Source organism: Lepidochelys olivacea (assembly GCF_965140295.1).
Source record: "Lepidochelys olivacea isolate rLepOli2 genome assembly, chromosome: 12".
Taxonomy (NCBI): Eukaryota; Metazoa; Chordata; order Testudines; family Cheloniidae; genus Lepidochelys; species Lepidochelys olivacea.
In genome coordinates, this window is record NC_140422.1 from 29,447,997 (window position 1) to 29,520,085 (window position 72,089).

At 40.0% G+C, this 72,089-nt stretch overlaps 1 long non-coding RNA gene across 1 annotated transcript; it reads right to left on the bottom strand.

Moving 5' to 3' along the window:
- Positions 1 to 288: 288 nt before the first annotated feature.
- LOC311528761 lies at positions 289 to 59,049 on the bottom strand. Its single transcript, XR_014713688.1, has 3 exons — positions 58,709 to 59,049; positions 1,268 to 1,514; positions 289 to 500 (listed from the first exon to the last, which is right to left on the bottom strand). It is a non-coding gene; the product is annotated as an uncharacterized lncRNA (long non-coding RNA).
- Positions 59,050 to 72,089: the final 13,040 nt, after the last annotated feature.

Genomic DNA, 72,089 nt, shown 5'->3' on the forward strand with positions numbered 1-72,089 from the left:
GCAAAATGTTCAAGCTTTATGCATTTAGTGCCCTTTTTAAAATGTCTTACTTATTGTTTATTCCTGATAGCAATATATTTGAATACATCTGAATTCCTATCACATACACCAAATGATAAGCATTTCTTTGTGACATCTAGTAATTTAATAAAATTGATATTAATGGCATAAAAATGGTTTGCTGAATGAGTTTGTGAAGGACCTGCCACTTGAACCATAGCAGAACTGGAAGTTTGAGAATCAAATGGCTAAGAATAACACTGTTCCATTTTCAATGTACTAAAAGCTTTTTACTCAGTGGGAAACTAAGTTATTAGAAAGGGCAGTCTGAAAATGTACTGCTAGGAGATTTGGGAGTAGTAGTCCTTGAAGTGAAGATTTAGTTTTGTAGATTTTACAATTTATCCATTTTTGGTGGTTGTGATGTGAGTCACAGGGGTAATAAACTTCAACTAGGTTGAAGTAAAGTTAAGTACTTCCCAGTGTCTTCTATTAATTATCTGTGGGATAGAAGAAAAGAAATTAATGCAGAGACATAAGCTCACCGTGGAATAAAAGAGGAATACATTCTTATTGTGATGATTTTTACCAGAGTCCTTTTAAGAAAAGGCTGAATGATCCAGAAATATTTCATGTCTTTAGATTAGTGACAACATTCTTATCATTTTTAACATTTAAATGATGAAATGTAGCAAAAAATTAGAGGTGGTTATTACATATCCAGGGTGCAATCCAAACTAGTGAGTAGCTATGTCAACCCTGCCCTCTAACCTGAAGTACACTTTACACTGCTCCAGTCAGGATTGCTCACAAACAGCCTCCAGCATGTAAGAAACTCCCAGCTATGTCTCTGAGTGTGCTGCATACACATTGGCTCTTAGTAGCCTGGTTATATTGCAGAGTAATCTGAAAACACCCCCCATGTTGGATTTTCCCACACAAATGTATGTCCTGTACTGCCCAGCACTCTCCTGCACAATACATGTTTATATAAAGTCCCTCATTTCATTAACAAAATGATATGCACAAGCCTTGTTACCTCAAATGGAGTTTCCCAAACATTTCAATTGAAACACACTCGATTAGATAAAACAAGTTTTTAACTACAGAGAGAGAGATTTTAAATGAATTCAAGTAATGAGGCATAAAAGTCAGAAATGCTTACAAGAAAAATAAAGATCAGACACAATTTATGCCTAGTTTAACAAACGATATTAAATTCAAAGTAAAGTTTCTCTCATCACATGTTCTCAACAGTCTTACTGACCAAACATTTTAGGCCAGGACCCCTTCTTCTGTAATGGCTGCTTCCTTTGTTCCTTCTGGTGCAGTGAATCAACGGACGGAAAGAGTGAGTAGGAGTTGGTCCCTTCGAGTATCTCCCCTTTCTTTTTATAGTTCTCTCTCCCTTTTTGATAAGCATCTCCAGCTGAGATCATGGTGACTGGAAGTCTCATAGGAAAGCCACAGTGTTTCTTTGCCAAGATGTAGATTTTTTGCCTCTGCCCCATTTCCTGCAAAAGAATGGCCGTTTAGCATGTAATGACCCATTGACCTTGTTTACACCTGGCTAGGCATTAGTTTGCCCTTTGAGGAACTAGTTAGCCACTCCCCAGATGTGGAACATGTTTTAGTAATATCATACAGTGGAATGTTCTAACTCTACATTCAGGCCATGTCTACACTACTGGCTAAATCGGCACCATTGCGATCGATGGAGCGGTGTCAATTTAGCAGGTCTGGTGAAGACACTCTAAGTCGATGGAAGAGCATCTTTTATTGACATAGTGTGGTGTAGACACTGCTGTAAGTAGACCTAAGTTATGTCGACTTCAGTTATGTAACTTACATAACTGAATTAACATAACTTAGATTGATTTACCGCATTAGTGTAGCCCAGAATGTTGCTACACATATTTTATCAGGGCAATAATGACCAATAAATTATAAGTTTTTGAATGATACCTCACAAGGCATACTTTATACAAAGATTATTACGACAGTGTGCATGGGGTGAATACAGGTGTACAGTCTGTCACAGAGGTGGACTAGGAATATCGCAAACAGATCTAGTGCAAGCTTTGTGAATTCACTGTGCCAAAGATTCAGGTCAATCCTAGGCAGCAGGGATTACTCACTGGAGATTTTTCAAGAATATTTCATGCTTTTTTGTTCATTTAACCCAGGAGTTCTTTTGACCAAAGATAGTAGAATGAGACAAAACTTTGTCATGTATGTGAAGGTCCTGTGATCTTGCAGACAGTTTGTGTGCCACTGATCTAAGATAGTGCAAAGGAATAGGATTGGTGATATCCCAAAGCTAACTGACAAAATAATAAACAGAAAGGCAGGGGAAAAAACACACCACCCATCATGCTACTTAATTCTAAAAGAGAAAGTCTGACTTCTTCATTTCTCAAGGACTCAACATATGAAGATGTTTTAATAGTAAGGGGGGGTTGGTGAGTTCTGTAAGGAAATAAGGCAGCGGTGTAAACAGTATCAGACAAGGGTCACAAACTGTTCAGAATTGGCTGGATGTCCATAGGGTTGGGTAGAACCTGGATCCACCTTGACTTTGTATAGAATTAGAGTTCTACTTCACTTGTTTGCACAGACCTCTTGTGTACTTGTCTGCATATGCAATACCCATATGTGTGTAAATCAGATATTCAGAGTCACATTTACTCAATTTGCACTCTAAAATACAGTGTTTCCATATGCCAAATATGCACATGGTAGTGTAAAGACCTGCTTCAGGTTAACTGAAAATTAGGCTTTATGGTCTTTCATTCCTCAGCTGATCAACATAGCTAAGACCCTACATTTCTTTGTTCAACTTTATAACTCTTCTCTGGATACTCTCCAGTGAATTCACTTTAATCTACTGCTTGTAACTTCTTGGCAACAATAAAAATATTTACCTCAGCCTTGCAGAGATTTGGAGAGCTGAAAATAAACTATTCCCTCCCTCTGCCCAGATTTTTCTTAAGAACAGCAACATTTTTGTCTGTTTTAATCATAATCCTATTTTGTATTAGGATCTGATTATAAATAACCCCCCAAATATGAGTAGGATGTGAAGAGTAAACATCAAAAGACTTGTAAGCTCTGTTATTTGATATCCAGACAAATATGTTTGGGTAGATTGATGCCATCTTTCCTTTCCCCTCTTAGAAAAAAAATCCTATATCCTATTTGCTGGTATTATTTTTCTAACATAGAACAATGCTTCTGGTGGCTAGCAATTGCCATAGACACATAATACATGTATTGCTTTATGTCCCTTGGAAATATAAAATATGTCCAGCTAGGTAGACCCCTTACAATAACAGATGCCATTCCACTCCAATATATTTAGTGATGTCTATCTAAAGCAATTTACTTTTATCCAGAGTGCGTACTCCGTATTGGCTGGTACATTGGGTAAAATAGAAATGTGAAGATCTGCCAAAGATTCCTAAAGTTTTTATTGTTTTTTTTTCAATTTAGAAAATGTATTATAATGGGGGACCCTGACTTTTTCTCCATGTATCTTTAACATAGTCTCACACAGAGCTGAAATTAAACTAAAGTCTCAGTACAGCTTCCCTTCACCTTCTTAGGATTCCTAGATCAGTCTTCCACATCCCTAGCTAATTATCAACATCATCTCTCCAGATAATCTTATCAGAGGATAACAGTGTCACAAGATAATCTTGTTAGAGGATAATTTTGCCAGAGGATCATCTTGTCACAAGATAATTACATTTCAAGAGTTACCCCATCAGTATCTCCCAGGAAGATGGTTCATCTTTAAAAACAGTTATACTATGGTTTTCTGGAGTGTAAATACATGCTAAACTATATGCTGTTAGCCTGAATAAAAATGAAAATCAATGTACTGATGTTTTATTCTCTAGATCTTCTGTAAACCATCCCATGCAAGAATATTTATATAAAGAAAACTCTAAAGTGTAGCATTTCTTGTACAATATATCTCTATATATTAATTCATAGATGCCCATGGCCTGGTTAATATTAGTTTATTAATATTAAAATAACTTTGCTTTTAAAGTTCATTTCAATTGCATTTGAACAAGCTTATCACAAAACGTAGGGCTCGCAATGCCCAGATGAGGTAGGTGTATATATAACCCCTTTTATACATATACACATATTTGTGGATAAAGTGGCTTAGGTGATGTAACCAAAGCTAATGACAGTGGGAAAATTCCCATTGATGCTACAGCCAGATCACCTGTAATGGTAGTAGCACTAAGGGGATCCCTAGTGGAGATAAGGCACCAGCAGCTTTTTGGTGTTTTCAACACTCTGTCAGACCTCTAGAGCTAGTGCCCTGCTCTAAGTGCTAAACTGTGCTGCCTCTGCTTAGACATAGTGAGAAGCATGCAGTCAGATGTCACATTTTAAGTTATCTTATTTCCTTCTATAAAAAGACTGAAGTTGGTAATCAACCGTTATATCTCAAGGGTGGACAGATTTCCATTACTTTAGCAGGTAACAGGTTTTGTCTTTCTTTAGTCACATCACAGAACACAGGACTTAACCACCAGTCCAGAGTCCTCTTAAGGGCTAGTTGGTTCCAACCTGCCACCCAGCGACCTGCTAATCAGAAGTTGAACTCTGACCAAGGATACAATTTGGGAATCTAATTGGTTCCCACCTCTTATTTAGACCAAGCAGAGGAACATGAAGTTGTCCATGCAGTTGGGTTCTCCCTGCTTCGGACTGCTTCCCCTGCAATATCTGCTCCTGCTCTCTTGGTAACCCGACACCTGACTCCCAGTTTGCCCTTTGGCCTGTCTTGGACTCTGACCTCCAGGTAACCTAACCCAACCTGACTCCCAGTTCCTGCTCCAACCACTGGATCAGACAGCCCACACTTTGGTTATGACAGTTTGTCATAATCACTTGTTAAGGATGTTGTCTTTAATAGAAAAAAAGGGAACTGAAGATAAATATTTTTATTTATTTATTTTTCCAATTTGACAATAATCCCTTAATTTCTGGAAATAATTTCATTAAAATGTACCACTGTCTTGTTGCTTTTAAAAAACAAACAATCCATCAACTTAAGCAACTAGGCCTGGATCCTGCAAAGACTTACTCATGTGCTAAACTTATGTCCTCTGAGTTGTTCCATTGACTTGTCATAGGTAAGGTTACAGGTATTCCACACTAGTACAGTCATACAGAGATGAAGACCAGAGCTTGCTTATTATAGAAGCTTCTATTACCCTTTGAAACTTTAGATTGGAACTCACTGGTGTTTCTATGTTTACCTGCTTTCACCTTTAAATAACTCTTGTTACCTGTTCCTAGTTAATAAATCTTTAGATAGTTTATTATAGGATTGGCTACAAGTCTTATCTCAAAGACCTAAGGTGTAATTGACCTGGGGTAAATGACTGGTCCTTTCGGACAGGGAGTAACCTGAATATTGTTGTGATTTTTAGTGTAAGGGACCAACTATCACAAAGGCAAGCTTGCCTAGGCGACAACATAGGAGTACCCATGGTTAGGCTGTTATAATGCCAGCGGAGTTTGCACTTGATACATGATCAGTAAAATCATGGAAGCATGGAACTTGCAACCACTTTGGGGGTGGTGTCCTGCTTCTTAACACTCTGCTCTGAGTTTGGTACTCATGTTCTTGAGCCACCGCAGGACAGCTTGACAAATTCTTTCTATTATCAACACCTCTTTTCTGTGAATCTGCATAGATCCTTGAAAAACACAGGCTTCTGATCCCCCTTTGTTTTACCCATCTTCCAATGTTTCATTTTCTTCTAACTTTACCTTCAACTAGTTAGCAGCTTGCACATCCTGGTGTTCCTTTATTAGCTGATGCGCTGCATTCTACCACTTCCCTCACCTCTGCTGAGCCAGCTGCCCAGTTTCAATTTATTTGGGGATAGTTTCTTCTTCTTTTTCCTCCTGACCTTCATGAACCTATTCATGCTACTGCAAGAAGTAGGAAGATTGTCTCACATTCAGGAATGAATTCAGCTTGATATTGTAAAGGAGTCAGTTGTTTAATACCTCAAGTGGCAGTTCTCAGCCTTTCTGACACAGTATATGCTCCTTCTTTCTCCTGTCACACACACCCTGTCCCATTTTACTATTTTAACAGTCTCTATTTTACTGTAACTTATTCCCTTGTGTTATGTAGTGCACTTCTTTGTAATATTTTTAATGATTTAAAGAAAACACTACAGTTTGTGCTGAGTATCTGTTTACCTTGACAAGCTTCTACAATTCATCTGGGATGAATAATGGTTCTTTCTGCATCTAACACCTTTCTAATAACAAACCTCAAGAGAAATAATGGAAATCTAAAAGAAAGAAGCCTTGGAATTTTTTAAACATAGTTTTCTCTTTTTTCAAACCTGTGTTTGTAAACACTGCCTTTTGTTTATGTGGGACCAGCTTGACAATATTAGTTGGTCTTGGGTATAGAATAAGCAACATTGTATTCTGGCATCAAAATGAGACTACAGAAAGAACACAAAATTGCCATTTGAAACAAAGGAGAGAAAATGACTCTTCGCTCCTGCTAGTGTTTCATGGTTTTTGTTTTTTGTTTTGTTTTGTTTTGGATGAGGGGCGTTGCATTTTATGAGGAGATGCAGAGCTGTATGAACTCAGAAAAAAAATGTCTCAGAAGTCTTACGGAACTCTCTGTGTAAATACAAAAATGGCATCATAATTAGTCTTAAAACCTACCTAAATCTTTTCTTTTTTACTGTGGGTTCACGCATTCTGTATTTCACCAGTAAGTCCCTTTTGCTTTACAGACAGACCCATTTAGCATTGAACCCTTCTCTTAGATATTCAAGCTTCTGACATATCCGTCCATATTTCATTCATTTTAACCCACTTATTTGAAGTTACTCCCTGAAAACTGTATGGATCTGAATTTTCATAAGTACAAAACATTGACAGTCCTCATTGACTGCAGCTGGAATTTTAGGTGCTCAGGACCTCTAAAAATCAGGAACATTAACAGTTCAAATGTAACCACACCAGAAAGGACAATGCTGTCAGACAATTAAAAGTAGCCAAATAGATCATAAAATAAAAACTGGACTGAACTTAAACTCAACCTTTTGCAGTTTGTTTAACCTTCTTAATAGATTATAATTCTTTTTGTTAGAATACTCTTTAAATATTAAAATAAAAAGGAAATCTCTTTGGCTGGTATTTTCAGATTGTCTAATCCTGCATGCCTCTGTGGGTTAGAGGATCCTCAGAATGTGCTGAATTCCTCTGACCTCAAAGTCTGAAATTTAAAGCCAACCAAGGGGCCCTTTAACCTGATAGGCTCCTACCTTAACTAAAAACCATAATGTCCATTTAATTTGTGTAACTTTACAGAGTATTCTAAAAATGTAATGTGAACATTGAATACATTTTTACAATGAAATGCCATAGGTTCCATGCAATGTAAAGGATGCCAACTAATTGGAAGGATAGACAAGTAACATGAATAACACTGAATACTCTCATTAAAGTACACATTTTTTGTGACAACCTGTAAATACAGAACATTTGCAGAATTAGTGTTAAAATCACAGTACTTGTTCTAGTTAGCTAAACTTCTAAGATCAACAAGTCTGCCTTCTGAAATCATCCAGTATTTATTTAGGAAGATTTCACAAAAGTCCTTGGATCACATTTTTTACAATAAAGCTTTCATAAAGTGAGTGTGCATCCTAATTGTTTATTTACACAATATTAATATTCAGACAGAAGGATCATGGAAGCTCAGTTAATTAAATATAAATTAATGTGGTGGAATATTTAATTATCTATTCTACACCTCACAACTAATGATTATGTAAATGACTTGCATTTATTCTTGTTCCCAGGAAATTAACTTAATGGCCTTCAACAAATGAACATTTTGTATGCATTGCAGGACACTTTATCTAAATTTTAACAGCATGGTATTAGTTTCAGATAATAACATGATTACACAATTTTAAATGTATATGTATACAACACTTTTTTGGTTTTCTTGCTTTTACACTAGAATATAAAGTAGAACAAAAAGCTTCTTTTGGGACTTAAACTCTGAAGTCCTGTGATCTAGTTTGTGGCCAGCCCTTGGATTTCTTCCTTTTATCCTCTCTTCAGAGGCCATCCACGGCTGAAATCCTTGTGCTCTCCTACACACAAGGACTGGTCCTAGTAATTGCTGCTAGCATTCCCATAAGGTCCTAAGTAGCACTGACAAGAGGGACAGGGAGAAGGAGAGAAAATGGCCTACCCCACTATTCACCCACTCTGGTGGAGCTGAGCAGTCACAGAGAGGAGTAGGCAGAGAGTCCTCTTCAAGAGTGGCACAGAACGTAAACTTCCCAAAAGCTCCAGAACGCATAGTGAATCCCTGAGGTTCAGTGACTTCCAGAGCGTCTGCTAATGGCTCTTCACCACCTCTAAAGCAGGGCTCTGAATTACTCCTGCAATTTACTGTTAAAGATATTGCTCAATGGGCTTCAATAAGAGCCTATGTTTGAAGCAGACAAGGAAACTAAAAAATGTTTTTTGAAAGGCAAGTGTGTTTTCAGTAGATAGTTAAATCGGTGCTTACACACAAAGTCATCCATAAAGGAAACCATTTGATATTTACGTATAGAAAATACATCAGCACACTGCAGTATTTTCAAGCTCCAATTTTTTTTATACTTTTTGAATTATCAGACAGTTTTGCATGTGTTACCCTTGGACCCAAGAATACTTTCAATTGATCTGAGGATGAGATTACTGTAATTACTACAAGTACCATTAACTGCCACTAAAGTACATACCGGATATAGATTTAATTTGCCAGGAAAAAAGTTCCTTGCTACAAACTGTTGTAATTAATATGCACTCCATCATAGAAATTAATATAGAAAAGCTATGCTGCTCTAGAGGGGAGGAGGGGAGGTTATTTAGGTCTTATGTGTGACTCAAAAAGATGACTGCTGATTACAGGGTATACATCTGTAGGCCTAGAAATACCAATGCAGACTACCAAACAGAACTTTTTTCATCCCAGAGAAATTACTGCTAGATACAATGAGAAAGGCCAAATACTAACGGCCAGATCCAAAACATATTGGAGTCAATGGAAAGACTCCAATTAACTTCAAGGGGTTTGAATTAGCCCCTCCATGACTGAGCTGAAAATGTAACAAAAAAATATACTTATATAGCACTTTATATTTTCAAAGAATTTATTTACTTTACCATAGTGTCCCAATGCTGAAGTGTCTTTGAGCATTTGGATCCAATTTCTTAGGTATGTATGAAAAATGTGTATTTTAGTGCAATTCCTCACCATACCAGGCAACTTACTTCAATGCAATTACTAATTTAATATTTTAATTGATTTTGCCACATTATTGCTTCATATCTGTAAGATTGCAAGTGTTTGCGTTAATCAGGATACCACAAGAGTATGCCATTTGCTTTATAAAGTCTTCAAAACAGGCTTGTATGTGTCTACATTTCTTCAATAATAGAATAAACCTCCTTGATAAACTCCCATCATATTACTCTCCTCATTGACTAAAGATACTGTAAACTAAGTACCATCAACCTTGCTCTTCAAATGTGACTAGTGAGTTGGGGCATCTCAATATTTGGAGTGCACAGTATAAAACACCTGAAAAGGGGGGCTAAGTGCCAAGCCTAGGTGCCGGCTTCCAATTGTCCCGGGGGTTCTCAACCGCTGCTCAGCCCCAGATCCTGCCCCCACTTCACCCCTTCCCCAAACCCTCACCCCACCTCTTTCTGCTCCCCCAGTCCTGTCCCACCTTGCCCCACCCCTTCTTGCCCCCGCTTGACCCCCAGATAGCCTGCTGGAGAATCCATGGAGTCGGCATCTACAGTACCAAGCACCTATCTTCTGAAAATCAAGCCCTTCTAAGATATCTCAAATGGAGCACCCAACATCACAAGTCACATCTGAAAATTAGCATATGTCAAGTCCCATTGCTAGAGGGCTTAGAAGGACAGAAATCTCTGCTTTGCCTACAGAGGATGAGGCAAAAGTCAGCTCTGGCAGCCTCATTTACATGAATTATAATTAGGGCTGTCGATTAATCACAAGAGTAACTAAAAATATTAATTGCGATTAATCGCAGTTTTAATCACAATGTTAATATAATATCAACTGAAATGTATTAAATATTTTGGATGTTTTTCTTCATTTTTATAGATATTGTATTCTGTGTTGTAATTGAAATTAAAGTGTATATTATTTTTGATTACAAATATTTGCACTGTAAAATGATAAACAAAATAATAGTATTTTTAAATTCACCTCATACAAGTACTGTAGGGCAATCTCTTTGTCGTGAAAGTGCAACTTACAAATGTAGATTTTTTTTTGTTACATAACTGCACTCAAAACCAAAACAATGTAAAACTTCATAGCCTACAAGCTGACTCAGTCCTACTTCTTGTTCAGCCAGTCACTAAGACAAACAAGTTTGTTTACATTTACAGGAGATACTGCTGCCCACTTCTTGTTTACAATGTCACCTGAAAGTGAGAGCAGGCATTTGCATGACACTTTTGAAGCCAGCATTGCAAAGTATTTATATGCCAGATATGCTAAACATTCATTGCCCTTCGTGGTTCGGCCACCATTCCAGAGGACATGCTTCCATGCTGATGATACTCATTAAAAATATAATGTGTTAATTAAATTTGTGACTGAACTCCTTGAGGGAGAATTGTATGTCCTTTATTCTGTTTTACCTGCATTCTGATATATATTTCATGTTACAGCAGTCTCGGAGGATGACCTAGCACATGTTGTTCATTTTAAGAATACTTTCACTGCAGATTTGACAAAACACAAAGACTCTACCAATATGAGATTTCTAAAGATAACTACAGCACTCGACCCAAGGTTTAACAATCCGAAGTGCCTTCCAAAATCTGGGAGAGACAAGGTGTGGAGCAAGCTTTCAGAAGTCTTAAAAAACCAACACTCCGATGCGGAAATTACAGAACCCGAACCACCAAAAAAGAAAAACAACCTTCTGCTAGTGGTATCTGACTCAGATAATGAAAATGAACATGTGTCGATCTGCACTGCTTTGGATTCTTATCGAGCAGAACCCATCATCAGCATGGACTCATGTCCCCGGGAATGGTAGTTGAAGCATGAAGAGACATATGAATCTTTAACGCATCTGGCACGTAAATATCTTGCAATGGCGGCTATAACAGTGCCATGAGTACCCCTGTTCTCACTTTCATTTGACATTGTAAACAAGAAGTGGGCAGCATTATCTCCTGCAAGTGTAAACAAACTTGTTTGTCTGAGCAACTGGCTGAACAAGAAGTAGGATTGAGTTGACTTGTAGGCTCTGAAGTTTTACATTGTTTTGGTTTTGAGTGCAGTTATGTAACAAAAAAAAATCTACTTTTGTAAATTCTACTTTCATGAGAGATTACATTACAGTACTTGTACTAGGTGAATTGAAAAATACTATTTACTTTTTTTTTACCGTGAAAATACTTGTAATCAAAAATAAATATAAATTGAGCACTGTACACTTTGTATTCTGTGTTGTAATTGAAATCAATATATTTGAAAATGTAGACAACATCCAAAAATATTTAAATAAATGTTATTCTATTATTGTTTAACAGTGTGGTTAATCAAGATTAATTTTTAATCGTTTGATAGCCCTAATTATTATAATGGTTACCCATAGTTCCACATACTGTATTTTGTTCCACTCATAGGAATTTATCTATATTGAATGTTACTGTAACTGCACTTAGAGAAAGGCTTGGGAATTCTACACAATAATTCCTCCATGAGTCACCCTGATGTTACAAGGAATGGACTCGGATTTGGGAATGGAATTCCATTTCAACAAGAGCAAGTAGCTGTCTCTGACTTGGAATGCAGGAGCTCTGTTCTTGGGAGCTGGGACTCTGTGCAAGGGTGATGTTTTGCTTTGGGTTCCCTGCCTAGAGATTCTGAACCCTGTGTGGAGCAATTCTGTGGGCCTGGAGCAGAAGTTGTAAAGAGCTGACAACACAGTGAGGCCTGAGGAAACCAGTGTTTGTGGCACAGACCTGGTCTTCATAAGATGGCCTGACCAGACCAGCTGTGGAAGAACTGGATTAAGCACTGGACCAGTTAGCTGCACATCCCAGTGGGACCTGGTGGTGTGGCCTTTGCTGGACTGAAGCAGACAAGAGGAGGACAGCCAACTCCTGATGCCCCTGATTACAACTCCATTCAGTTAGACATATCAGTGGAGATTCGGTGGGTGGGTATTGCTTTGTGACTCAGAGGTTTGTACATCAACAAGCCAGACAATTCATAAATTGGAACTGTGGATTGGCCATCCCCCTGATAGACTGATTGGGTTTTACTCCTGTCATTGTATGCAAATATATATGGTTATCCTATTTTTTCCCCTTGTTCCTCCAAATAAAAGGTGTTTGCAAGAGAAGAACTATCTGCAAAGATGACCAAGGAAGTGAGATAGAAAATGCAGTTTTATTGAAATCAGAATACTTCACAGATTTTTTTTAATGAGAATTTGCGCAGAAAGAAAAATGAGATTTTTTTGACCAGCCTTAGTTTAAGTGGTTGAAGTTGCAAGGAACCAGATATGAAAATCGTAGAAAGAGGACTTCTTTGTCAAAACATCAAGAGTTATCTCATTGGTGGGACTGTCTGAACCACAACTGAAATTCTTTGAAATAATGTACTCCTGTATACCACAAAATTAACAATGGTCAAGCTAACATAGTTAGAGTTGAACTGTATTATAATAACATGGACAATGTAGATGCTTTTACTGGACCAACTTCTGTTGGTGGAAGGTACAAGCTTTCAAGCTCCAAGCACTCTTTTGGTCTGGGAAAGAAAGCAATCAAGCAGTGTCTGAGCTAACTACAAGTTGGGACAGATGGTTAATCAGAAGGGGTAATGTGGGAACTGGTTACTTGAAATGAAATGGGCAATCCGGGGGTTAGATTGTTGTGCATAAAAGTTTGAAGTGAGCAATTAAGGGTAGCAGGCAATGTAGTTTGTTACAAATTGTTCTAATGAACCATAAAACCAGTGTCTTTGTTAAGTGCATGACTTACAGTGTCTAGCAGAGTTATGAATTTAATTTCCCAGGCTTGCCTTTTCAAGGCGTTGTGCAGATTTCCCTTGAAGAAAAATATTGAAAGATCAGATATGGAGTAACCATTTTGTGAAAAGTATTCTCCCATGGGTGATAAGGTGTTTTTGTCGTCTCTCATTTTTCTATGCGAGTTCATTTGAGAGTGTAGTGGTTGTCAGATTTCATCCATATAGTTGTTGGGGCATTTTATACACTGGATGAGGTACACTGCCTGTTGTAATAAGCATGTTTAGGACCCACGAATCATGAAAGGCGTATTGTAGGGGAGTGGGGTATTGATCTTTGTATTAGTGGAGTTATGTCTGCAGGTTTTGCAACTGTTTTGACAGGGTCTCATGCTGCTTTGAGTTGGTGTGCCCTGGTGTGTGCGGAGCTTGCTTCTGAGAATAAAGTTGGGGGATAGGGAGGGGGAGAGGATTATTTGAAGGCCATGGCCGGGTCATGGACAGCCAGACCAAATGGTCAGAGCCACAGTCTGCAGGGTCAGCAGAGTGTCAGCAGGGTGCCCGGTGGAGTGTTGGAGTGTGGCCATTCCCATAAATGCTGCGGGCTCAGACTGATGACACATCTGTCATGACAGAGTATGATGGGTGGGTGGTGGTTGTTGAAGTTGTTGTAGAAAGCTATAAAGGAGTTTAGACCTGTCCAGAGGATGAAAACATCAACGATGTATCTTCGGTACATTGTTGGTTTCCTGGTGCTTTTTTCCAGAAATTCTTTCTCAAGGTGGCCCATGAAGAGATTGGCATATTGGAGAGCCATCTTATTACCCATGGCTGCTGTCATAAATATAAAGGGAAGGGTAAACCCCTTTGAAATCCCTCCTGGCCAGGGGAAGCTCCTCTCACCTGTAAAGGGTTAAGAAGCTAAAGGTAACCTCGCTGGCACCTGACCAAAATGACCAATGAGGAGACAAGATACTTTCAAAAGCTGGGAGGAGGGAGAGAAACAAAGGGTTTGTGTGTCTGTCTGTAGTCGTCTTGGCCAGGGACAGAACAGGAATGGAGTCTTAGAACTTTTAGTAAGTAATCTAGCTAGGTATGTGTTAGATTATGATTTCTTTAAATGGCTGAGAAAAGAATGGTGCTGAATAGAATAACTATTTCTGTCTGTGTATCTTTTTTGTAACTTAAGGTTTTGCCTAGAGGGGTTCTCTATGTTTTTGAATCTAATTACCCTGTAAGATATATACCATCCTGATTTTACAGGGGGGATTTCTTTATTTCTATTTACTTCTATTTTTTATTAAAAGTCTTCTTGTAAAACACTGAATGCTTTTTCATTGTTCTCAGATCCAAGGGTTTGGGTCTGTGGTCACCTATGCAAATTGGTGAGGCTTTTTATCCAACATTTCCCAGGAAAGGGGGAGTGCAAGTGTTGGGAGGATTGTTCATTGTTCTTAAGATCCAAGGGTCTGGGTCTGTAGTCACCTAGGCAAATTGGTGAGGCTTTTTACCAAACCTTGTCCAGGAAGTGGGGTGCAAGGTTTTGGGAAGTATTTTGGGGGGAAGGACGCGTCCAAACAGCTCTTCCCCAGTAACCAGTATTAGTTTGGTGGTGGTAGCGGCCATTCCAAGGATAACGGGGGTAATATTTTGTACCTTGGGGAAGTTTTAACCTAAGCTGGTAAGGATAAGCTTAGGAGGTTTTTCATGCAGGTCCCCACATCTGTACCCTAGAGTTCAGAGTGGGGGAGGAACCTTGACAGCTGCTCCCATGGTTTGGGATTAAATGGATGATTTTTGCAATGTGTTTTGGGTGGATTTCCAAGTGTTGTGCATTATCTTGGTTGTATTTGAGGAAGACAGCAATTCCCTCATGGTGAGGGATATTGGTGCATGGGGGGGGTTTCATCCCTGGTGGCAAGGATAGTGTTCTGGGGGAGGTTGGTAATGCTGTGGAGTATAACAACATAGTGTGTGGGTGGAAGTAAACTGTATGTTATCTAAAGGTTAAAAAACTGTGCTTTAATCTGGGTAGATAAAGCCTAACTTTGTCATGTTTCTTTAACCTGGTTATAAAATAGTTTGAGAGGCAGGACATAAAAATCCTGCATTAATAGTCAATTGTGCATCATAGACAGGCCTAAATATTGCCATTTGTCTTGTTAAAAATAATAAGTGATTTTCCTGTTTTGTTCCTGACCAAAGAATGTGTCAGATCTGTTTGCCGTGTCCTGCTCCCATTTGGATCACACTGGTAGAATACATGTAAAACTGATTTTTACTGTGATTCGCAGAAGAGGTAGGAGGGCATCACCTGGCCCATTCCTTTGCACTTTATGTGACTAAGCTTTGACACGATGGCTTTTCCCTGCATGGTGGTAGCCTGTGAAACCCATTGAGAAAATCGCCTAGGTGATGTTTAATCCAAGACAAAGGATAGAGCAGCTTGAAAGTGAATCCCCCACTCAGGTAATGTCGAAAAGGCGAAGTATTTTTACAGCTATGAAGCATGGTTTGGGGAGAAGGAGGAACATGTTTTTCCTCCACTTTGAATTGATATTCTTTAAAACAAACAAACAAACAATGGCTGTAATTAGAAAGAGGAACTCAATTGGAGATAAACTTGGGGAACCAAGGAACTGAACTGGTTGAATCACCACTTTTAAATTTATTATTAATATTATTATTATTGTATTTATTTATTTTGTTAAAACAAACAATGGCTGAGATATGGAGTTATTTTGGAGTAAAGGAAATTGGGTCAACACTGCACTTGTAGAGCCACATTTTCATTGACCCCTTAACCTGGCTTCTAAATCAATTAACTGTTATTGCTAATAATAATCCTTAGCTCTTCTGTACTGTGTTTTTCATCTTCAATGCATTTTACACTAGAAAAGATGACTTGGTATGGGCCCTGAAAAGATGACTTGGTATGTCCCCCGAAACTTGGGGATATTTGGATTTGAAGTTTGCAACTTAGGCCTAGCTCATTAATGGGCCAGTCCACAACATCAAATACAAACACAACCAAAGGCTAGGGAAGTCTGGATTCATATTCAGTTCTGGAGCCAAAGTTTGTAGGTGTGGCAATTTTGCACATTATAGAGATAAGGTGGGTGAGATAATATTTTTTTTTACCTCTCTCTCACCAATAGAGGTTTGTCCAATAAAAGATATTGACTCACCCACCTTATGTCTCTAGTATCCTGGGACCAACATGGCTACAACAAGACCTTTTACGCATGTAAACTAATTACTAGAGATGATCAAAAGATGGCTGTTTGAAATATTTTTTGTAAGAAAGTGTTGATGACATTTCTAAAACTTAAAAAGCTTTGACTAGCTCTACCAATGACTTAATTTTCTCCTCATCTTTTAAAGATACATCTGTCACCATTATATGGATGGTTGTCCTAAGGCAGACAGGTAAAAGCTGTGTGATCCCATTCCCAGTTTGGTCATAGACAAATCATTCAGACCAACATTTTCAAAAGTGTTCACTAATTTGGGGTGCTTTTTTTTTGTTTTGTTTTTTTTTAAGAGGTCAAAAATGTTAGAAATTTGAGAAACTTGGAATCTAATTTGCAGAGATTCTAACCACCCAGATCTGAAATTAAAAGGATCTAAGTGTGCTCAGCACACTTTTGGGCCCTAGGCATCTAAATTTGAGGTATTCTAAATTAGTGGATTCTTTTAAAAAATGGTGCTAGTGATTTGTCTAAGACCAAACAGGGACTCGGCGTCAGATCCAAAAGAGAGCCTATGAGCTCATTGTCCGCAGAACCTGGGTAAGATTATTCCTTGCTTTCATCTGCAAGTACAAAATCCTGATTTTGAATGAGCAAATGCTGGAGTCATGTCACAAATCTGGGCTCCTTGTACGTATGCAAATGATTTCATCTGCAAACCTTAGGTTGTAAATTTGGAGGACATTTTTGAAATTTTTTATGTTGTAGGTTCCTAAAAGCTCATGCTTCAGTTGGCCATCTGCAAGGGTCAGGACATATTTCCTTCCAACTCTCCCTCCCCAACATATTCTGTTTGGTTGGTTTTTGCCTCCTTTCTCTGAAGCCTCAGAGATGGCCATGGCTGTAATTGGGACACTGGGTGGGGTGGGCCAGTGCTCTGAGGAGCCACCAACCATTCTCTCTCTCAGATGTTTGGCTGGCTGGTTCTCTCTCACATGCTCAGGGTCTGACTGATCACCATGTACGGGGGTGGGAAGGAATTTTCTCCCAGGTCAGATTGGCTGTGACTTAGGAGGGGGTTTGCCTTTCTCTGCAGCATGTAGGTATGGCTCGCATGCCAGGATTATCTGGGTATATCCCATTTACTCATTTCCCTGACGTTGCATGGGCCTCAGGCATTGGTGCATCTATTTTTTCCCTGTGGTACATAACAGTCTAGTCTCCAGTGTGCTGTAAGTGCTTTGGTCTAATGTCCATTGTTTGGTGTAGTGTGCTGGGGGTGGTGGCCTTTGATATACTGGAGGTCAAACTAGATAATCTGGTGGCCCCTTCTATCCTTAGCCTCTATGATTATGACTCTAAAATGTGGACTTAATGTCTTGTCAGTTTCTCATTTTATAAAATCTTTTTATTAATCAAACCAATGAAAACACTGTCTAACACCATTCCATTTCAAAATATTACAACTAGTTCATTACTCCTTCAAAAGGAAAGAAGGGTCAAAGCCTTCACGTGGCCCATCCCCAGCCTCCAACTGTGGAGCTGTGGTCTCAGTGAATTAACAACTCCATGTTTAAACTAATATGATGAGAAAACTATTTTCAAAGCCTCTTCACTAGAACCTGATGCACTGTTCTAGGATAAAATAAAGGATAGTAGCTTTTTGCTTAAGATCATTTTAGATAATGCTAAGTACATGTTGAAAACACTTTGTTCTCCAGATTCAGAAAATGAACACATTTATTCTCATTCACTTGTCATAGTTGTCATCCAAAAATCAGTTGAACAATCACAGTGAAGTGCAGCCCATGAAAGCCAGCTGATCAAATTAAAATTAATTAGTTTACATTGTATTCTTTATGCAGTATGATCCATCCCAGACATCTTGTTCAGGGTTACACATGTGTCTCAGAGATAGCTGTGTGTCTCTGCAATACAAATGAGTGAAGATAACAATAAGTAACACATAAGGTTCAGAATTTTACATCTTCTTGCCTCTTCTGAATCCCTTGCTGATTTTGTTACTTGGTTTATCTGCTATGCACTCATATGCTAGAATAACTTCCATTTTCTTTTATTTTTGTGACAAATGAATGAGTCAACTATTTTATTAACTTCCTGCTAGTTCTTTCTGAAAGTGAGAAATGTTTATCATAATCCTGTTTAGAGATGAGCAACCTCTCCAGATGAGCTCAGCAATCAAGACTTATCTCTCAAGGACAGTTGAGTGCATGCAACAATCCTGTGGGGTGCTCAACACTTTGCAGGATCAGACCTCAAATGAGAAATGAAAAGAAGGAAGCAAATGACAAAGAGGAGAAAAATAATTGTTTTGCATGTCTGTTTTAGAGACTGATTCAGCTCTCACTGAAGTCAAGGGTAGTCTTTCCACTGAGTTTAATGAGAGATGATCAAGCCCTTAATTAACTTTCTGTAACCCTGAGCACTGTACCACTTAAAGATCTACCTGTGCAGAGACTGTTGTTGGAATGACATGGATTTAAGGCTCTGTCCCTTAGATATTCTGAGGTGGGAGTTCTGTGTACAGAATAGCTACAGATGTCGCACTCAAAATGGATTGCCAGGGTAATATTTACCTGAGCCCTGTTCCTTTAATTGTTTGGAATTCTGCAGAAGAGATTAAAGGGGACACAATAGGACATTAGCAAGTGATCCCAGGAGAGTTTAGTGTGAAAATAAGTAGCAATGGGGCAAATCTACATGGGAAAATGGTAAAAATGCCATCACTAGACTAGACAAGAGCTCCCAGCATTATGACCTCTGGTAGCATGGTCTGTTCCTGGTTCTCTGGCTGAGGCATGAGTCCTACACTCTGATCCATTTTAATGTCAAAATGAAATATTTCTTCACAGTTGATAACTTTGTAATATTTTGCAATATAATTTAAATCCCCCCAAACAAGCTAAGGCTCAGGGGCAGGAGCAGATTGCAAGAAAGTAAAAGCTACCAGAGGGCTGTCAGAGAGGGTCCATGTTAATATCAGTGAGAACTCCTAGCTGCCATTGTGAAGATAGTTACTCCCTAAAATATAATAGTTCACTATTACACTTTTCTTTTCACATTTGTACATGGTGCTTGTTGGACTATGGGGCACTTATCAACCCTTTTCATACATATCAAACAACCAGAGAGTTTATCAATTCCTATGATTTCCAAGGGGCTCACTGAAATTTAATGAAATCCCCATTTAAATTTTGGACCAAGCCCTGCAATCCTCTCATATTTGTAAGTATAGGACTACTAAATCAATATGAGTACTGAGCATAGATCCTGACCTGACCAAATAATTACATAGGCATAGTAGGCACTAGGCATAGTGCTCATTACTGTAAATAGTTTTATGGAAATCAGTGCACTATTTACAATCATGTGGTAAAATCAATGGGAAACTGGATGAGGACCTATGCCTGATAGTAAGTATTTCTAGGATCTGGCCCAATGAGACCAAGGTAAATACCTGATTTATATAAAACTCTTCACATTAAGTTTTGATGGTGATGATGAGGTTTTTGGTTTTTGTTTGTTTGGTATTGTTCACTCAAGCACAGAGCTAATTCTGCACACACATTCTAAGTGACTCTTACTTAATCAGAAATAAGCTGAACTATGTATTTCATAATCAACCAGCAGAACTCTACTGTATATGTTCATCTTGTCTAAATGCTAAAGTAAACACAAAACTTCTGTTCTCTGACTTGCAGGAGCTAGACGGAGCGGTGGGGGTTTCAATTAAAATCCACAGGAAAGGAAAGGAATATGTCAATAAAACCACAGACTTGTAAGTACTGCATACTAGTTTGCAAACAAACACAGCAAGCATTCTTGGAGTATGAGTCTATTACTGTAAATTTAGACTGAATGCACAATGTTGAAGGTGACTGTCCCAGCATGATCTTCCTTCATTGCATGTACAGTGGAATGTTCTCTAGCTTCGTTCAATAGCTCGATTTAGACATAGTGCAATGAGACTATTAGTAATTGGGGAAAACTCCATGAAGAGGAAGAACCACTTGAGGAAGATTAGGAGTGTTTTGTTCTCTTTTAAAAGCAAATACAAAGTAAAAGAATATGAGATGTGAATTTATTTTCAGACACTATTGATTGTACATTACTTTTGTTTAATGTAGACATTAGTTGAACAGAAATGTAAATGACATGGTTTGAATTATACCACTTTTGCAAATATTGTCATTAGGATAGATTATGTTGATAATTAATTAGTTATAGAAAAGGTGTAATCACTCTGTAGAAAAGATTGCATATTTTACAGTGATGAAATCTTGAAGGAAGGCAGCCAAGGTGAAGGGAGTATATCAACAATTTACAGTTTATAGAATACTGTATACCCCCTACTGCATTTTTTTTAAGTGCAATGCACCCTATGGTGTTTTTTTTATTGCTATCATATTAAAGAGATGAACCATTTAGTGCAAACAACATGGTTTACCTAATTAATTAAGAGCAGCTTAGGCTTAGTGCAGGTTAATAACTAGCATTAAATATACTGGCTTCACATTATGTTTGAACTATTAATAAAGTAAACTTATTAACTGCCTAGAATATTACAATTAGTTCTGAACTCATAAAGAAAAAATAATCACTCCTATAGCGGAAAAGATATAGACATATGCGACTGTGTTCTTTTTCTTTTGTCCGGTTCTCTTTAAACAGTTTCTTTCTTTCTTTCTTTCTCTTTCTTTCTTTCTTTCTTTCTTTCTTCTAAACAGCTATATTTTGAGGTATTTAAAAAACACAAATAAAGAAAAAAGTCAGCTTTGAAATTGACAGTACAGCGTTTGACACCACTGAGGTTCAATCTCTCTAGTGATTTAGGGTGTCATTTTCAAAAACGCTCAGATTTGGATTAACTACACATGCTCAAATAAATTGGTTAGTCTCTAAGGTGCCACAAGTCCTCCTTTTCTTTTTGTGGATACAGACTAACACGGCTCCTACTCTGAAATCTGATCCCATTGAAGTCAAATTTACCATTTTCTGGCTCACATCTGAAAATCTGTATGGGAGGTGTAAAATGCTGCCATGTTAAGACCTCAATTCTGCAAAGAGTTATGCATGCGCTCAATCTTATGTGAACCGTCCCATTGGAATCAACATGCAAGTCTATGCAGGAAGCCTAAAATGTCAACACTCACTTAGCACAACAATAGATGGTTTGACAAGGTTCAAGATAGTGGAGGAAAAGGCCCTGTGACATAGGCTGCAAGATCTCACGAGGGCAGGAATGCAGCTCATGTTCTGTCATAATCTAAGAAGAGTCATGCGTAGCTTTGATTTTATGAAACTTCTACATGAAGCCTAAATAGTGGAGGAAGTGCTGCTGGTGGTTTTGGGCTAAATCCTACTTCACCTAGGTGTGACAGGAGCCTGGGAACAAAGAGGACAACTCAGGCTGGGAAGCAGGTTGGGAGGGGACATAGAAGAAATGCACATGCCCCTCTTTTGAAAAGGGAATACAGTACACACTCTGCAGTACATGCTGCAAAGTGCAGCATTTGCATTGCTGAACTACAGGCTTGAACACACCATGCAGATCACAATGCTTTGAGTTGGTAAAAACATAGAAGCCAAGACTTCCACGAGCACTAGGCAGGTATTCTTTCCTACTGTTATTAAGATGGCCTGGGGAAGCAGCTTTCTATATACCACACTGGGCAATAAAGAAACAACATCTTAGTAGCATTAGGGTGCACTGTCCCGATGGATATACTGTGTTTCTGGTGAAATATAAAAGCAAAGTCTTGGCTCTGTGTAATTAAATAAATAAAACAAAACTCCCGTCACTTTTCATAAGAGTTCTAGAGTGGGTGTCCTTGTCAAATTCCAGCTGGACTATAATATGCAGCCTACCAAAAATGTCACCTACAGTTTCAACTAGCTATGGAATTCTTCATGTTTTATCTCAAACTGTTGTTGTTGTGCACTATTTGGAGAGTATTCAGAGTAGCAGCCGTGTTAGTCTGTATCCGCAAAAAGAACAGGAGGACTTGTGGCAACTTAGAGACTAACAAATTTATTTGATCATAAGCTTTCGTGGGCTAGAGCCCACTTAAACGGATGCACTGTTCCTCACACGTTCTTGTCTACTGCTGGAAATGGCCCATCTTCATTATCACTACAAAAGGTTGTTTTTTTTCTCTCCTGCTGGTAATAGCTCACCTTAACTGATCACTCTCATTATAGTGTGCATGGTAACACCCGTTGTTTCATGTTCCCTGTGTATATAAAATCATCCTACTGTATTTTCCATTACATGCATCCGATGAAGTGGGCTGTAGCCCACGGAAGCTTATGCTCAAATAAATTTGTTAGTCGCTACGGTGCCACAAGTCCTCCTGTTCTTTTTATTTAGAGAATAGTTATCCTTTCTGTAGAGTCAGTGATCCTCCGCAATTCAGACCTAATATCTTATCATTAATATTCTTGGGGAACACTATTTGATGAACCTAATGCAAAGCACATCATTTTCTATTTTCATCTAAGTGATCTTATGACTCCGTTCTGGAGCACTGACGGAATATAAAACCCAAACTAGTGCTATTTGCCACTATTTTGGGCTCCCTTGTCCAGACTCCAAAGCCATGGTGCGGTTGCCAATATAAGACAGAAGAGATTTATTTTAGAAAATTGGTTTCTTTATTGGTACTTTAATATCTAGCACTATTGTTCCCAACCTTTTTTGCCATATCAAGATCTCCTTCTCCATGGTGACGCTGTACCAGGATTTCCTTCCCATCTATCCAGGATCCCACTCCCATTTAGCAGTATAGCAAGGGCAGATGGACACTAGTTCACAAACCTCAGGTTGAAAAGCCATGATCTAGTATATGCACTTGTACCCATCCTGGTACTGTAGTAGTAATAAAGGTTTAGCTCACAAGGCTGTTGGCAAGAAATGGAATCTTTATTTCTTAGCCCAGTCATATCACCTTGGTAGGGTTCTGAAAGTAAATATGTTTATCGCATGACAGGGGTTGGTATCCACTAACACCAGCGGTTACTGTTACTCTACCCTGTATTGAAAAGGCAAATAAAAACATAACAATCAGACAAAGTAACTAATACAGCCAATTAACTACTACTCAGTGGGTATGCAGCCAATTCTTGTTCCTACAACAGTTCTTTCTGCAATGTCCTGTTAAACTGAGATGGATCCACTATCTCTGCTGCTGACCCTATTCGTTTTGTTGATGTAATCTCCACTTGTAGTTGGCCAACTCCTGGGACTCTGGACTGAGCTTCTAGAGGGTGCTACCATATGAACTACAACAATAATTGCTACCAGAGCTCCCTCTCACCATTTCACATTTTCAAAGCATTCTGGAAGGAGAGAAGCCAGAACAGATTGGAAACTCCTGTTGAAGCCAGCAGGGATGCTTCTGAATGGGTTGATATGGATGAGCAGTTTGCTGAGCCATTGCTAAGCCCGGGGCTGCTCATCTCCTCAGTGGGCTGGGACAGCTAGATTTTAAGACAAAGACACTCATTTTAAGAAAAGGCGTACTTGTGGCAAAACTTGTGTAATAGCTCACCTTTCCTGGTCACTCTTGTTACAGTCTGTATGGTAACACCCATTGTTTCATGTTCTCTGTGTATATAAAATCTCCCCATTATATTTTCCACTGTATGCATCCGATGAAGTGAGCTGTAGCTCACAAAATCTTATTCTCTAATAAATTTGTTAGTTTTTAAGGTGCCACAAGTCCTCCTTTTCTTTTTACAGATAGACTAACATGGCTGCTACTCTGACACTCATTTTAGTATTGATTTTGACTTTGGGAGCTCAGAGAGAAGCAGAACAGCTCAGGAGTCTCTGATTAACTCCCTTTCCCCACAAAGAGAGTCTTTGAACTGCTGGGAAATCTAGCTCGTGTTTCAGGCAGTTCCAGCCTTGCAGAGACCAGTATCCAGAGTGACAGAAGTCTGACCTATCACCGACTGCTGAGAACCAGATGAGACCTCCATTGGACTCCAGAGCAGGGACCCAGAGGGGGACTCTGCTCTACACCCAGAGTCAGAGACACTGTAGGAGGACTGAAGGAGTCAGAGACCCATCCTGCCTCTGACAGATTCCACAAGGGGTAATGAGGCAGCTTAGGGTCACTTATGGGTAGCTAACTCACTGAGTAATTGGGAGACAGTTTAATTAGGCAGGGAAGCACCTGGGCATGGTAAAAGGCTAACAACCTCAGAGACGAAACTCCTAAGGAGAAAGGCAGCTGTCAGAGATACTGCAGAGAGAGCATCACTCCAGCAGACTGGTAAGAAGCTTTCTGAGGAGCTAACACTCCAATGAGGGAGAAGCAGGGCAGAAGCTTGGGGAAACCTACAAAGGAGGGGAGGTAGGTGGTAGATCAGGAGCAAGAGACTGTGAAGGATTGTTTTTTGCTGTTGTAAACAAGAGTGCTGAACGAGAACCCAATGGTGTGGTAGGGCCCGGGTAACCCTACCTGCTCCAGCCAAGGACTTGGGAGAAGACGACCTTCTGTCCAGCCTCACTAGAATGGAACTTTTGACTCCACATTATTCTGAAGGGAACAGATTATTGAGGACCTGGCCAGAGGGCAGGGTCATAACAAAGAGTTGGTGAACACAGAATTCAGTGTGGTGGTATAAGGATGGAGTAATTACCCATCTTGTTGCAATGGGGTGCTACAGGTTAAGGCCCATATGACAAGTATTGTTTGTTTGTTTAAGCTGGCCAATGGTCATAATGCTGGAGCATTCATCTTTAGACTCATCTTCAGCCTACCACCTGCCAGGTAAGGTGCCAAGGAGAAGTCTGAAAAGAGTGTTGAGACTGGGAGATTTAGGGGCAGGGTGTTAGTACTTATTAGTTAATCCTAACCCTTTCCTTGCCCCAGATCCTATTTTCCTCATCCTAATGAATTTCCCCTTTGTTGTATTGTTGTTTCTTTGCTGGGATTTGTGTTTTTCTTCTTGTGTACTGGGTCTTATACTTTTTGCCAGCAGTGATAGTGTTGTTCATTTGCTCAAGGGATAGCAACCCTTGTGTCTAGCCACAACTTGGTTGGAGGCACCAGGTGTCACAAAACAGAACCCAGGACCCAATGGAGGTGAGGAGAAGGGAGAAGCCAGTCCAAGTAACAAGCTTTAGGGAGAAGGCTTTAGCCACACAACTGGTGAGGGACTCTATCAGAGAGTGGGTAGGTGTGAATTACTTCTGACGCACGGCAACTGTCAATATCCACTTACTCCAGCATTCACTTGTATATTCGCCACCTGAAGATGAGGGGAAGATAGCAGCTTTCCATACATATGGTATGATAGCAACAGGGTCAGCCTGAATAGATTACTGTGAAGTTCTTATTCTTCACATTATGAAACCAATATTTCCTGTGCCCCATGTGCTGACCAAGTCCTCTTCTTTCCAGCTGACTATCAAGTACAATGTACAGTGTGACTGTGTGTTAAGGCATGCGTAGTCAGGAATTTATCTCCCCTTATCTGAAGCCTGTATTCAAAAGTGTGGCTGAACAAATCTCTGTCTTGCATGCAAGTGGGAAGCAGATTGTTAAACAACAACAACATTTGAAACACTTTCATCCAGGTAAGCAATATACATGTTCCACCAGGAAATAATACACTAATGTTTATTTTATTTATTAATAGTCATTTATCTGACAACACAACCCATGTGCATCAGTAGTAAATAAGCAAGAACACAAGAAGTGGGAAAGGAACTCTAAAAAAACCCAAAACAATTAAATATTAATAAATCTGAGTGGGAAGCCTTTCCAGAAGAGAAATGAGACAAAAGACTTTACATGATTTCTTGATCCTCCCATAGGCCCTGTGCCTAAAATAGGTTTCATCTCTGAGATGAAAAAGTCATCTCTGATACACAACCTACTTCCTTACACCCAGTTCATGTGATGACACTCTGTACTTTTAAAGTGTATGTCAGAGTTCACATGTATAATGAAAACACATGGGCAATGGAAAAACTCATCTTTGCTCACAAAAGAACTGTGTATACATCTCAAGGAGCTTGTCTATCCATTGTTTATAAACAAAATATGTATTTTTCCTTTGCGTTCAAAGGCTTTGTTGTAACTGAAGAACTAACATAACCTAAATCTCTTTATTAATATCATTAAAGTACTCTAGAGATGCTTCAGATGCCTCTGATTCCCCAAACGGTGCCCTTGGTAAACTATTGTCTTCAATGCCTAAAATATAGATTATTTAATGACTGATTAAATAGGTAGGTAGATAGACTATGTAGGTTCCATGGGGCCTCCTCTCCTTTGTCCATGTACCCTTCTGTTAAATTGAAGACTGAACTACTTGAAAAATTATTTGGTGATGAGTTAAAGTAAAATCAACCCTATTCAATGGGAATATTACAGAGTCTACTGGGTTAGGCTCACAGTTTGGGAACTGGGCACAAATGCTGCATTTTTAAAAAAAAATGTGGCCAAAGTTGAATGGGTATTAGATAACAGATTGTCCCTGTATCTCCAGAACTCCAGGCAGAGATATAAATCTACTTTGTTGGCTGTACTCTTTTTAGATATAAAATGAAGAAGCTTTACCTAGGGGGCAGTACAATATGTAAGTATTTGTAAATATCCCTGGAATTGTTGCTCATTTTGCGAGTACTTAAAAAAAGATATTGTAAGACATTGTGCTCACACCATAATACCTCATTTAATCCCTTGATGGATAAATGGGGAAGAGTTGTCAGTAGTCCATTGAAATTTCAGTGTGAAAAGGCCTGCCAGCTGGCTAATAACAGAATAACAAAAATTGATATGATAAAAATTGTGAATATCGTTACAAGAGCAGCCCTTTGGCTAAAGGACATTCAAAATCAAATGTCCAATTGGCAGCTGATACCTACTTGACCCTTGAAAGGTTAACCCTGCACAGAGAAGGTAAAAAGGCAATTAGCTTATTTCTGCAGCAAACAGTACATTTGGCTGTGTAGTCACAGAAAGAAACATCTACTACTCCATTGAGAATAACCACCTGGCAAAGCAACTACCGTTGGCCAATGGAATCTGAAAGAGAGCAACTGGCATCATTGTTTGCTTTATATTCCTCCTTGGTTTGATGCTTGCCTGCTCGTTAGTGGAGGAATGTTTGGTGGAGTGTGCAAGAGCGCAGCCTTCGGTAAATTTGCTAGTGACCAAGTGCTGTATTTTGATATTGTACAGCTGAATAGGCTACTGAATAGGTTCCCAAACTCGTAATTGATCAAAGAGCCAGTTGAACGGAGAAGCATCAAGGTTCGTTTCATGAAAAACAAGCAACCATATAATCTTATTTTCTGTATCCTTCCTCCTCATTTACCTCTCTTTCTCTCCTTTATGTCATGATGAAAACCTGCAATATTGTGGATCTTAGTGGCAGTTGGCTGAGGTGGTCAGGTGGAAGCTGTAGTCTCATGGTTTTAATTCTGGACATCCTTAGTTCAGTCGCTGTCGTTGGTCAAGGTCTTGGCTGTCACACTCAGCAGCTCACAAATGCTGCTAAACACCTTGTAGGATTGTGGGTGTTATGAATCATGCTTCCAAGTTGCTCACTGCAGTGTGCTACTAGCATCTATAGTACCTAAAGGGCCAGATTTTAAAGGTCTGGCAATGCAGATAGGTGCCTAGATGGATTTTTAAAAGCATCCAAGTGCCTAATGCTAAGGTGCCCAGGCACTTTTGGAAATCCCACTAGGCACCTATCTGCATCGTTTGGCTCCTAAATACCTTTAAAATGTGGCCCTACATGCTTAGTATTGGGCAAGCTGTTACAGTACAAAAGTTAAGAATCAGACTTTTTTACCAGGCACTGCAGGATGTAGCAGAGAGGAAAGAGAATACAAGGAGGTCCACATCCTAACTCTCTATTTCTATGCACCCCTATGGAAAGGCTGACCAGAATCCAATTTGGTTAAGTAATCTCTACTCCTTTCTACCATCTCTGTGGGGAATAAGGATGAAAATGTTGGCCCCATTTAAGTCAGTGAGAGCGTCGCCAGGATTTCACCCTAAGTTTCTGCAAGGCAGTAAGGAGAGGTGGCATGAGGGAGCAGTCATGGTGCTCTCTCACACACATCAGCGGAGTATGCTGCATCTTTTTAAAAGTGGTCCAAAGGCCATGAGGTCAGCCAAAGTTCAGAGTTGGTCATGATTCATTTCAGGGAGTTCTGCTACAGTCTAACCCTTGCATACTTCTAACATGCCTGACAGCACCTAGGACATAACTGTGCACAAAAAGGGGGGGAAACCCCTTTTATCTTTGTGGAAAACACAAAGTCTAATCTGGCACACACTGCTATAAACATCACCCAGTCTTGATTTTAAAATGTTAATTTATCTTCCCAAATTACCATGCTCACATATGGCTCATAATTGCAGTATCATGGAGTGTCAAATGAGCAAAACAGATGTATTTTTTTTAAAAGAGTGGCACTGTTTGCAAAAGCACTCTATTCTCCGTGGATGTGCATGCTGCTTCTACCTTCTGCTTCAGTACCTAGATATTGATATTGCTGAACTAAATGCAGTTTTCTGCTTCAAGTATATAAAATATTAAAACTTGGGCCAGCAAAGGCCTTTATTTTGAGAGCATCTAGAAGATGGGGAAAGTGCTGAATAAAGCCAGTTAAGGCAAATGTTTACATATGCAGTAACCAATTTACATTTCTTATTGCGGCGCCAGTCAGACCAAAAACCATGAGAGGTTACGTCAGATTACCCACAAATTAGGAAAAAAGACCTGCATTTCTCAGAATGGTGTATGAAATAAATGTTTCATTAGTCTCAGGAACAGTAGAAGGGAATGATTCATAATGCCTGCCCTGGTAAATTAGGAACTAATCCTGTCAGGTGCTGAGCACTGTGAGTTCCCATTGACATCGATGGGAGCTATAGCTACTCAGCAGCAAGTATGAATTGCTCAGCAGTGCAGAAAATGATCTTTAATGGGGTCAACATCCACCTCTTGTGAGTGCTGCCTCTGGTTGGGTGTATCTGCAGTCTTTAAACTAGTCCCAGCCCTGGTATAGGGCCACATCCCCAGGGCTTCCTCCCTGGAGACACTATCTTCCTGCAGCCCTCCACATGCTCAGTCCCTACAGCCAGCCAGGCACTCCTTCATTGCTCCCCCGGTCTCTGCTAGCAAACTGCCTTTGGCTCAGTCCTAGCAGCCAGCCAGGAGCCTCTCACTCCCACAGTCTATGCTCCCCACTTAGTTGTCCATTGTGCTGCTGTTCCTTCAGCCAGCCAGATATGCAGTCATTTCTTCTCTAGCTTCCAGCAGGAACTAACTACTGCTTTATTCTGCAGCTCCCTTTTATAGGGCCTTCCTGGGCCGTAACTGGCTGCTTCCCCGCAGCCACTCTAGTTTGCTTTGTGGACCTCTCCAGTATTCCTTTCCTGGGATGGGTGTGGCAGAGCCCTGAGGCCTCCAGCAGGGGCCCTTTGGGCCTAGTCCACCCCATCACAGGCCCCCATTGACTTAAACAGGATTTTCAATCCAGCCCTCTATGAAGTCCTGATCCCAAGCTTTGAATGAGGTGCTGACGCCTACCTAAGGAAGGCCCCTCAGCTCCCGGAGAAGTCATCTGGCACGATTGGACCCTTAAGACTGTCCCAAGTCTCTCGACAAGTGAATCGTTGGCAAAACTTTATCCTTTGTCCATCATTTAGGCTAGTCTGCTGCCGTTCTGAGTCAAATGCACAGTCTCATTTTTACATAAATCTCACCTGTCCTGCAGTTAGGGCATGTCTTTGTCACAAGAACTCAAAGTTATTCAGTGAAATTAATCCCACAAGACAGGGAAACTTCTGTAAGAAAAGTGGGATTTTAAGGCTCCAGGACTATAGCAAACTTTTACTAAAAATGCCCAGGTAGTCATGGTAACTATATCCATGGAAGCTGCTGGAATCCAACACCCATGACAATCAATGTAAACAATGTCATTTTGTGAGCCAAATGTCTGAAAGTGGAAAAAATCTATACACTATACATTTGCCCAGGAATTTGTCATCACAGATCACTTGGTACATACGTACCCACCCATCTGTGTACTGTATTTTCATGATGTCAGAGATATATGCAAATCTTTAGTCTTATGTTTTGGTGGAGAATTTCAAAGGGAATGGAGAGTGTCAGTGTCTTGTAGGAGCCATTTAGCCCCGCATAGGATCAGGTCTACTATCCCTGCACCATCCTGACTAGATCAGGATCAAGTCTGGCATTGAAAAATCTCTAGTGTAGGATCTTCCTTGATATGCCTTGGAGCCTTTTTCTCCTAGTTAGAAAGCATTCCCTAATACTTAACTTCTGTGAAATTTCTGCTTTCTTCATTCTGAAAAAGAATTGGCTCACAAAGAGTTTGCCTGAATTTCTCGTTTGTCTCCATATTGTTTCATTCATTATTTCTTTACTTACAATAAACTAGGATATATCTGGCTTTAAGAAAATCTGTAACTAAAAACACTTCCTTACAGGTTTGTATCTGAGTGTCAACCTCTAGAAATATTTTAACCAGTAGCTTTAAAAAAAAATTGAGAAATACTTGAGACTTAGCTTTTATGAAAGCTTCTCAGAATTGGACAGTTTTAATGCCCTGATGGAGAGGGAGGTAATTATGTCCCCTACAAATATTATTATTCTGAATTAAGTTCTCTCAATTTGCACTGCTAATTATTTACAGCAACTTGTCTTAAAGCACTGTAAAACAAGAGGTCTAACTAATCATTTTTGCTTTTTTACTAATTTAAAGTTTAGCTTTCAGATCGCTCTGAAAAGGCTTTTCATTCCATTTTTTGTCTATCGTCCTGTATATTTTTTTCCAGCAGAATTCATAGTGGTATCTTCTTCATACAAAGAAGAAATTTAAAGCCATGAATACTTCTGAAACAGCATGATACACTGCTGTTATCTTTCAACTCTTACGCATGCAGGGCTCCAGTGGGACTTATGGGAATGTGAGAGAGGATTTGGCCCATGTATGCAAGGTAGGGTCTTACCAAATAAAGTCAAAATAAGAAATAAACAAAACATTTATTTCTATAATAATATACTTGTAATAAGTTGAGAATATTTTAGAATGTCCAATCAGACTTTCCCTTTCTAGCTGGCATATTGGCTCACTCTAAAAGTGGCTTTTATTTTCAGGCTCAATGCTGGAAGTCACTTCTTACTGGCCTGCTACAAAAATAGTCAAAAGGGTTGTACTTTGATCCTTACTCTCCCACTACACTTCCACTGACTCCAACATGGGCTAAGCTGCTAAGCACCTTTCAAACTTTGAGAAGGATGCAAAAAAAAAATCACACTTGGCGATGGAACAGTTTCTAGACCTGTCCCTATTTGACACAGCATCATTACCAAGAGCAAAGCTCTGCCACTTTAATTTGTACTTTAGGAGAGGACTTTATTGGGTGTGAGAGTCTGATTTCCCATGTTCAAATATCAGCTTTGCAGACAGTCCATATTGTCATTTTTACAGTTTGTGTCATTAAGAGATGTAAGATGCAATTACAGATTTTTATGTTGTCCTTCCTATCAGATATGAAAGTTTGAACTTTTGCAAAATGTCACCACCAGGAACAAAAGGCAAATCTGATTTATTGTATAGTATAATGTGTTACTGTCTAGTGTGAGGTTTGATTCATTTTTTTACAATGCAGCATACCTATGTGGTGCAAGAATCTGATTTAAGGGTCTGCATTAAAGCCTCACTCACTTTAATATTCTGGTTAAATATTATATGATATGACACAAATATATTGAAAAATAGCATTTAAGCTTCTTATAATGGACTATTGCTTTCTATCTGTCTTACAGCGCATTGACTTCAGTATTGTGCAGGGTGTCCTAGGTCTCTGGGTTTTAATATGTGTCTCTGGTAGACAGAGTTCAATTAATATGCCACAATGCAGTCTCTAGCCAAAAGCTACCAGCTCAGATATGAAGATAAGGCTTCATCTTCTGGAAGTGTCCGATGTGTCACTATGTGCCAATCTAAATTAATATTTTATTACACACCACTATTATGTGTGAGCCTGTGGCTCTCTATTAGATGGATATGTGTAATGCTATATTCTGCAGTGATTCTAGATGTGGTAACCGTAGTTAGCTGTGATTATTTGGTTACAATGTGTCTTGACAAAATGCAAGGGTAATACAATTTTAATTGAAAAGGAGGGTCCTGATCATGACTAGGACTCCCAGGTACTATGGTAATACTACTAATAATAGGAAAATTAGATTGTCCTTAGCACTTACTTGGCCACAGAGAGTATCAAAATCCCACCTTATTTCCTCTGCTCAAATTGGAGTTCTGACTAAGGGTAGGACAGGGGTACAGCAGAGACTGTTTAGCCAACACCACCCACTGCAAGCTAGTGGATAAGAGGCCTATAGAAATGGGCAGAGCCTCAGAGGAGTCCTGGCTCTGCCTTCTCTACTCATCAGCCAGAGTAGCTGGCTGGCTGAACATGGGGAAGAAAGTGGCACCGGGAAAGGGGGTAAAGTAACTTAATGACACACACATGGAGCAGGGAAGAATATATGATTCTGCAGCATAATTCCTTCCCAGAACTCTGCCACAGATAGCACAGCTGTATATTACCCCTTATGCAGGGCTGAGCCAATTTGTCTCTAGCTGGAGTCTGACTCATAACCCTGATCAAGATTTTAACATAATACTTTTTTTCCCAATCTATAAGTAAAGGCTAGCTCTTGGTACATAATGCTACTAAGTGCACTAGCTGCGGCTCAAGTAAAAAGGTGTAGTATATTCAAACTATGATGGACATGGGTCTCTGGAAGTCATTTACTGTCAACCAAGCCAGCTTTATATGTGTCCTATACCATTGCTTAAGCCCCTCATAAAGGGTGAGATTAATCCATCCTTACTCTCACACGTAGGGACTTACTCACGGAAGTCCAAAACTGAGGGCCAAATCCTGCAGTCTATACTCATCCTTACTCAGGAAAATCTACCACAGTTGTCAAGACTAAAGATTGTTAGACGTGCCCAAGTTTATGCAGATATTGTCCATACTCTCAGCTCCTGCCACCCATATTCACATGAATAATCCTTTCTCACAGCAGTAGCACCAGTGAATGATAGTCATGGTGCTAATTTTGCCACCCTTACTCACACTGAAGAATGTCTTGCTCCACTCACTCTCTGTCCCTCCCAAACCACTTGATCCAAGCACATAGCAAAATGGAGTCTGAGGAAGCTGCAGAGGAGCTGAAGGGAGGGGAAAGGGATCTTGTTGCCTATTATGACTCCATGCAGGTGTGCAGTCCAATGCTCAACCTAGCCCAAAGGGACAATTTGCAGAGAAAGGTGGCAGAATCAGGACCTAAAGTTGTATATCTGGATTTTTTGGGGGGAAAATACATTCAATTTATTTATTTTATCTTGCTCACTCTCTGTGTCCATGAATAAATGGGAATTTGTTAGATCATTTGCTGAATTTACTTTCCTATTCTTTTTAAAGACCGCTTTGTCAGTACCAGCATGCTGAACTGGTAATAGTGATGGTTTATTACCTATATTTTTTTCTAATTTTTAAATGTGGAAATCTTTTTGTAATGGTCAACTGCAAGAATACTGGTGGCACGTTAGAGTTAAACTGCACATATTTTTTTAATTTAAAATCCATTAGCAAATCACATAATTACTTAGAGTTTTACACTTCAGTTGTTTTTGGTTCCCAAAAAGAAAACTGAGCACATGGAATATAATTTAATTTAATTTTGGTCTATGTTTAATCTACCTGAAATATTATTGTATTTTAGGGGAAGTTTTAACCATTTGCATCTTGTCAAAATGTCCTTAGTGAGCAAACATTTAGATAGTTAGTTTTATTTTAAAATACAGGAACAATACATTTTCAATTAGTACTTCACCCATTTTCAGTTAGAAGAAAACAGATAAACAAAGAACCCATGCACACTGTATCAGAGGAATATGCATAATATTGCTGGAGCATATGACCGTGTGGCCAAAAGTGATAACTGTGGTACAACAGAACCATGTGTTGACATAAATGAACACCGAAAAAGAAATAACGTTAAAAAGAACAAGGCAAAAGAAGTGCATCGATGAAATCCTTTCACAACTGTCAAGTAGTTTAAGACAACATAGGCATGCTAGTGGTATACTCCTATTGGTAGGGGTTGTTCAATTAATAATGTATTAAATTTTATTAAGAGAATATAGCCAGACTCTCAGATGGCATTAATTAGTGTTGGGATTGAGCAGGCTGTGTTGTCTAAAGCTTAGAGCATCTTCTGTGAATTAGATCTGACTTTTATTACTGACTGATATTCAATGTTTGACATTGTTCATAGATTTTAAGTCCAGCAGGAACCATTAGATCACGGTCACATTCCGGGGTGCAATCTAGACCAGTGAGGGGTTGTGTCACTGTCTGATTTGTAACCCTAAGTGCTTCACAAGTCTCTGTTGCGGTGATTCCAGCAGCCTGCTCATTACCCCCTAGCTGCACTCTGATTATACCTGGCAAGATGACCCCAACACACTCTCTGTCCCAAATTCCCTCAAACCATCTGTTCTGAAGCGTCCAGTCCTCTCCCTCAGAGAAATAATAAGGTTTGTTTGCTCCTTTTAAAGAGACAAAAATAACATTACAGCTTACTGATGTAACTGGGGTAAATACACCCTTCCCTTCAAGCACAGCACTGAGTTGATTTATTGTAAAAATAAAACAGATTTATTAACAAAAGAATATAGATTAAGTGATACAAAGTAGAAGGAATAAAGTTAGAAAGGTTACAAACAACTGTAAAAATACACTCTTGTGACTAAGACCTAACTTAACAAGAAACAGTCTATCTTCCATTCCCCAAGACCACAACCCCCGTAGTTGAAGGTCCCATCTTTCTCATCTTGAAAGATTTGACTCTTTGTGCCTGTCTAGTGATGGATGCCAAAGATGGCTTCTCTCCTTGCTTATATCTTCCAAAGTTCAGCTGATCAAACAGAATCAATTATTGGGCAAAGCAAATGTCAAAAACAGGATCTGGTCTTGGCAAAAGCAGGGTGTACAAGTCATGTAAAAGAGGATGTGGGTTTTTGGTTTGGGGTCATTAGTTTGGCAAGTGTAAATATATCCAGACTACCTGTTTTTCACATATGTTCACCCTCACACTTCAAGAAAAAAGGGCACAGAGGATCAGATTCACCTCTCCTCCTTTCTGACTTCACCTTAACTACACTAAATGACTGCAAAGATCTATTAAATAACTTTCCTAGCAATAAGCAAAATAATTGATAGTCCATCCTGATAGTTGGTAGTGGCATAGGCACCTGGTGGTTTGTTAAAATACCCCTGTACAGTACCATAAGCACAGAGTAGCAACAAGCATAATGATTCTGGGAGGAGTGAAGTATAAGATACATCTACACTGGAGGTGTAATCTTCAGCTCAAGTAGATGTGTGTGAACAAGTTTTGATCATTTTAGTGCACTAAAAATATCATTGACACTGTGGGGAGGGGAGAGGAGGGGCTAGCTGCCTGCATGCGTACCTAGCGTCTTGGATAGGAATGTACTCAGGGTGGCTAGCCTGTCCTGCTGCCCATGTTGCTGAAGCTACGCTGATATTTTTAGTCCACTAGCTCAGTCAAAGCTAGTGCACGTATGCCTACCCAAACTGGAAATTAGCCCTCTGTCACGGTGTATGCACACCCCATCCCCTTTGGGAAAGGACAGGGTGGTGGTCTCACCGCAGTTCATCTCTCTGGAGGCACTTAGGGCAACTATGGTAAAGCCCAGAGGCCACAGTTACAGCCTAATGGCCAGAGTCAAGATGGCTGGGAAAGGTGGGAGCCACCACCAGGGGGTGACAGCCCAGGTAGGGGGGCCCAGGCCTGCCTGACTCCACAAGGCCATGACCCAGGGCCCTAATAGTGACCGTGCAGTCCATCACTGGGTCAGCAGGGAATACCGCTGAAACATGCTGACCATACTCTGGTGGGAGATACCACTCGCTTACCCTCCCTGGTCACTTCCTTCCGTAGTTCCAGAAGCTGCTGTCCATGGGGTGCCAGGGTCTCTGAGTTCCTCAGCACAGAGGATCCTCCAGAGCTCCTTGGGCTCCAGGCCTCCACTCCAGCTCACAGGGTCTCTAGCTCTTGCAGGTAAGGGCTGTGGTGGCTAATTCAGCAGAACAAGCTGGATTGCTCCCTTTTATACTGAGGCAGCAGTTGGAGCATGCCCAGCATGGCCTGAGGGGCAGGACTTCTGCCACCCATAGTGTGGGATTAACCTTTTCTTCTCCGGTGCAGGATATGCACACCCCATCATACCCTCCAACTGCAGTGTAGACGTTCCCATAGGGCCATCTCGTGCCTGCCATCCCACTATGGGGAGACCATATACTGCCCCCAACACCTTCATACATTCCCTCTCTGGGTGTTCAGCATTTTTGACAACATGAGCGGAGCAGTTGTAGAATCTGGATTGCAGTAGACAATGACTTCTTCCCGCTGAAAGAATCAGGGAGAAGGGGTAGCAGTAAAATGCACCCTCTCCAGGCTCCAGCACTGCCAGGTAGGAACAGCAATACAACATTCATTTTGTGGATGAAAAGCAATTCAGAGTCTTAATCTGGGATAATTAAATCTGAGAAAGAATCTGTAATTCATCAGTTCAACAGAAAATATTTTTTAAAAATGACTGTTAGGTACATTATATTTTTTCACAAGCTCAGCAAATGAGTAAAAATGTCCCTGTGTTATCACATCATTTATAACCATTATGCTTCTAGAGTGAGTGGTTTGTTGTTAATTATCAATTTTACGCTGTTCCAGAGGAGGATTGAGAAACATTAGAATGGACTGGAATACGTGAGCCTCTCTCAGCAAAGTATTGTCTTTGACCATGCTCACAATGCCCTATGGCCCAGTTTAATTTTAAACAGAATAGGTCTAAGGGGAAAAAATATAAGAGGAACAGGAGAAGTTTTAGGGTATAAAGTAGTAAGGTTAGACAAGGGCAGGTTATCTGCCAACAGGAATAATGTTATCTACCTTCAAGGGAATAACCAGAGACACTGATTCTGATAGGTCCTCTTTTCTCAGTGAGATATCTCTTGATGGTCCAGATTTTCATGAATCCTTATTTTGGTTCCAAAGCTCTTTTTAAAAAAAATCAAGTTGCCCTTAAAAAGATGGGGATAGTCAATCAGGATAACAAATATGTGCCCCTTTTGAAAGAAATTACAGCATTTACCAACATATATCAGACTGTGAACATATTTGCTTATGTCTAGTGCTCTTCAGATAACCTGTGTAAGGTTTGGTACATTCACAGGACCCTAGTGCTGCTGCTGAGCACAGCCTATAAGAAGGTACTATATGATAGGACTTGTAGTAATTTCTGTGAGCATTCAGCATTGAATTTTAGCACCTAGGATAACACTTACGTACCAGGTATCTCATTCTGCCCACTGACTGCCATTTTGGCTATTCAGTACAGCTGGGGCTTTTTTGTAGGGTAATAGAAGGACAGCAATCTGGGTACCCTACTCAGCAGAGAGTGGCGGCTGCTAGCTGGGCGCCCATCTCTGAAGGCAGCATCACCAGCAGCAACAGAGCAGAAGGAAGGGTGGCATGGTATGGTACAGTCATCCTTTCTTCCATGCTGCTGCTAGCGACAAGAGGTTGGTGGCCAAAAAGCAGTGGCAGCCGGCCGGGCACCCAGCTCTGAAGGCGGGGCCACCACCACCATCAGCAGCACAGAAGTAAGGTGGCAATACCATGCCCAGTGCAGTGCTCTACCCCCTGACATTCTTTTCATCATTTTTCTGTTCCCTCCGCCCCAGCTTTGTGTCCTGGGTGACTGCCCCACTTGCTCTGCCCTGGTTATGGCCTTGTCTGAGCATCTCACAATCTTATAATGTTTTTAGTCTCACTACACCCTGGCCAGGTAGGAAAGTGCTATTAGCCTCATTTTCCAGCTGGTGAGGTGAGGCACAGCAAGGTTAATTGTTTGAGTTTTAAAGGTATTTAGGTGCCAAAAGATGTAGATAGGCACCTAATGGGATCTTCAAAAGCACCTTGACACTTAAAACTTCATCAGTTGAAATCAGTGGGAGCAAGGCACCTATCTGCATCTTTAGGTGCCTAAATACCTTTAAAAACCTTTCCCTAAGTGACTTGCTCAAGGTCACCCAGGAAGTCTGCAGCAAACTTGAGTTTGGTGTGAGGTAGGTGTTGGTGATCAGAGTTATAGAGAAGGTCAGACTAGGTGATCTGGTGGTTCCTTCTGGCCTTAAACTCTCTGACTTATAAAGGCATGAATACAGGTCTCCCAAATTCTAGATTAGAGCCCACTCTAGACAACAGCTGTGCTGTCTCTGAGTGACAATGCTTAGCACTGCCAACTCTCCAGTGCTCCATGCCCTGCAGGTTGAGTCATAAAGCTGTTTTTTAAAAAAATGTCAAGAATTTTAAGAGAAAACCATGTAGCACTTAACCTGCCCTATTGCCAGTGATACGCTGAAGCAGAATTGTAACATTTCTCGGCACGATGGCTTTGAAACCATTGACCATTAATAAAAGCAGTATGGGAATTTGCAACTGTGATGCCCAGCAGCTCTTTTATAAAGTTAACATCGTAGTTCTGCCAAAATCACTTATAAAATATAGCAAATGAGACTTGTCTCCAGGCCTGATTAATCCTGCAAACTTTTTAAAGCGGGTATAACATTTTTGAAGCTGGTATAACATAACTAAACCAGTGTTTCTTTTTCTCCTTCATCGCTGTCAACAGTTGAGCTATCGGTCTCCATTTCAGAGTAGCGGCCGTGTTAGTCTGTATCCGCAAAAAGAAAAGGAGGACTTGTGGCACAAGTACTCATTTTAAAATAAAATAAAATGCATTTGCAGCTGGCACCTCATATAGTAAACCAAACGCGAGCAATATTGATTCTTCAGGAGCTGTTAAACACCCCAAATTGAGGTTTACATTGATAGTCCCAATCCACACGTGGGACAAACCACACTTAGCTCCTGAGGGCATCGCTGGTCATAGCCCTGGGCCTTGACCAAATATATAGGAAAGAAACGCATGGGAAGGTAATATCTGTACACATCAAACCAGGTTACCATCTGTACTTGGTATCTGGGGCTGGTTCAACTCCAGCCCCAGCATAATCTAGAGAAGACTCAGCTACACTCTAAAGTACACTCACTGGCAGAGGCCCGCAAAGCATTGGTTGCCTGGTGGAGGATTGCCAGAGCACAACTGTGTTCCAGCCATTTCCCACCTCTCTCTCTCTATATATATACCCTCCTATGGCAAGAAAGGTACAAAAGGCCTCAGATTCCAGCCTATTACCTTTTTTAAAAAAATACTGTGTGTATCCTGGCCTTTTTTAATTACTTCTGTTCCTGAAACAAAAGGGCACTTGTGGACATTAAAGATTAGAAATAGGTGTGTCAATTTGGTTAGATCTCGGGCAAAAATAAACTGGAGCAAATAAAATATATCATCTCACATAATTAATAAAAGGCTTAGAAACATAATCAAATCACGTACAACCTAGCAAGATGAGGGCATGACACTGCCACCTTTGAAATGGAGTTCAGCAAAAACAGGATCCAACCTATACCTCAAGTTTTCAAAGAGGAGATGTTAATTTTTTAAGTATAGTGGTATAAAACTAAAATAATTGTTCCACCTGAAAACAAGTTCTCCGTCTCTTGATTCTAACTATTGGTTTCTGCTGAGTCATGGACAATATTCTGGTGAGCAAATATTTGTTGCAAATATTTGTAGAAATTGCATCTCCTTATTTCTGTGCAGCTTTTTTTTAATAGGAACTTGTCCTTGCAAATGACCCTGGAAAGAAATCTTTGTTTTAGTTTATAACTCATTAATCACCACAAAGAGAGGGAGAGTGGAAATCAAAAAACCTTTCAGGAATTAAAGTTCTCATTTTAGTGACACTTGCTTTTATATGTTATTTTTTAAACTCTATTTTAAAGGAAAATTTAATCATCATTCAGATGAAATATATTACATTGTTTCATGGAAAGGTATTTAAAGGATCAGTGGCCAAATTAGAGATATAGCACAGAAATTAGAGATTGATTAGATCTTTTCCATTACATAGTTCTGCCAATGCAGGATTTTCTCTACAGCATAATTTACTCTTCATTTGTTTATCAGGTCAATTTTTAAAGCCTAGCATTGGGTTTGATCCTTCTCTGATTGACATTAGTGGTGGCAGATCATGCCTATGATTGGGCTGTCACTGCCTCTTTTGAGGCACATTTCCATTCTAAATGTCACACCATTAAGAATATTTCCTCTCTATTCATCCTAAATTTACCTCCTCTTGATTTTGTACCATTCCTCATAGTGTGAGGCCTTCATGTACCACACTAAGCAATTTCTCTCCTTTTCTGTGTTTGCAGCTTTCAAACCTTTATAGATATTTATTATAATCCTTCTTCCCTCTCATCCTTTATTCATTAAGAATAGTAGACTTAAAGTCATGTATTCAAAGCTAGATCATGAACCCTTTAATCCCACTGGTGAGCAGTGATACACGTGACTAATCTTTAAGGAATAAAGTACTACACAACATAAGTAAAGGATCTGGCCCTAAAAAGAAATATTGTATTCATTATCTGTTTTTAAAAGAAACCAAATATTTGATAATGACAAATGAGACCAAAGGTGAACTAATACAGTACTAACACAATATGGAATAGGAAAACAGCATGTGAATGAATTTTAATAGACACTAGTTGTTCTTTTGGGGTTATTTCTTTTCTTTCAGTTGCAAGGTTGTTCTATGAAAATGATTTTCCAGGAGGCTAGTGACAGTCTCATTTTTCACTATCAAGTAAATCTGCATTATCAATTACACTCCATCTGATTATGAAGCGGTCTGTTCCAACAGTCCACTATGATATTGTTAGGGGAAAATGGCATTGTAGAAAGCTTACAGCAATGAAAGAATCACTTCTTTTAATAACATTTCTATAAACATAGTTTCAAAATTCAGTGCATCAGAGGCAAATAATTCAGAATAATAAAAGTAGATATGCCAGGTGTGTGGAGGAGAGAGATAAATTTAGATGTAGCAAGCCAGATCCTGAGTCCTGCTCTAGCTACTTTGGCTCTGGCCTATACTGGGATCACTATTCCTCAGCAATCCCTTGGTGACAGAATGCCCTTTGAGGCTGCTCTAACTTTCGATGGGGCTCAGCCCCTCACTAGCCCCAAAGCCCCTTCTGAGCTGTACTGAGCACAGCTCACACCAGCCAAGACTGAGGCCAGAATGTGGTCAGCTCTACGGTCTACTACCTTAACTGTTTTTAATAAGAATATTTGAATTTACATGTTCTTTTTTGTTTTGTTTTTAGTAAACTTAAAATTGAAGAAACTGTAAAGAAGATACAGAAACTGATTGTCAAGTTCAATCTTGTTCCAAGGTTCCATCGCATACCTTCACCATCCCTACCATAAGTCTGGGTCAGAGAAATCAGGTCTCAGGTTTATGAGAGTGAGATTGTCATCACAGTGTGGAAGAGGAAGCTGTTCTCAAACACCATATCTCCCCCCCCACATAACCACCTTAATGACTCCTGTAATGTTTGAATGGGGTGGGCAATCTAGTCCTCAACAGACTGTGAGGTATGTAACTCCCAACTGCACAACTCTGTTAGCAGCCCTAGCCACTAAGCTGTGTGTGGTCACTCTGATGAATCGTAGAAGTTTCATTGGGCCCAGACTTGAAGCAGAGAGGTTGTTGGGGAAAATTTGTTGTCTTGGCTGCAGCAGACTGCACCTGAAAGAAAGCCAGGGCATGCTAAGGCCTAACTGGCCGATGAAGTCCAGCTTGGGGAGGAGTTGGGTTGGGCTTATAAAGCCAGGAAGCTGGCAACTGAAAGGGACTGAAGGGAAATAGTCTGCAGTCACTCCATGGGAGGAGGAAGGTGTGTTTGAGGCTACAGGGTTCAGTAGTCTCTAGTTACTCCCTAGGAGGAGAGAGATTGAGATGGTACACCCGGGAGAGTGGGGAGCCAGAAGCTGTAGGAAGGAGCCCAGGGAAGGAACAACTGTGTTTGAAGGAAAGCAGAGTCTTTCCTTCAGACCCAGGTGCCAGGTATAGGTTCCATGGACTGGAACCTGGAATAGAGGACGGAGCTGGGTTCCTCTACCAGCCACTATGGAAGTGGCACCATCATGGCAGTACTGGAGAAGACTGCCTGGGACCATTTGTGCATCAGGGCTTTGAGATACACCAAAAGGGGAAATCACATAGTGACCTGGTTGGAGGCTGTGTCACTAAGAAGAGGCTGCAGTTCCTGGGATGAGAGAGGGGCCACAGAGAGTGAAGTAACAAAGAGAAAGAATGCAACCGCAGGAAGAGGCATTGGCCTGGCAGAGCTAATCCCCAGAGCTGTCTGGAGGTGGTGCCAGGCAATGGTGATTAGAGCATCACATCACATCTCCACTGGAAATTTTGCCTTTTCTGTCAAAAATTTCAGCCAAAAAATTTCAGTTCAAACTACATCTCCCAGTATACACTACTTTCTCCCCTCTTTTTCAGAGTCGTCTATGTATCCTAGACCCTTTGGCCATGGAGCATCATGGGGGGTACAGTTTCACCAGGGAGTTTGGCTTCCAGAGGAGAATGGGAGAACAAGTCATCCAGACTACAACTCCCAGGAAGCTCCTCAGTGCCATTATAAATCAAAATATTTGGGGCTTTGGCTAATATATACTAGTTTTCAGTTTTTTTTATGACATAATGAAATTTTCTGCAGTAAGCATAAAATTTCCACAATAATTACTTTGTCAAAAGCCCAATTCTCCATTGAAAAGCAGTTTGAGCTTGCGATAAAAGACTGTTTTAAATCTTTGTGGTAATATTTGATGAAACATCAGATTTCTCAAGAATTGTAGATGTTGTGTGAAAATAAGTCAAAGAATGCTGACATACCAAATGCCCTGCCAGACCCCATACGTGAGACTCATTAATTTCAGCAAGAGTTCCTTGGTCTTCTTGGACCCTAAGTTATATTCCAACACACTTTTACTTATGTATACAATAGAATACATTTTATCACATGTATGATGTGCATTACCCAGATGTGCTAAGTGAGACATATACCATGATTTACATCTGACCGATCTAAGGCACATTACCACATATACAGTATGAGACCTATAAAATAGATTATCACTGTCATAAATATAAAGGGAAGGGTAAACATCTTTAAATCCCTCCTGGCCAGAGGAAAAACCCTTTCACCTGTAAAGGGTTAAGAAGCTAGGATAACCTCGCTGGCACCTGACAAAAATGACCAATGAGGAGACAAGATACTTTCAAAACTGGAGGAGGGGGGGAAACAAAGGGCTCTGTCTGTCTGTGTGATGCTTTTGCCGGGACCAGAGCAGGAATGCAGGTCAGAACTCCTGTAAAAAGTCAGTAAGCCATCTAGTTAGATATGCGTTAGATTCTGTTTTGTTTAAATGGCTGATAAAATAAGTTGTGCTGAATGCAATGTATATTCCTCTTTTTGTGTCTTTTTGTAACTTAAGGTTTTGCCTAGAGGGATTCTCTATGTTTTGAATCTGATTACTCTGTAAGGTATTTACCATCCTGATTTTACAGAGGTGATTCTTTTACTTTTTCTTTAATTAAAATTCTTCTTTTAAGAACCTGATTGCTTTTCATTGTTCTTAAGATCCAAGGTCTTTACGTCCGTGTTCACCTATGGAAATTGGTGAGGATTTTTATCAAGCCTTCCCCAGGAAAGGGGGTGCAGTGCTGGGGGGGTATTTTTTGGTGGGAGATGTTGCCAAGTGGGCACTTCCCCTGTTCTTTGTGTAACACTTTGGTGGTGGCAGTGTTTACCTAAGCTGGTAAGAGTAATCTTAGGGGGTCTCTCATGCAGGTCCCCACATCAGTACCCTAGAGTTCAGAGTGGGGAAGGAACCTTGACAATCACAGACATGTTGTATATGTTACACTGAAACCCTTTAAAGTGTGAGGGAAAAGGGACTGAATAATCTCAAGCCAAAAGACTGGAGCTCACCCATTTATCATTTTAAAATATATGTATATGTTAACTTGACAACTTTATTGTCTCGCAATTGAATCTTTCAACTGAAAATTAGAATAATGAGAATGCAAGGCAGTAGCAATTTGTATTTATTTACTAAAACTTTGTGTTCAGATTAGCTTAGTATTATCTGCCAAATGAATAAATCACAATGTGATAGGATGAATCCCTTGTAAATGATGGATCCAACTTGAGCAAGCTGACTGCATTGTTATATCAACAATTCATTTTATGATACATAACCTGATGAGAAACACATTAAGAGATGATGACAAACAGACTTTTTACTAAGCTCAGTAATACTCTAAAGCCACATTTGGGCTTCTGCTGCATAACTGAAAAGTCAATATCAATGGTATATAATAAATTGTGTTCATTATCGGCCCAGACTTAGATATATTGATATAAATATGCTATATTGTGATCCTGGCATACCAGTTGCCAGCTCATGCCACGGTCCCCATGCATCAGCTGAACACTGACAAATACAAAGCTGGAACCAGTCTGTTGTCACCTGTGTGTTAGTATTGTTAAAATGTGTATTAGAATAATAAGAATGTTTAGTGTTTAGACTTTATGGAATGTTTGCATGTTGCTGCATGCATTAATCTCTTATAACATCTGCATCCCATACTGAAGGTAACATCTGAGCATTCATACTGTAACTGTATAAATCACCAGATAGGAGAGAGACATTAACTGGTGTGAAGTGCTGGTTTCCAACAGGGGGCATTATGTCCTGTCCAAGAATGAAGGTCCATCAACATCGATGACCTAGAGTAGAATACTAAAGAGGATACAAGACTTTGTTGTTTACTCTCCCCCCATATCCATGAAGATGGGTCTTGCAAGTGAATTCTGCCCATTAGCTGAGTTTGCAGCTCAAAGTGGAAAGGGCCGGGGGAGAGGAATAAAACTCCTTAACAAAGAGGAACTATATCTCTATGCTGCTTGGACTCTGAGGGACAAGGCTTTCTAGGCATAAGAAGCAGAACCCCAGTGCTTAGCCTGATTTAGGCTTACAGGACACAGAACTTGCTTCTTTTAGAAGATTCTATTACCTTTAGAAATATAAGATTGGAACTAATTTGTGTTTAACTGCTTTAACCTTGTAAATAAATCTGATTACCTTTTCTTATTTAATAAATCTTTAGGTAGTTTATTCTAGGATTGGCTATAAGAGTTGTCTTTGTGACATCGAAAGTGCAGTTGAGCTGGGGTAAGTGACTGGTCCTTTGCTATTGGGAATAACCTGAATATTGCTGTGATCCTTGGTGTAAGGGACCATCTATCACAAAAGTAGACTTACCTTGAAGGCAAGACAGATTGGAGTACCCAAGTGGACTGTTCGTGAGTCCATGATTAGGCCTTTATAGTGCCTGAGGCATTTACACTTGATAATAGGTTGGTGAAATCTAAGAATAGAGCCACAAACACTTTGAGGGTTGTGCCCTGGTTCTTAAGTTTGCTCTGAGGTTGGTACCTATGTCATTTAAGGTTCTGAAAAAAATCAGAATTTCATACTTTTTTTTTTAACCAAAAACAAAATAAAGGGGGAGTGGACCTAGCTACGTAGCCACATCTTATCTAGCAGATTTTATACTACACTCATCAGTGTAGCATCTCCTGGATGGCTCAAGAGATTGGAAATGGTATGAAACAGAATGGCTAACACAAAGATTGGGGGGATGAGAAATAATGAAGAGGTCAGGTCACTGATATAGCGTGATCTGGATCACATGGTAAACAAGTAAACAATATATTTCAATATGGACAAACATAAGGTCATATATCAAGGAATAAAGATTGTAGGCCAAACTTACATGATGGGGAAACTCTGTCCTTGGAAGCCATGACTCTGAAAGTCTTTGAGGTCATGGGGGATAATCAGCTGAACATGAGCTCCCCATGTTGCCCTTTTTAACTATAGTGCAAAACCATGCTCTGAAGTGTCCCTAGCCTCTGTTTGCCAGAACAGAGCAACAGGGGATGGATCACTTGATTACCTGTTCAGTTCATTCCCTCTGAAGCACCTGGCATTGGCTGCTGTCGGAAGACAGGATGCTGGGTTAGATGGACATTAATCTGACACAGTATGGCTGTTCTTATGTTCATGTGATCCCTGGGTTCATAAACAAAGAATATCAAGCAGGAGTCGGTTATACTCTGTACTTCATACTGGTGAGACTGCTACTGGAATACAGTGTCCAGTTCAAGCGTCTACAATTTGAAAGTGATGTTGAAAAAATTGGAGATGGTTCAGAGAAGAGACGAGAATGATTAAAGGAGTGGAAAACATGCCTTACAGTGAAAAACTCCGAGTTCAGTCTCTTTAGACCTTCAAAGAAGGTGAAGGAATGTCTTGATCTTACTGTAAGTACCCATATGGGAACCAGAAAATTTGGTAGAGGGTTCTTCTATTTGTCAGATGAAGGTACAAGATGCAATGGCTGAGAGATGAAGCTAGACAAATTCAGACTAGAAATAAGCCACACTTTTTAACAGTGAAGGTAAATAACTATTGGAACAACCTACAAAGGATTGTGATGGAATTTTCAGCAGTGGAAAACTTTAAATCAAATTTAGATGATTTTCTAGAGTTCAACCACTTTAGTTCAATTGAACTTTAGTTCAATCACAACTATTGGGTTTGAAGTAGGAATTAATTCAGGGAAGTCCTATGGCCTGTGTTATGCAAGCAATCAGACTACATGATCACAGTGGTCCCTTCTGGCCTTAGAATTTATGAATATATGGAAAAACACTCTCCTCTCTACATTCAAATCAAATCCATCCATCCTAGGTGTAAAATGATGAAAAGTCACATGCATTAGAAGGCTGCTCAATGACCTATATGGAATGAGATGGTACTTTCAGTCCTGTTACTAATGGAAAAGTGTGCACACCACTCCAGCTCCATCACTCATCAGTTCACTTGTTCCCTTTTACTCCATCCAATTATTGTCCTTGCCAGCTTTTTTCTGAGCTGACACATGTCGCCATTACGATAATGAGGTTGACTGTCCAAGCCAGGAAATTATCTAGGTCATTTAGAGAAATTCTGAAGATTGATCTTTCCTACCACAGAAGCTTGTTTGAACTTTTCTACTCATATCACTGTAAAAAAGGAATGTTCCTACTTAGATGTGATGTAGAGTAAGTGCAGTTCCACTGCCCCAAAGGAGGTTTGTGCTCAAAAAGTGGAAGTGTCTTTTTTCCCTCAAAAGGAGCCCTACTATCTTAGCAGGAATGTTATTGCCACAAGGAAAGTCTGTCTATTTAAAAATAAACCCCGGTTTTCACCTTCTCAACGAGAGCTTCTGAAGTAGGACAGTGTCATCTCAAAATAAGTCTTACAATTTCTCAGTGAAGAGCTTAATAGAGTTTGTCTATATTTTGCCATCTAAAAATAGATGTACACTAGGCAATTAGAACTCATTTCCCCTTTTTACCCCTGGGCAGCCAGTCTAACTACTGAGCTACAAAAGTTTGGTATTCTTCCATTCTTCCTTAAATCACCATCCTCATGCGGGGTGGGGGGTGTTCTGCTCCTCCACCACTAAAGTTATTAGGAGTTTTGCCTCTGATTTCTATGGAAGCAGAACTGGACCCTAGATTCTCACTTGTCACCTCTCCCAGTGTGAACTCTGCAGACTAACTTGTTAAGTTTCTTAACTTTTTGCTGAAGGATTATGACAGAGCATTAATCTTGAATGAGAATTACAGCTTGTATTTTCTTTTTGATGGCTTCAAATGTATTTTAAACTCTTTTTCTTTCACAACCTTAATAGAGATGTTTTTATGTCTGCATTTTCCCCCCAATTATTGCTTGCAACATTGGAGACTTGCATTAGCTGATCTGTATGAAAAAGTACATACACAAGTACAGTGGGGAAAACTTAAATAGATTAAAAGTAAATAAAAGCATAAATAGAAATTGAAAGCACACATCTCCCAACAAGAGAATCTGTCTAACAAAAAGAAGAGGTAGAGAAATAAGGTGGGTGAGGTAATATCTTTTATTGGACCGGCTTCTTTTGGTGAGAGAGAGAGAAGCTTTCGAGCTTACCCAGAGGTCTTCAAGCTTGAAAGCTCTCACACCAACAGAAGCTGGTCTAGTAAAAGATAGTACCTCATCCATCTGTCTTCCTAATATCCTGAGACCAACATAGCTACAACAAGCCTGCATAGAAAAATGCTATACAGTTTTTCATTTTATAAGGTAATACAAAATCAACCTGAACTACAATGTTTGTATAGCATCATTTTTACTTAAAGAAGGAGAAATTTTTGCATCTGATTACATTGCATATCAAAACTGGGGTGAGGATTTCACCCTGCATGTCTATTACAAAGCGATAGTCTCACTTTCCAATGTTTCAAGACTTGGGAATTAGATATTGCTCTGGAGTATGTATCCTAGAAGAGTTCCTGTGGTGTCCAATAGCACTCCAAAGTTTTGTTAGTCTAATATCAAATTCTCCATATACTGCCCCTCCAACCAGGGGTGCTGGAACAATCTGAAGAATGGGAGTGCTGAGAGCCATTGAACCAAACTGTAAGCCATGTATATAATGGAAACCAGGTCAAGCCCGGGAGCGTGGCAGCACCCCAGCACCCCTAGTTCCAGGACTTATGCCTCCAACAGGATTTTGTTTCCTAGTTTGAGCACTTACTTTTGTTTTACTGTTCACCACTGACATTGTGATAAACGTGGTTGAGTCTTATAATGTTTTTGCCTTTTCTTTTAAAGCGATAGGTTGGTGCTGATACTGAAGCCTTACAAGTTGCAGGTTGGATGATTACTGTGGAAAGGTAAAGACAAGTTAATGGAGATTCTTCTTTGGTTCATGTGGTAAGAGCTTTTTTTCAATCTGTTGCTTATTCAAGTCCCAGCAGCGATAGATTCCTTGCATCTGAAAAGTAAACTCTGGATTGGAGTGGGAAGGGGAGAATTACTAACAGAGAAAAACCAGGAGATTTTTTTTAGGAAAAATTAAGATAAAACTAAGTATTCACAGACCACCTACCACTTTTTAGATCAGGTCATATTTACATTTTTGCTTTTGAGTTTTATATTATTTTGATAAGACACTGGTGCTTTGTAAAGGTATGAAAGTTATTAGTCCATGTTCATACTTAAGAAAAATTATATTAAATCAATTTTTCCATAACTTTGTGAGGATTTTAACAATTATCAGAGAATACTTTAAATTATTCATTCAATAATTAATCCTAAACAACCCATGCAGGAAGTATTACAAAAACTATCACAGCTTGGTATCTTCCAAATTTTACTTGCTAGATGTGTATTAATTTTCAGAACTGGCAACCCAAAAGCCCTGTGGGAGACGCATGAACATGAATAAATAATTGCATGTGGAATGAATAATTGTGACAGCCCTGTGCTCTGAAGTATCCCTTGGTCTGAGTAGGCTCCAGCACCGTTTCTTTCCTTAGTCTCTCAGGCACACTTCCTGAGCACAGACTATTTGTTACCCCATCATAAAAATAGGATCTCATAGCCTATGTCCCCAGGACCTACGCTGACCCCTCAGATGCCCTAGTAGCTTAAGTGCATCTTTGCACAGAACTCCAACCTTGTGGGCATTGTAGGTTTACAGTTCACCTGTTTAGGGGAACAAGATAGTTAAAACAAACATGGGTTTTTTAAGGGTTCCAAAAAACAATCACTGTTTACTTTAGCTACCACAAGATCTAAACTAAACAGTAACACCTCTACCTGCATCTCCTGGCTTCAGTTTTCTCACAACTCTTGAGTGTGCTCCTGTGAGGAGTCCAGGATCCACCCTCCTGCACATGGTTTCTCCTCTGAATTATGGTGTGTCTCTCTCCTGTGCAACCTATTTCCATTTCCTTGGCCAGTCTCTAGTTAAAGAGATCTCGTCTGCTATGAAAGCAAGTTCCTCTCTTCTTCTCTCCTACCCAAGCTTCCAGTGAGTCTCTGCATGAGTCGCTCTGAGTCTTCCCTGCAACCCCCAAGTACCAGATTCTGTGGCTTTGAAAACCCAGCCTTAACTAATCTTTTATTTGTTCTGCTTCTGGGGAAATCCTACTGCTGTAAAACCATCCCTGCTGAAAAACTTGATCAGACTTGTTTCCCTAGGTTTCAGCCATCCCATTGTCCTAATGAGCTCCCTCATGAATGGTAGTCATTCAAGGTTTAATGGCCTTTCACAGTCTCTGGTTTGGGGGGATCCATGACAGCATATGACTCCCCTTACATTGAGGTATTAAATGATACAGCAATTTCATAATATGAAAGAGAATTCCTAAGTTGTACATTAGACAGATTCCCAAAATTCATAGCATCATAAAAATGTAGGGTTGGAAGAGATCATCAAGTCCAGCCCTTTGTCCTGAGGAAGGACCAAATGAACCTAGACCAACCCTGGCTGGTGTTTGTTCAACCTGTTCTTAAATACCTCCAATGATGGGATTCCAGAACCTCCCTTTTGAATTCTATTCCAGACTTTAACTACAGTTAGAAAGTATTTCCTAATATCTAACCTAAATCTCCCTTGCTGCAGATCAAGCCCGTTACTTCTTGTCCTATCTTTAGGCAACATGATGACATCATCATCCTCTTTATAACAACCCTTCCCATAGACTTGAAGACTGTTGTCAAGTCTATCCTCACTGTCTTTTCTCAAGATTAAACATGCCCAGTTCTTTTAACTTTTCCCCATAGGTCAGTTTTTTAAAATCTTTTTTTATTATATTTTATTGCTCTCCTCTGGACTGTTTCCAATTTATTCACATCTTTCCTGAAGTGTGGTACTCAGAACTGGACACAGTGCTCCATCAGTGCTGAGTAGAGCAGGACAATTACCATATATGGTAATTTACAGTTTACATATGACACTCCTGTTAGTACTTATGACACCCCTGTTAGTATACACTAGACTATTAGCCTTTTTTTGCCACTGCATCACATTGTTCATTCATATTCAATTTGTGCTCCTCTATAGCTCCCCCATCACTTTCAGCAGTCTTACCACATGGCCAGTTATTCCCCATATTGTGGTTGTGCATTTGATTTCTCCTTCCAAAGTGTAGTACTTTGCACTTGACTTTACTGAATTTCATCTTGTTGATTTCAGACCAATTCTCTATTTTGTCAGAGTCATTTTGAATTCTAATCCTGTCCTCCAAAGTGTCAGAATAATGTTGCTGAAGAAATGTGTCATGCGTCACAATGATTTGTTTTATCCTTCTTTTAAACATGCAGATTTGTGGTTTGCATAGACCGAATTACAATTCCATCTCAGAACTTTTCATAGGGAGGGAGAGCTACACATCATTCCTTAGATATGGATAATACAAATGGCTCAATCTTGCCCTTTTCATTTTATTAAATATCAAAGTTAATATGTTCATATAAATCCATATTTTCAATCCATTAATTCATTAATTTTCAAAGATGCTGATTACTTACATCTCCCACTGCAGTCAGTGGTAGCAATGGGTGCTATGATTTCTGAAATCATACTATTATGGGTGGAGAGATGGTGTTGGTCTTAATACAGTACAAGTAATCTTATATACTGTACAAAATGCTATGGCCCAGATTCTCAGATAGTGTAAATTGAAAAAGCTCCTCTGGCTTCAGTGAAGTAGTCCAATTACACCAGCTGAGGATCTAGCCCCATACTTAAAATCACTTCACATTAAAAATTCACCTTTTAAGGTCAGACCAAAAATCTGAAATTTCAAAAAATAAGAGCCATTACTGATAAGAAATCAGAAAGATAAAATTAAACTGACAGAAGAACAAGATCTAAAGAAATATAGAGACTTAAATACCTCATCTCCCAGGTGTTCTCTGAAAGCATACCCATTTCCTCTCCACTGCAGGGGGAAAAAATAGCAGCAGAGGATAATCTGTTACCCTGGACCTGCCTGGAACAATACCTGAAATATTGCAGGTCAAATATTCAAGGTTCCCAGAAATTACTAGAAAATTGATTGTCTGGAACCAAACAATGTATTGTCTCATCAGTATTCAGCAGCGCTGCCCTAACATAAAGAAGAATAAAAGTAAAACTAAACCACAAGAAAGAGAAGAGAGCAGAGATGGACTTTCAGAAGAAAATAGGCTTCTTAACCATCCCTGCTGTGGATTCTCTCTGTGGCTATTGTATACCTTTCCGAGTCAAGAAACTTCTATATTCTGCATTCTATAAATGGACCAGCAGCAGTAGTAAATGTACAGCTGTGCACATGTGGCATACGGAATCAGCTTGTATTTGAGAACTAGCTAGCAGCCACACTTTTTAAAATGCATTATTTATTTTATATGAAAGTGTGACTGCTAGCTAGCTTTTGTGTGTGTGAAAGGACGGACAGTTGTTACACAAGATGGGAGAGGGTTGTAAATATCCTCTGGCACTAGCTATAATAACCCTTCTCCTCCATTAGAGGCTCAATGATTCAGACTCACAGCTCATCCATTTCTCCCCTCCCTATTCCCAGTATCTCACGGATTCTGCTTTTCTATTTTTCTTCATTAACAGGATGTAGATTGTTTGTTTGGAATTGAATAATTCTGGCAAGTGTAGCAACATCTGCTGCATTTTTTAAAATTCCTTACATGAGCTGTACAACAGCCTTTATTTTTGCCTTTTGTAGTTAGCAGTTTATTAAATCAAGGAGAAAGAAAAGAGTATAGACAAGCCAGGAATAACAGGCAAAGAAGACCACAAAGTATATGTTCAAAAGGCAGCTGTGGCACTGGAATAAACTACCTTGCAGGGGATTCAAGTTCCTATCCCAGGCTCACACCCTTGATACTTGGACACTGGTTTGTGACCACTGTGTGGCTGTGTGTTCAGAGCCTAAGGGAAAAGTGAAGTATATTCCCTCTGCCTTACTCAGGATTGGCTTTCACAAGTTCTCTAGGAACCCAATACAGCTTTCCTCACTCAGAAAGATAGATCAGCTTATTCTGGGGTCTTTAAGTGGAGGATAAAAAGAGGGATGCCTGAAACACTAAAAAAAAATTAAGTGAATGGGGAAAAAAAGACTTTTTTAATGACTTTTATTTTTCATTTCCCCTTTTTCTAAGATCTGGTTTCCTGATGACCAATAACCGACCAGAATCTCAGAGGGCATTAACCTGTCTGATCTGCATGGTCAGGTGGAGCTGGGTGGGGAAAAATAGCCTGGTGATGTGGCCTCTTGGGGTCTCCTTTTATTGAGCAGTCCTGCTTCCATTTGTTATTCTGCACTTGTGTTAATATTCTAGGTATTAAAAAGCACTTCCCTGTTGACAGTATTTGAGTACTCCTGTGTTCAGAGGCACCCAGATATTTCTGAACTACATTCTCGTCTGTATTTGGACATATGTTGGCTTAGTTCCATGTGTCATCATGTTCACCATATTAGTATTACCAGCACGGTGTGTCAGTGATACCAGAGCAGTGCTCTCCCTCATTCCTGGGGAATTTGCTCTTTGGGGGAGTAAAGAAAAGAGGTAGGGTTAGACATTTCCACAGCCTTCCCTCTGGTGCACTGATCTGTAAAGAAGGCAAGACGCCATATGGAACCTTCATGCTCCTTTGAATTGAAGACAGAATTGCAGTGGGGAATCCTACTATACTGAATTCAGAAACAGGAGCCCAAAAGGATTATGGTCTGCTTTCTAGGATATTATGCCTGCCCAGACAGCTAGAGATCATACATCTGTCAGCAGCACATACTAGCCAGGACTTGATGCCAAATAACAACAGCAAACCTGTTGCACATCCCAAGTTCTGCCCCCCAAAATACTTCCCTGGTTTAGTAAGATTCCTGGAACCAAAGCCTTATCTAACAGTATTACTACCTCTTCTACCTCTTCCCCAACCTTGCAGCACACCTTGAGGCAGGACCTGACTCCAAGAGAACTGCAAAATTGTAGAGGTACCTGTGGCTTCTTGACAGTAATCGTAAAGTGCTTAAGTAGTAAAGTGCTTAAGAATCTCTCTTATAAACATTGTTTTGAAGGTGTGAGAATTTCTTACCACAAAAAAGCAGGGGAGAGACGGAAAGGAGGAAATGAACTTGAAACACTTTAATTACAGATTATTCTCTTGCATTTTAGCATAAATACCTTACCAGCTATTGCAAGAGATTTATTTCTCCTATTTAAATGCATGCTATGTGTGAGTGATGCTATTTGTAAAAGCAATAAATCCAGCCATAGCAGTAAAATGTAATTACAGTATTCTTCTGTGACAGAATTGATTCTGGCTAGGTACATTAAACTCATTTGTAACAATGGGCACAGAAGTCATGCAGCTAAAATGTTTACATGAAAACATTTGCAAATTCAGGCAAATTTCTCCTCCGTCATAAGGGATTAACTGTTTCAAGGTTATTATGAAATGTTGAGGAGTCACTGCATGGCAGGCCAAACTGATGGAAAAATAAATTTTCTCTTGGGGTGGGGGGTGGGGCAAAAAAAAGGGGGACAGAAGTGTTTTTTAAATGTCCATTCATTAGTCAGTGTTAATTTCCTATCAAACTGGAGGGGAAAAGCCCTCTACCATTTATTTTTCCATGATCCAGTGTATTATGGCTATCACCATAAGGGCATTTCATATTAACCTTCTTCTAAAACCTAAAGTCATGTTACAGCCTGATCCTGAGAAGTGGTAAGCACTCTGTATTTCAGAATTCAAAAGGCAGTCAGCAATTTCTCACAATCTGGTCATAACTGGGCCAGTTTTTCAAATGCTCAGCTCCCAGTTAGGCACCTAAACAAAAACAGATTTGAAAAATAAATGCTTTGGCCTGCTATATTTGTTTTCAAATTCTGTTCCTTAATTTCAAATCAGTTATATATCTATACGTGCTATATTCAAGTCTCATCTACTTGACAAGAATATGTGTTATTGTCACAGCAAAAGCTTCCATTTGGTTAGAAATCCTTTTTCTTTTCTTTACTTATTTTCCTTTGGAAAATAACAGTTTAACATGAAGGGACAAAAATACCTTGGGGGAAACTCAAAACCATGTGATTAAAACCCAAAACTTAAAAAAATAAAAATTCTTAGGAACTATTATAAGAATGTTTACTTTCCTGCAAGGCTTTACACAGGTAGAGAATATGCAGTTGTTTCCATCAATCTGTCCTTCAACACAGTAGTCAGGTGTCATCTTGACACACAGTCTAATTGTTTCAGACAAAATACAAATGCTCAAGTGCCATCACTATAAATCCATCCCCAAGCATTTAAAAGTTTGCCCGTCACTCTTTTTGAGTTAGTTTACTAGGTTCTTTTACGGCACTCATCACCATGGTGACGAAGCATCTTCTGAAATCATGAGGTGTACACAAAGATGTAATAATTGCTTTATCATCCCTCCAGCCAGCAGGTAATAGACTTTATTTCTATTCTATTTCGTTTCATTCATTCGATCTGCTGGCAGCCCTACTCATGCAGCCCAATATACCATTAACCTTCTTGGCAACAAGGGCACACTATTGACTCATATCCAGCTTCTTGTCCACTGTAATCCCCAGGTCCTTTTCTGCAGAACTGCTGCTTAGCCAGTCGGTCCCCAGCCTGTAGCAATGAATGGGATTTTTCCATCTTAAGTGCAGGACTCTGCACTTGTCCTTGTTGAACCTCACCACATTTCTTTTAGCCCAATCCTCCAATTTGTGTAGGTTACTCTGGATCCAGCCCTACCCTCCAACATATCTACCTCTCCCCCTAGCTTAGTGTCATCTGCAAACTTGCTGAGGGTACAGTTCATGCCATCCTCCAGATCATTAATGAAGATGTTGAACAAAACTGGCCCCAGGACCGACCCTGGGGCACTCTGCTTGATACTGGCTGCCAACTAGTCACTGAGCTGTTGATCACTACCCATTGAGTCCAATGATCTAGCCAGCTTTCTATCTACCTTATAGTCCATTCATCCAATCCATACTTCTTTAACTTCCAGGGAAGAATACTGTGGGAGACTGTATCAAAAGCTTTGCTAAAGTCAAGGTATAGCATGTCCACTGCTTTCCCCATATCCACAGAGCCAGTTATCTCATCATAGAAGGCAATTAGGTTGATCAGGCATGACTTGCCCTTGTTGAGTCCATGTTGACTGTTCCTGATCACCTTCCTCTCCTCCACGTGCTTCAAAATGGATTCCTTGAGGACCTGCTCCATAATTTTGCTGGGGACTGAGGTGAGGCTGAATCTGTAGTTCCTCAATTCTCCTTCTTCCCTTTTTTAAAGATGAGCACTACATTTGCCTTTTTCCAATCGTCTTGGACCTCCCCCAGTCACCACAAGTTTTCAAAGATAATGACCAATGGCTCTTCAATCACATCAGGCACTCTCTCTGCACCCTTGGCTGCAGTGTATCCGGACCCGTTGACTTGTGTATGTCCAGATTTTCTAAATAGTTCTTAACCTGTTCTTTCACCACTGAGGGCTGCTCACCTCCTCCCCATACTGTGCTGCCCAGTGCAGCAGTCTAGGAGCTGACCTTGTGTCAAGGTTCCTCCCCACTCTGAGCTCTAGGGTACAGATGTGGGGACCTGCATGAAAAACCTCCTAAGCTTATCTTTACCAGCTTAGGTCAAAACTTCCCCAAGGTACAAAATATTCCACCCGTTGTCCTTGGATTGGCCGCTACCACCACCAAACTAATACTGGTTACTGGGGAAGAGCTGTTTGGATGCGTCTTTCCCCCCAAAATACTTCCCAAAACCTTGCACCCCACTTCCTGGACAAGGTTTGGTAAAAAGCCTCACCAATTTGCCTAGGTGACTACAGACCCAGACCCTTGGATCTTAAGAACAATGAACAATCCTCCCAACACTTTCACCCCCCCTTTCCTGGGAAATGTTGGATAAAAAGCCTCACCAATTTGCATAGGTGACCACAGACCCAAACCCTTGGATCTGAGAACAATGAAAAAGCATTCAGTTTTCTTACAAGAAGACTTTTAATAAAAATAGAAGTAAATAGAAATAAAGAAATCCCCCCTGTAAAATCAGGATGGTAGATACCTTACAGGGTAATTAGATTCAAAACATAGAGAACTCCTCTAGGCAAAACCTTAAGTTACAAAAAAGATACACAGACAGAAATAGTTACTCTATTCAGCACAGTTCTTTTCTCAGCCATTTAAAGAAATCATAATCTAATACATACCTAGCTAGATTACTTACTAAAAGTTCTAAGACTCCATTGCTGGTCTATCCCCGGCCAAGACAGACTATAGACAGACACACAGACCCTTTGTTTCTCTCCCTCCTCCCAGCTTTTGAAAGTATCTTGTCTCCTCATTGGTCATTTTGGTCAGGTGCCAGTGAGGTTACCTTTAGCTTCTTAACCCTTTACAGGTGAGAGGAGCTTTCCCTTGGCCAGGAGGGATTTCAAAGGGGTTTACCCTTCCCTTTATATTTATGATACCTTGTCTGTGAAGACTGAGGCAAAAAAAGCATTGAGAACTTCAGCTTTTTTCACATCATCTGTCACTAGGTTGCCTTCCACACTCATTATGGATCCCACACTTTCCCTGACCTTCTTCTTGTTGCTAACATACCTGCAAAACCCCTTCTTGTTACCCTTCACATCCTTGCTAGCTGCAACTCCAACTGTGCTTTGGCCTTCCTGATTATACCTCTGCATGCTCGAGCAATATTTTTATACTCCTCCCAGGTCATCTGTCCAAGTTTCCACCTCTTGTATGCTTCCTTTTTGTGTTTAAGCTGACCAAAGATTTCTCTGTTAAGCCAAGCTGGTCGCCTGCCATATTGCTATTCTTTTTGCACATCGGGATGGTTCGTTCCTGTGGCCTCAATAAGGATTCTTTAAAATACAGCCAGCTCTCCTGGATTCCTTTCCTCCTCATATTAGCCTCCATGTTAGCCTCTCATATGCTGGGTATAATTGAAAACAACAGCAAAAAAACCATGAAAACCCTTGCACATCAATACCGCTGTGCTGGAAATGCTTTCCGCCTGAAAATGTACCATTGTGAACAGTGATAACCCCCACATGCAATTAGCAGTTGCAAAAGATACAGGAAACTGAACCAGAGTGTAAAGGTCACTTCAAGTTGGTGTTCTAAAGTAGCTGGACACATTAGGCACTGCAAGTTCTGCTGTAGTTTAAATAATTGAGAGTGGTATTTGAACTGTTTTCTGAACCAGACAAATAAATCTGCCACTCTCTGAATGGAAACTAGTGACTAATATAAATAATGCACAGGTTACAGGTTGGTAAGATAGTCATTTTTTGCTTACCTGATACTGCTTTCCAGCTTCCCATACAATAGAACAGATAGCCCTAAGTTGGCCCTCCTGCCGTAGGTATTATTCCTCTGCTGTGACCGTCATGTTCAGATGAGAATCTCCTCAGGTGTATTTCACTTTCTATAAAACTCCTTCCTTCTCCCTTAAATGGAGAAGAGGATAGGACTAAATTGTATATTTCTCAGTTGAATTTATTTGTAAATGAGATCAAACAGCTCATTTGTCCTTTCACTAGACAGTTTGTGTTAAAATTTGCAGCAGGGATAGGCATATCCACCTATCTATTTTAACTTCAGCATGTGAGGAGCTTCTCTGCCTATCCTATAGCTCACAGCATAATGGCTGCCTAAGAGCTAAGGCAAAGTTATGCTGATTAGCTTCAGCACTACACTCAGCATTGCCTGTGAATCAATGAAGGAAGCTGTGTGTGTGTATCAGACCGTTAACCATCACAGTGACACAGATGGATTGGCAAACTAACATCAGCAGGGGCAGCAGAGCGGTAGGTATTAAGAACATTAGATGTGTGAAACTTCGCCCTTTTTATTGCTTTCTGCTGCCAGGGGAAGTCAGAAAGTTAAACAGGACTCAGCAAGAACCTGGTAGAGAGTATGGTATTGGATCAGTAATGCAAGGACCCTTAAGGGAGGAAATGAGAGATGTTCCAGACTGAATCACATCTGGAACCCTGGGATGGTGCAGCACAGAGACTGCATTGGATAGAAGATTTGTGCAGGAACTTTATAGGCAACAGCATAGGGCCAGGTATCTGCTTTGGTTTCCCACAATCAATAAATAACACTAATGCTACTAATAATAAATCCTATTTATGCAGAGATAGGAGGGAGAGAGCCAGGGCTTAAACCACCAACTACATTTTGCCACTATGGTTAGCATTTGAATATGTTGGTAATGAGCACAGAACATATGACTAGCTAGTGCTAGGTAGACTGGTAGATTGATATGCCCGTGATATGTGCAGTTTGAAAACGTGTAGACTTGCTTTTGTATTTCCCCTTCTAATATGATTTCAAAATAGAGTTCTAAGAACTTCCGTTGCCTTACAGGGAAAAATAAATATGGGATCAAATAAATTATATAATTGAGATAAGACAATCCCTAATATTTCTTGATTAATTAAGGAAATCAAAATACAGAGGCATGAGCTGAAGACTAGTAATTATTGAGAGAATTGTGACTATTCTGATGGACAAATTATGACTGTTGTGTCGGCTATAAAGTGTTTCAGGATGAGAGATTTGATTTATATCTCAGTTTGGCTATATGAAGTATTTACTCTTCTAGTTATGCATGGAATTATTATCTCACTCAATGTCAATTAGACAAAGAACCTTAACAGATATAGATACGTGACACAAAAAATCAAATGTCAGTGATGAACAAACAGAAATGACTGAGCAGGAGAAAAAACAGCGCTAGCATGTATAGAGTAGAATTAAAAAAATATTTATGTGGCTACAATGGTTAGCTACAACTGAAAGTCCTTCATAGGGCCTTTTGCTATATATTTGAGTGAGTTGTCAATTTTTACAAAGTCAGAGCAAGCATTAGGGCCCAACAGAGATGTGTTGCAAAGAGATCAACCTAGCTAACCACTTTTAGGAGCTACCTCGTGTGTATGTGTGTACAGATATATATAAACTTCGCACACTGGAGCCATGTCATTACTTCCTAGTCCAGGACAAGAGTTATCCTGCTATGTTCAGTGACATCACACCACACACTGTGGTATTCATTCTGGGAGTTGGAGAACTATAAGTCTCCATCTGTATCCAGCTGCCTAAATAAATATTACTCTGGATTTGTTAGTACTCTGTCATCTGTATCCTGCTAAATCATAGTAGGTGCCTCCAAACCTGCAACCTACTGGTATCAATGTTTCGTTTCAGTTACCACAATGGTACTGATACTCCCTAGAAATAGGAAGCCCATGAATAATGAACACAACCTATTATAGGTTGGGTACAAAGGAAAATGAATAACATAAAGCACTAAGTTGAAGTAATAACTGGAAAGTTCATCTTCCTTTGTGAGTTTAGTCTCTATTGCTGTGTTGAAGTGCAAGCAGTATCAGACAGGACAACGGGGAACATGTGGATACAATAGAGGTAATTTATAATCTAGAAGCAGCCAGCCCTATTTCTGGGTTTAATAAGACCTACTATACAGTGTTAACTCTCTAACTGCCTTTTTTTCTGTCAGGATTATTGGAGCCCATTCATTGTGTTCAGCAAATATGAAGTGAGAAGTTAAATTATTATACACATTGTTCATTCCTTAGTTTGCAGTTCTCACTTGCTGATTGACAATATATAGTTCTGGAGCCGGTTGGGTGGGAGACCTGCATCTTGGGAAATTTTAAACACACTTAAACTTTGAATTAGCTTTTACTACTTACAGATTGACTACAAAATTTCACATGTAAAGGAATAGTTCCTGAAACATTATGTGTTGAGCTGACTATTTTCCCCTGTAGTTTTCTTAAGTGATTTAAAACTCAAAGTCACTTCAGGTTTGCCCACCCTTAATGTCATAGGGTGAGCTGACTCCATAAGGGGGTGGAAGCTCAGCCTTATCTATGCCAAAAAGAGCCTGACTTCCCAGGTGAAGAGAATGTGTAGGAGTCATATGTGGGGGAGGGAGGAGGTATGTGGTTAAACCAGGTTTGCTGGGGGATAAAAGAGCAGCCTGTGGTCAGTTAGAGGATGGGAGACTATTTTCCAGAGCATCAAGGCAAAGAGATCTGCAAGGAATAGAAGGAGCCTGTTGATAAGCCATAATTAATGGGCCTGTGGGTAAGAAGGCTCATCCAGGAGGGTTACAAAAGATGGTGAGCCATAAGGGGTAGTCCTGATAAAGGACTGGGAAGACTTTGGGTTTTATTTCATGTTAATAAACCACATACAGAAGGGAAACAGTATTGTGGAAACACCAGAGGAAGTGAGTTATTTTAATGTGAGATGGAAGGCAAATTGAGGCAGTGGAAGAACTTGACATCAGACCTACTAAGCAATGCTGCACTTACTCTCATCAGAGGATACAACTGATCATTATTATTATTACTGACTGAGTTCCAGAAACATTCAACTCTGTACAAAAAGAGGAGACACGATTTACCCTTGAAAAGTCTAAGCGAAGACTGACCATAGACAATGCATTCGGTGCTTAAAACTACCACATGGCTAATACTTCTTTGTGACGTGCACTGAAGCTGACTTGCTACATAAAATTGTGTACTAGAGAGAGGGGTCTGAAGGAGGCCAGGTGGAAGCTAAGTACAGTGGATCAGGAAGGAAGTTCCAGGCATAGGGAGCAACATAAGGATTGCTACACGAACAAAAGGAGGAAACGAGAAGTGACCTCATGAGGATGTACTCAGGACAAATGCAGAGCCTGGTGAAGCACAAGGGTGAGGCAATTTACTAATGGAACAATAGGCTTGTAGTATTGTAAAAGCAGCGGAGGTTTATTGAAGCCTGGCTTCTGGGCAGCACGCACCTTTCCTAGATATTAATCTTCCCAGAAATCCTCCTGTAGTGAGGCAGTGTGGTTCCCTGCCACTCCAGAGAGAGACGAACCCTTCTGGACACCAGAGTGGGCAGAGCCAGAGAGCTCTGAGCCTGCTTTCCAGAGGGTCAGGCTTGGCACAGGAATATAAAGGCCCGACCCCAGAGCTCACTGAGAGAGCAGCCACTGGGGAGGCCAGACGCCTGAGGGCCTGAGCACCTGACTCACCATTGCCCCTCCCTGACCAAGGACCTGGACGCACTGTTTTATATTGTTGTTGCTCAGCCCCTGCCTGAGGGCCTGAGCACCGGACTCACCATTGCCCCACCCTGACCCAGGGCCTGAGCTTATGACTAACGGTGTTTATTTCTGCCCCACAAAGGCCCTGGAGGCCTTTGGCTAGACTAATTTCCTGCTAGGCCTCCTCCCAAACTTAGTGAGGCAGTGTGGTTCCCCGCCTCCCCAGAGAGAGACAAACCCTGGCTAAGCTTTCTACACCTCCAGAAAAAAGAGCTTTGATGTGAAGGAGCAGACTTACCGATGGTAGTCACATTGCTCAATGTACTAGTAGAAGGTGCTCAGATGCTACACTGACAAGTGAGATATAAAGAGCTCCATAGAGGAGAATACATTCTCAACGAGACTGAATATCTCCATATTTTGCAATGAAACTCTGGGTCAGAAAAGCTTTGTGTGACTCTCATAAACTTGCTTTGTCTTCCTAATGAACACACTTTCATTAGTCTTATATTTCTCCCTATGGTTTATTCATGTAGGGCTAGACTGGGGCTGGCTTTTGCATGGTGTGTGGGGAAAGGGGGTGGGAGAAAGAGCCCCAATACTGTCTATGACCTTTCTTGCAAGAACCAGGTACATTTGTAGCCGATGTGCTTTGTACACCTCTAGGAACAGAGGGAACAAGTGGCGTGTAGAGAGTGCAATACCCTCCCTCACTGCTCTTTGTCTCAGAGCAGGGCTAGCGAGGTGAAGGGAATAAGCATCCCTCCATGAAGTGGTGTAGCATCTGGCAAACTCCCTTGCACACCGTGAACAGAATTCTGTCTTGAATTTCTGTGGGGTGATTCAGCTCTACATTGCTCCCAACATGAGGCTAAGTTAAATGGAATGTCTGAGCCCTTAGTTGTTGTGTTTTTTTTTTAAAAGCATTTCTATCCATAATGACTATGGGCCAGATTTTAAAGGGATTTAGATGCCTAAAGATGCAGCTAGATGCCCAGTAGTATTTTCAAAAGCACATAGGATCTGTCTTCATCTTCATCGTTAGGCTTCTGAATATCTCTAAAAATCTGTCCTTATATCTTACAATGCAAGCACTAAAACCTACACTATATCTTTACCAAACAGTACCTAGAACTTTCATTAGCCATTTGTTAGCTAGCACAGGGGGTCAGATTTTTACACCTTTCAATGTAATATGAAATAAAGAGAACCAGTTTCAGGTCATTCATGTTAGTAGTGGGTGAACCACTAAAATCCACTAGAGTTTGATTCAAAAGTTAAGATATTTACATTATATCCATCTGAATCTCAAATGTGGGAAGCTGAGTTGGATCATCCTTACAAGATGAGTGGCACTTTCACGTCTGGTCTTATCTGGTAATCTAGGATCTGAATATTTCAGAATCTCTAAAGGGATTTGTTTAAGATCCTTCTCTTTTCAGTCACTGGTTTCTTTCTCACTAGTTTTAACCTTTTTTCTCACTTACGTTGTCTTACAAACACAAAAGAGCAAGCCCTGCCAGTCAATCCACTGAATGTCTTCTTCATGGCATCACCTCCTCATTTCAAGTTTTAAAAAGCATCCTCTTCTCTCCTCTCCTCTCTTCTGGGCTGGGCAATATTGTTTTAAAAGAGGCCAGATGCGACCTCAAACTAATCTAGAGTGGGGGGAAAGACCCACTCCAGAGATGTTTCACATGTTTCAGCTGAATATTATCAGTGGAGAATAAAAATAATCAGGACAACTCTTCAAATGGAAAAGGAAATCACCCATGTCAAATTCACGATGTTATTTAGCAGTATTGTGATTAAAAATAATGGCCCAGATCCTGAGTCCTACTCAGGTGCACAAAAATCATTAAAGCCAATAGATACAAACCTCTGTGGATTCCTCCTACCTTAGAGACCCTATGATACTCCTGTCATCCAGGTTCCTGAATAGGGGCTATCCTTTGAGTCCATGGGTAACTGGGCATACATTAAACCAGCCCTGAGGCTGCTCTACATTATGCCAGGAGACAGTCAACAGCAGAATTGAATGTGTGTAAAGCAGCTCGGCCAAACTGAAAGATCTAGGGCAGTATCACTTCATTTGTGACCATGATTAAGGGTATTACACCATTTTTAAGTACTCTGGACTGTGAATAATAACACTTTGCTATAAGAAAAAGTACACTTGTAGTAAAAATATATATAATGGCATCTCACTAGCTAGCTAGAACATCAGACATGCCACATACAAGTTCTTTTTAAAAAAAAAAACTAATTAAACTCTCAGTTCTCTTCCATTACTTTAAGCAGAAGCGAGTCTTTGTGTTTGTGGTCAGTTTCTTAATGGGCATGGATGTGAAGTCATTTATCTTACTGAAAATCCCTTCAGCCATATCTAAATTACTTTCTTACCAATGGCTGAAGAGTCTCAATTTAATCATAATGTTTAAGTGAGATACATAGCAAACTGTTTTAACGCAATTTGGACATTCTTACATACTCATGGCAATCACCTTACTGGGCTATCTATCAAAGAAAGTGTTTGCCATCCTGCTCCATTCAATACCAGAGGAGAATATAAAACTGCACATCAGCTAGACTCAAAGCTGTTACAAGCAGTGGACTTTAATATTTGCATTTCTTTTAAATTGCAAATGTTTTCAATTAGTTGATTTCCTATTGTCCAGGGAGATTTTTTGGTGGACAGATTTTCAAATATTTTAGATGTGCAATTACTGCAACAAGTGATTGTATGTGGGCATCCGTGTGCCCAGTTGCCCAGCTGGTACACACAAGTGAACTAACTGTGCTCACCAATTAAGTATGCGGTTGTATGGCTAAAGATTTTTAAATCTGATGGTCCAAGTCTGATGGTTCATTGCTAGGATGATAAATCCTGTCTCTGGTAAAGTCAGTCCCATTCTACTGTTTCCGAACAATAATAACAAAGAAAATCTTAAACCAGATTCACTAGGATGCTCTGGCTACTTTCCACTGCTCTGATCATGCAAAACAGCCATAAAACCTTGGCCAACTAAGATGGGTTATGGCTGCTTTGTATCGCAGCAGCGATACAGAACAGCTGGAGCATTGAATCTAGCCTCTTATGCTTAGAAGTTTTCATATTTCTTGCAACTCATAGTACTGATAGTTTACAAGTCATATGAAAAATCTAAGGCAGAGGTTCCCAAACTTGTGCCATCACTTGTGCAGGGAAAGCCCCTGGCGGGCCGGGCCAGTTTGTTTACTTGCCGGGTCCGCAGGTTCGGCCGATCGTGGCTCCCAGGGGCCGTGGTTCACTGCTCTAGGCCAAAGGGAGCTGCTGGAAGCGGCACAGGCTGAGGGATGTACTGGCCACCGCTTCCAGCAGCTCCCATTGGCCTGGAGCAGCGAACCCACATTCCCGCAGCTCCCATTGGCCTGGACCACGAACTGTGGCCAGTGGGAGCCGCGATTGGCCGAACCTGCGGACGAGGCAGGTAAACAAACTGGCCCAGCCTGCCAGGGACTTTTGCTGCACAAGTTGCAAAACAAGTTTGGGAACCACTGCTCCAAGGGCCTGATTCTTCACTCAGAGCTGCTTAAATCAGGACTAACCTCTTTTATAATCATAGTGGATTAATGCCAGTGTAACTGTTCAATAAGAAAAAAAAAATCAAGTCCTAACAGTCTAACCAGAGTAACAGATTAACTACTTAATACTTTATACTTTTTGGTAAATAAGAATTGTTGGGATGGTTTCTGAGACCTTATTTACTCAATAGCCTCCAAGACCTTATTATGTGTAATGTTTATAATGTTTTTAAAAAAAAGAAGTTACACTTTGTAAAAGCATTGAGACACCCAAACAGTTAACATACAAAGTGGGGGTTACCAGTAGAGGTTGGCTGCCGCCCAAAGAGTGTCTGTTTCAACTTCGCAACCTTGAATGAAAGACTTGGATGGAGTTTTAGTGATTTTTTTAAAATAGCCAATTCATTTTACAGATACATTATACATTTTTCAAAAAGTTGCTGGATTTTTTTTTAAAAAAATCCTGCAGTCCCTTGCTATGTTGTAAACAGTTTATTACGAGAGACCAAATATTTTAAACTTGCTCGACTCAAAGGCTTGCCAGCTGAGCCTTTGAACCTACTTCTTTCCTAAAATGTTTTTATACTCCTGACATTTTCCTTTTGTAAATTGCACGTTATGAGCTGATGACCCATTTTAGTTGCTTACATTTTTACACTTCATTCATAATATTTTATATTTAAGCTTTGAATATTTTTTTTCAATTGACTTAAATTTGTTGGCTTGGACTCTGATAACTGCTTTATTCTAGCAACATTTCTTACATTCCTATTTTCACTCCCTTGTTTTCGTTCTGTGTCTTAGTTATTTGATGCTTTAGTAAGATGATTGTTACAATTAAATTTTTCTTTTTCTGTCAGGCAGGGGTTTTTTTCTTCTGGACTTACTAGGGTGTTTCTCGCTCCCTTTTTCTAAACAATCTGTTGTTTGAGCTGACTTGTGTTGCTTATAATTTTTTTTCTACACAACTGGACCCAGATTATATTCACTAGTACCTTTGGAAGCAGTCAAGCCATATAGAAATCTCTATTTCCTTTCTAGTGATTTTTACTAAATCATCCATAGTCCAATCATTCAAATCAGATTGTCACTCCACCCGCAGCAAACAGCACAATTGATCATTTACAGACACCTTCATCTGGAAGAGCCCATTTCCTTGAATGGCTGTAAAGGCTAGGGAGGAGGGGAGCATATAGTGGTGGTAGTTGTTACCACCTGACCTCCTCTTTGCATAATTTGTTTTATTACTAAGGATTTCAGTCAGTGTGACTGCACTGAGTTATACTTCCATAACTGAGTTACATCAGTTAAACAAAGCATTCTCTTCCTTAACACTTTAACATCTTCTTTAGCACTTTCACTCTTTGACATTTCTACAGCCCCCAACTGTTTGATTCCCTCCTAACTCTTCACTGTTTACTTGTGCAAAAGTTCCTTTCAGCTCCTCACTCTCTATCCTTCAATTAGTTATCTTCCAAAGCGACACATTTCTTAGCCAATTTTTTTTGGCAGCTCTAAGCTTATCTTCTATGTTTTTTGGACTTGTTTCTTAATTTAGTACACTTTGGCTGCAAAGTAGTGCTCATTAAATAGACTCCTTGAAGGACAGCTGCTTTTTATTTTGAATTTATGCAAATACATAACAGAACATTGTTTTGTCCCTGATCTTCCAGGCATTTTTTCCATTTAGTTTGTTTCCTCTTTTACAACTTTAATTTGCGCTTTATGCTTTCCTCAAGGTGGCATATTTTGTTTTTAAAGTTTTAGCCACCAGACATAGTCCTTGTATGCCTGGATATGGACTTTCTTTGCCTTCAGTAAAAAAACTAGATCTATTTTTTCCATGGCTGCCAATGGGTCCTATTTTTTAAAAAAGCTTCTGCTGTGCTCTGCCAACCATTCTTTATTTTTTTCTCTAATACCATTCTCTGGAGTTCCTTTTTTACCCAGTCCGACTCTCCCCCTTAATACTTTCCTGGGGGCTCCACAGCATCCACTCTTTGATTTAACCTACTTCTCCAGTGTGTACTAACTTTTTTAAACCCTTACGCCCTTCCAGTGCCATTTCCTTTACTGCTAGGTAGAGACTCTCACAGTAAAAGGTGTATCTATTACCTGTTTCAGATGAGTGGATTTGAATCCTGGCACTTGTATGTTGGGCTGGCTTCTGAGATCTCACTCATTCAGTAGGCTCCTCAGTTCCCAAGAACTCAGCTCGACTTCAGACTCATCATTCAGGTTTCTTTATTGGCATACAATTAAACTATACTTGAGCTGCACAGGGCACACCATGTATCCAAAGTTACACAGCAGACCCCCTTATAAATATTTACACATTACATTTCCTTTACCATACACTGCATTACATGTTCTAGGAGTTGTGTGGTCACTTTGTAGGAACCGGTCCCTGTACAACATGCTCTGTCCACACACTATCCAGGGAAGACTTACTCTTTATCTCATCTTATGTTCCAGGCTTATTTTATCCATTTTTATCTTGTCATTGTAAATGGTTCCCTGGATATATGCCCTTATTTTAGCTAGTACACTGTTTCCAGCCTGCTGATCCATTTGCCGCCCTAATCCTGTCTCCCAAAAAATCTGAGGCCTCACCCATGTTCAAGTACTCATGTCAAGCCAGGCCTACAAGAATTAGTGACCGGCAAAAGATTTGGCAATAAAGAGAAGCCCCAAACCATGATTGTTAATCCACAGATTACCTGAATTATTCAAGCCTCTTCGCTCTTCAAAATTGAGCTGGAAATATCAGACAAGCAGACTTTATCCACTGTGTGTGTAGTAATGAGAAAAAAAAATCCCCCAAAAAGTCCCTTACAAAATATCACCGGTAATAATAACAATTTCTGCACTTTGTGAAATAGTCCTGTCAATCAAACAGCAAGGTTATGAAAATTCCCCTGAAATAGCACTGCTGTAGCTTTTGATGATATTCCAGAATGCAACCAATGGACATTTCTCCTGTATGTGTGGAAAAGTTTCTTCCTATTAGAAAAAACTATGGAAGAGACTAGATAGTCCTCCACAGATACTCACTCACACCACAAAAGCATCAGCACTAGTCTCTGTTTAAGAGAGGATTGGAACACGAAGAGCAAAGATACTGCGGGCTAGAAATGGGATACGAACAGTGGCAAAGTTGCATGCTAAATTTGCACAGCAATTCACCTGCCCTAAAGTCTCATCTAGTATATGTTACCAGTGCCTCACTTTTCATGAATGCTTGGAGTTTTCCTATTTAATTCATTGCATTTTGGATTCGACTTTAATTGGAATGAGCAGTTAGATATTATGGTGATATATGCTTCATCAATGCTGGTGGCTAGCTCACATGAATAAGATGAATGGAATAGATAGATTTGTCCTGGTCAGATTTCCCATATGCTTCAGTGATTGATTAAATTAAACTTTTTGATCTGGAAAGGAACTTTCATGATCCTGTTTGTGTGTGTGAGTGGGGAGGTGGGAGACAAGGGAGGAATTCAAATAAAAGGGTTCTAAAAGTGCCTAATGCTACATTTCTTACTAAGATAAAATCCCTAATGGCTTCAACATAAGAAGATAGGATCAGGGCCAAAATGCACTCTCTGGTTCTCTCTCTCTCTTTCTTTCCATTATCCCATCATCTAGGGTCAGGTTGTCGTGCAATCAGCTACCATCTTCATCTGTCCCAAGTGGCACTGATGTCCACCTGTTTACTATCTTCTTTGATGCAATCCATATATTGCTTCCTTGGCTTTCCTCGGGCTCTCTTTATTACCACTTTCTCCTGCCATGCTATCTTTACAAAGTCTTCTTCAATCATCCTCTCTGTGTGTGTCTGAACCAGTGAAGTTGCACTTCCTGGATTTTGTCAGCCACATCATGGACTTTGATGTCCATCCTAAAGCTTTCATTTCAAAATCTGTCCCTTTGAGATGATTTGCCTTCATGCGAGGAAAAAGAGTTACTCAAAGACCTGAAGGCTTTTAACGTGCCTTTTCTTTACTGCTCCTGCTTCTGTGCCCTACAGCATTGTACAATGTTCCGCGTGTTTGTTATATACCACACACAAAATGTTATTCTGCTATTTTCATCACTCCCAAGCCTGAACTATGTCTCATGTTCAAGCTCATTGTCTTCCATAACCCAGCCTCCTAGATACTTGAACAGCTCAGTCTGGTTTAGTCGTATTCCATTAATCTTTATATTCTGGTCCCCTGAATATAAAGGCACCTTTACTAACCCATATGGCCTCAATCTTAGTCGTGTTCATTTTCTTTCCATGTCCTCTTATAAACTCATACCATTGGGTTACTATTTCTTCCAGGTCTTGTTTTGAGGATGTCTTTAGTGCTGAGTCATCTGCATATAGCAGCTTCTGACGTTTTCCCATGGGGATCTTCCTGCTGATGTAGTCCATCCATATGATAGAGGTGAACTGAGGGGGCTTGTTGTTCCAAAACATGTCTGGATCTGTTTTTCTGGTGACCTATATAGTGTATTCACCTTAGTTTTTAAACCCTCACACACTCCATATTTCCTCAGCACTGGTGTAAGTATCCTTCTGTCCACTTGATCATATGCCTTTTCTACGTCTATGTCAGATGCTATCCTGTTCGTATTCTAGCAACTTCTCTATCACTTGCTGTATTACAAAAATGACATCTGCGGTTCCTCATCCTTTCCTAAAACCAAACTGTTCTTGTGTGAGGAGAGGTTTCCAGCATTCTCCTTAACCTAGTGCCCAAGATGCATTCCAGTATCTTCATGTCATGCAATGGTAACTTTCTCCCTGTATTCATGGATGTTTCACTTCTTACTGGGACCAAGTTAGACTTGCACCAATCTTCAGAATTCTTGTGACTCACTATATGGCTTGAAACCATTTTATGCCTCTCTCACCCAGGATTTTCACCAGGTCCACGATCACTTCTTCAGGTTCTGCTGCCTTACCGTTCTTCATTTCTCACCTCTTCTTCCGTTATGCCAGAATCAGGCAACACATTAGTCTCACATGTTGGCAACTCCATCAAAAAAGGGAGATTGCCTCATTTAAGAGACTCTCAGAGTATTGTTTCCACCTCTCTTTCACTTATTCAGGTGTTACTAATAGTTTCCCTGGTCATCATTTAAAAATACCATTCTGCTTCCCTTTGAGTCTCATTTTTGCAATACTGTATGCTTTTGCCAGCCAGCTTACAAGCTCAGCGTACAGAACATCTACGGTATTCTCTTCGGCCTTCTTCACTGCCCAGTTGGCAGCTCACTTTGCTTTTTTCTATTCAATTTCACTTTACTTTCACTTGATGGATTCATTTTCTTTTTCTTGTATGCACCCTTTTCTTGTTTCAAATTGCTAGCTGCACTTCATAGGTCCACCACCACGCCTCTTTTCCTCACATTTTGTCCACCTGTACCATCCATCACCACAATGCACGTTCTTTTGAGCTGGTTCTTTCTTTTGTTAAGCAGATATATATTACTGTAATTGCCTTTCTCTGCACCCTTTGTGTTGAGAAATTCAGGGAGAATCACTTAAAGGTTAGTCCGCTCCTTAACTTCAGTTCACAAACCCTTTTCAATTAGATATTATCATGAGCACTTTATTGGCATCACTGCCTTTCTTTCCTTCAAGGATCTTATTAGAGCACTACTATTCATGCCACTCTAGTTAAGTTCATGTCAGCATTTCTAGTTATAAACCCCAATGCCATATTCAGGGGTTTATCACAACCATAAAACATGGCTACAGTATTATGTTTTTAATCCCTTTGGTAATGAAAATAAAGCTGTAAAAAAAAAAAAAAAGAAAGTCATTCAGAATGCAAAGATGGCTTATGAGGTCTCAGCCCAAAAAAATAGTGCTAAGAAAATTCACACAAAAAGAACCCCTATTTTTTAAAAATAAAGATCTGCTGCTTTCTGATGCCTGCTAGTCTCTTTGTATCCTCAAAACAGAACTGTGTAATAACTTTCATATTAAATGCAACCAACCCTCCCACAGTCTGTTTGTTAATGCAACATAAAGTTTGAAGAATCA